Here is a 72,089-nt window from a genome sequence, read left to right on the forward strand (position 1 = left end):
AGGAAAGTTGAAACTGTCTTCCTCCTGTACAACACTTCTTTCTGTCTTTGACCCCATAGCTATGTCATGATATATCCCCTCATCATGAAAAATCATCACAGTCCTGGTGCTGAGGAGAAAAATAATCTTACAAGCTATTAAAGGGCTAATGAACATTCATCAAATACCTGAAGCAAAATGTAAAACCTGAATAAAGATTTGAGTAAAATTATTAGGAGAATATTATAATGAGTGCACACACCACTACAAACAAAGAACATAACTTTGAGAAGGTTTTTCTCTTGGGAAGTCCCATCACCACCCTAGAAGCAGCCTTCGACTATCATACAAACTATCAGAGACTATCAGAGAGTGGCCATTCACCAGTGCATTATTAAAAGAGAAGGAATCCCACTAAGGGGAGCTTGCTCTCTGGACAGGAGTGTCAGATCAGAAGCAATGAAAATACTGAAGGTATTAAATTTCTTTCAAGGGACTGACATCTGATCACCTGGGGAAAAACTCTGAACTTTTAGTTTTTGAAGATAGAACTTAACACAAGACAATGGTAATAGAATGATGGTGTATTTTTTTTTTTTCCTGGTACAGTCCAATACTTGGCATCAAATAGTGAAAAGTAAGAAAAAAAATCCTAGCCTAAGCTTTTTCTGTAATTATCTAAAATTATCTAGATTAAACTTGAATGTATCTACTGTACCTCATTAAGCACACTGTTCCACTGCCTGCCCTTTCTATCTGAAAATGTTCTCTCATTTTCAAATTGAATTTCTCCCCCATTAACTTACTGCTTAGGTATATTTTAATGGCTTTCCTTTCAACGTAAGTCCACTTGTTTTGGCTGTGAAATTATCTCATTTCATTGTATAAAGCCCAGCTTCATTTCTAATTTTCAGTAATTGTGTCTATTTCTAGGTGAAAAATGTAAGCCCAAACAAAAGGCCTCTTAAAACTGGCCTGTCATTTTCAATTCTTTCTCTTGCAGACACTGGTTGTTAATTTTCCTTACAATAATGCATGTCTGTTCTCCCTCTCCAATATACTGTTATGACTAATACAGTAAAGCATCTGCACCTTGCTGTGTGAGGTCATCTCCTGATAGAAGCCAGCAGCTTTACACAGCAATAGGCAGTGCAGGTGAAGTTGCCTTCAGGTAACCCATTACCCGTTTGCCTTCTGAGTAAAAACCTAAGGAAAACCACAAGCCTATCCTTATTTTTGCATTAACTAGAAATTCACTGGCTGAAAGGTTTGACACCTAGAAATGCTGGGAAAAAAGCACATTTTATTTTAACCCTAAATATAGATTCCGCCATACATTCATGAATGCATATGCAACTACACATATATTTGATATACATCTGCATGCACACTCACACTCTGAAAAATTACATATATATGGTAAACTCAATACACACAGTGTCTTTATAAACTTGTTAGAAAATGACTTGTCAATCCCTTTCAGTCTTTGATTTGTGTCAGTTTGCCAGTGGGGGAGAATAAATGGTAGATGACATTCCAAGTAGATGAACGAGCTTGTAGAAAGACACCATGTGCTGTAAGGACCTTGAGGTTTTGTAAAACATGGGAAGGAAAGTACATCTGGCACAGAAAAATAACCACAAAATGAGTTTGTAGCTGTAACTTGGAGTAAAGCTGAGAAGAGCCTTACATGCCAAGCCTCAGACCTTGGATGTAATCCAAACACGCCATGTATGAATCAAACATCTGAACTTAATCCAAGTGATACAAAGGGCATGGAAATAATTTAAAATAAAATAAAACTTATCAACAATATACAATATCATTAGTTAAAGTGAATTTACTTACATTTCTTCCCTTAATGGTCAATAAAACATAGAGGTAAATAATTAAAACATAATAGCTATGCAGCAGGACAGGTTGTATGATGATTATCATTGCATGAATGAGAAAACTGAGATTCAAGCCATCTAAATGAATTTTCAAGTTCACACAATTTCACTGGATTGATGTCTTCAAACTCAATAGCTCTGATGCTACTACACCACTCTAGAGAAGATTGCTAAAAAGAATTAGTTAAGGGGAGCACTGGCTTCCAAAAATGGGTCTCAGTGTAGGTGTACCAAAAGATTTCTAAGTTCCCATAGGAAGATGAGGCACCAGAGAAAAGCAGCATAGAACTGTGAAAGATTAATATTATATCCAGATTCAGGGAAAGATTTTGACAGAAACGTTTGCTAGGGGATTATTTATAATGAGGGAAAATGAAATTAATACATGTTATCGAAAGTGAAGTCTAAATAAGTCTCGTGCATCACATATATTTGAATATCATCTGGACATTAAGAATAATTATTAATTAAATGGAAAAGTTTCATCAGATGTTAAGAAAAAAAACCATGCAAAATAAATTCAAAAAACAAAATCAAAAACCAAAACCTCTACATGCAGTCATGCTTTCAAATATAACTATCATTTACCCAGTCATCTAGATCTCTCCAACTAATTTTGCTTTCAGTCTATCTACCAGGCATGTATAGGATAATACAAGGAAACTGATTAGATATTAAGTTTTTCCCCTCTTCTTTCTTCCTTCCTTTCTTTCTTTCTTTCTTTTTAAAGATTTATTTGTTTTAGGGAAAGGGAGAGAGAGAGAGAATAGGAGGAGGGGCATAGGGATAAGCAGACTCCCGGCTAAGCAGGGAGCCTGATACAGGGCTCCCTCCCAGGACCCTGAGATCATGACCTAAGCCAAAGTCATATGCTTAAAGGACTGAGCCACGCAGGTGCTCCCCCACCCCTTTTTTGTTTTTGTTTTCCTATGCTTCCCAGTGTAGCAGAGAAACTTGGTGAGGGGACACATAACTCCACTAGCATCTAAGGTAGATAATTATGCCTTCTCCATAAATGTACACATTTAGTTACTTATTGGCTTGTATACAAATAGCAAGTGAGGAGTCAGAAAACAAGGGGCCAGTACCACAATAATCTCAGTGTCAATGGAGATGCCCTGTCTTCATGAAGTACTGTGTATAGATGATTAAAAAATGCAATAACAATACAAATGTGTTAAATGGTAAAATGGGCATTTTAAGGTATTTGGAATCTACATATTAAGAACATAGCATCTGGCTTAGGGAAAAGTCAAAAGACTTACAGAGCAAGAGCTATTAAAATCCAGATACTAAAGAAATGTGAGCAATATATGTCCAAAAAGAAAGATCAAGACATGAAGGCCCTGAGATGAAAGACCCCTGCCACATTTGAGGAACTGAATGGTATTAAGTAGGATTGTCAGGTGCATGTTTAGGGGGAAAGAGTAAAAAGATGAGTCCTTAGAAGTAGGTAGTGGCAAATCTTAAGCATTCCTAGAAGCACATACAGAAATTTAGGATCTATCCCCAGGGCATGAAGATTTGTAATGGAGCTAGTTGTGGGGTTAAGGTCAGCATTTCAATTTATTTCAGGGCTTATTCTGGAGAGCTGATTGGTTGTAGACAAGACTGGATGGAGGAATATCTGTTAAGAGGCTGTTTCAGTAGTTCCAGAAAGAGATGATGGTGGGCTTGATTATTGTAGTAAAAACAGAAATAAAGGAAAAATTATAATCCATAGACTTTAGATGAAATTACATAAATAGGGTGGTGAGGGCCCAGTTATAAATGGATTGTTCTCTTGAAAGAGTTGAGATGAGATATAAATGGCAGAATGTCAATAAACAGATTTTTCCTATGAAAAAATTTAAATTCTCATTTAAAAATATCTTGTCATGGATAATAGTGCTCACTTGACAAAATTTAGAGAAGCATCATTCATGAGACTCCTTGAAGAGTTCGTGTGTGGGTGTGTGTGTGTGTGTGGGGGGGGGGGGGCTGTAATTTGAAGATCAGGGGCAAAATAAGAGAGGATGAAGAACTACAGAAATCTCTGGAGACATGTGGGAAGCATCCATTTGGATGTTCCCAGAGATAATGGGCACTGGATTGGGGCTACTTGGAGGTCTATATTTCTATCTGTGCTGGGGAAGAAAATGTAATAGAAAATGAAATTGGAAGTGCCTAGAAAAAATGAAATTGTGACACATATGTAATTCATATCCACTTCTCAATGACATTTGGGTACATCTGTATTTTTCAAGTTTCTACAATAAGCAGATATCATAAGACCCTTGACATTTACAAGGGATAAATCCCAAGATCTTAGCAAATTTCTAGCTTTGCAAATACAGAAAAGTTTGTATAGTCTCTTGACTTCTCTAAAAATTATATTCCCATCATGAGAAATAAGTTTTTAGAGAATTTCTTTTCAAGATCAGCAAGTTTTATTACTTCTAACTACAAAACATATATGGAGTCCAGTCTCACATCTCAAACTGTATTGTGACCACTCTAATTTAAACCATCTTTTTTTTTTCCTTGAAGAACCACAATAGCCACTAAAACCAGTACACATATCTATTTTTAAACTTCATATGACCCAGAATATTTATAGAATATACATCATATATCATTCCTCTGCTTAATGTTTTTCAATGTCCTTCCATTGCTTTAAAAAATATCCACACTCATTTCTATAACTGAAAAAAAAAAAACACTTTATAATCTAAACTTCCTAAATTAGAACTTTTCTTGTACCACCCTTTTATTATGCTGCAGCTACACTGGCCTTTGGAGGACAGACTGACAATAAATAGTATATATTTTCACTGAAGAAAAAATTTAAATACATACTTAGAAATATTGAAAACAATTTCAAGTCACAGATATTCAGCAATGTTCTTGTTTTAGTCAGCATGAGCTAGGATATGCTGCTTTAACATGTAACTACAAATCATTTTGGCTTCACAAAATAGCACTAATTTCTTTGTTTATAAAAAGTTCACCTTGGGGGGCACCTGAGTGGCTCAGTGGGTTGAGCCGCTGCCTTCGGCTCAGGTCATGATCTCAGGGTCCTGGGATCAAGTCCCACATTGGGCTCTCTGCTCGGTGGGGAGCCTGCTTCCCTCTCTCTCTCTCTCTCTGTCTGCCTCTCCATCTACTTGCAATCTCTCTCTGTCAAATAAATGAATAAAATCTTTAAAAAAAATCACCTTGGGTTTAGGAAACTCAGTGTCATCTCTCATCCATCTTGCCTCTGTCCTCTTGGGACTTGGCCATCCATCACAACACAAGGACTCCTTCATAATAACTAAAGTTGTAGGATAACGAGATTGGAAAATCCTCAGGGTATCTTCATTGCCTCTGCTTGAAAGGGATTCATTATATTAGCCAGAACTAACTTCATGTAGCCTCACTTTACTAAAAGAAAGTTAGGAAAACTGAAAACTGATGAGCAATGATAAATTCTGCTATAGTTCATTCTTTCAGTTCTAATATATTAAGTTTAATCTTTCTGCAAAACATACACCCCCTTTCCAAGGAAGACAACCCTGATTTTGTAAAAAAACAGCTCTAAAGTTTAGGTGTTGTGCAATAATATTCTATCCATCAGATCTGGATTTGGATCCTCTTGGATGGGAAACCTACAGACTCTACCTAAATTCTTCTCATACACACTTAGTATATAATGGTAGAATATGGCTAGGATAATTGTAATAAACATTCTCATTCTGAAAGGAAAGAACAAAAGATAAATATGGTCATGGGTCCTTAGAAATTATGAAATCCCAATGGGCAAATGTTGTGTGAACCACCTACCTTGAAGGTAAAGAGCATTCCTTGATGAGGCTTTTATCCTGCTGTCCCAGAAGTTCCCTTTCCACTGTCCTTAGCAGCCTTCTAGTTTCATCTTCTAAAAGCATTTTTCCCCCTCTCTCTCATTATCTTTCATGTCTATATCTGAAGTCGACTTGAGGGAACAAGCTCTTCATAGAGACTATAACACTTTTCTCAATCCACTACCTGCCTATGGATGCATGGGGGCTTAAGGATCATTTTGACAATGAATGTTAACATTTATTGGATGCTTTCTATGTGACAGAAATTATACTAAGCAATTGCATCCATTTAATCCTCGCAATAGCCTTTTGAAATGGCATTATAATTATTCCTGTTTAAATTGCCCAGTGTTCCATGGCTAGTCCAAAATGGAACTTGGATTCAAATCCTGCTCTGTTTGATACCAATCTGTAATGTTTCATTTATTTCTATTGTCTTTATACGTCCAAGTTAAAGGGATTGTTCCAGGAATTGTTTGAAGTGATTCCTGGAGTAACTAAATATAATCACTATTTCTGACAAATGTAAAGGTCATTTTTAAGTCTCAAAGAACCACAGGCTACCAGTTTCTTTAGTAACACAGTACTATATAAGTGCATGCACACACACACACACACATCAGGGGTTTTATATATAGAAATCTATTCAGATCCATGTACTAGGAACCAAATCCTCAGTTGCTTTAAAGATATCATTTACAAATGTCCATTTTTTTCTTTGATTTTATTGATTTTTTTGTCCCCTTATTTTTCTTCATCAACTTGTTGAGTCTGTTTTGAATGGCAGATGAAAAGGTTACATCATAAATCTGATATTTACCTCCAGATATCTTAAAAAATGATATAATTTATTGGGCATTAACCCTTAATCTGATAAGTTTTAAGGCACTTCAGTCTTTTGAGAAAATTTACCAAAAGGTAGAGAGGCTTTTAATTTAATCATTGTTGCAAAGCTGAATTTTTATAGGTTTTTGACTGTCAAAGTCTCTTTGACATTCAAAGATGTTCATCATTTATAGTTTGAAATAAAGCAATCATCTCATCAATATTGGAAAACCTGGAATGTTTGTAATTCCACCATTCTATAGCCAATTCTTTCCTTAACTCATCAGTTTCTTGGAATGTCCTATAAAACGTAGCCAATTTCATCCAAAATATACTACTAAAACACTATTTCCTACCCCTTTTCTCTAGACATTCAGGTTAAAAAGACAAGTTCATTTGTCTTCATGATCTAATTTTCAAAATTACCCCAGGCAAGAATTTTACCACTCTATCATATATGAAAAATGTTCTACCATTTCTTATTACAAATCACTATATTTCCAGGCACCTCTAATAGCAATGTCACATTTGAAAAGTTTTTGTTGTGAGAGCACCTCATTTGCAGTACTAATTTTCTTCATTAGGGGAGTGTCTTTGTGTTTCCCAAGATCATCCCCAGGTTTAGTGTTTTACTAAAAGGACTCATTGAACTTGTAAGTCATTATACTCATGGTTATGGTTTATTACCATGAAAAGATACACAGGAAAATCAGCAAAAACAGGTCCATCAGGCCAAGTCTGGAGGAAACTAGGAGCAAACTTCCTGGGAGAGTTTTCTCCCAATGGAGTCAACCAAGAGACACTTAATTCTTTCTGCTAGAAACTGTATCTACATGTAGGAAGTGCTCTCTCTACCAAGAAAGCTTGCTTGAACCTAAGAGTTTTTAAAGAGGGTCACATATAAAGCATATAATACCTTCATGACTGACTGTACTTACCAAAACTGCAGAATTCCAAAAAGAAAGCAGGCAACCACCATAAATCACATTGTTTGCATAAAGTATCTAAACAAACTGCATATTATTTCCTTCAAAACTCCAAACATGCAACACACTCTTATCAGTAGGACATTCCAAGCATTCAATTCCCAGTAGCCCCCCCAAGGGCCATTCAAGAAAACAGGCTCTTCTGGGAATGTGCAGGTTTTAAGGAATTTAGACCTGATGAATTAGTTTTTTTCTTGTACATGCATGTTAGAACATACTGTGATAACAGCAATGAGAGACCCTAATTTCACTGACTTAATACAAGTATTTCATCACCACCACCACCTGCCAACCCTATTTATGTGAAGCTTACCAAAAATCTGAAGAGTACTTCAAGGCACTTCATCACCACACCAACCTCAGTAATCCATGCAGCTGCAGTCCTTTTTTTCTGCCATGTGAGCACAAAGCTTTATCTGCCACTGTGTGGTTGAAGAGGAAGAGATTAGAGGATCCCATGGAGCATTTCATGGCACCATCCAGTAAAATGTGCTATTTTTGCTCACATTTCATTGTTTCTCACAGGGCCCCACCCAATTGCAAGGGGCAGGGATTTCAGACTCCCTGAAAGAAGGTGTAAACAGAAACATCTGAAATGAAGTCAAGAACTCAGAAACATCAAGGAACCCCAAAATGGAGCTAGGAGGCCAATTGGGGGGGTGTTGGTCTCCTACATGTCCATGCCTGGTGAAATATGAACTTTTAGACTGTGCCAACCACAATCTACTACATCCTGGTGGAACTGTCAGAATGAGGCTTATTTCACTGAATTCCAACCTAGTATCTGGCATGGCAACCTATCCTATATAAACTGTTAATTATTTTTGCCTATACCAATGATAATTCTTTCAAAACAACTTCTATAGCCTGTAGTTTTTGCCTTTATCAATCTCTTTCTCTATCTTTCTTGGAGCACATTTCAGTTTTCTCCTGAATCTTTGTCTCCTTGATTTAAATTCCTCAATACCCCAGATAAACTTTTGGTTTGCTTTACAGTCTCAATCCTTCCTGGTTTGACAAAGGAACAGAGTTCCAGTCGTCAGTGAGAACTAGTAGTGTTCATCATATTTACAATTTATCAATATTCTGGATAGTGAATCTATGAATACAGAGAGGTTATACATAGTTATAACCAGGAAAATCATATATTTTTGAATTACTGAGAAGAAAAAAAAAAAGCCAACTCAGGGTACTAGTGATAACAAAAAGCTTCTCTTGAAATGAGAACATTTTCTTGTGTCCACATGTATGTCAGTATGAACCCTTCTGAAAAGGAATAGTGTTTTTTCACAGAAGTTGGGAGGTAACATCTCATGATAAAAATAAGGAAACATGTTCATTCTCTTGAGATCCTTTGGAGAAATCTGATACAGTCTTCTAAGAGGAAAGGGATTTTCTCCACAGGTATAAACCCTCCAGAGGGGTAAGGATTGGAACTCAAAATGGGTTGAAGAACCCATTTTGAACAGTGTAGCTTTTGAATGCTTTCTATGGGCCTGACCTTTTGGTAAGAAATCTCCATATATCATATTATTCCTTACAAGAATCTTTTGAAATGGGCATTTTATTAATTCTGTTTTAGAGCTAAAAAGCCTAACATTGGACAGGTAAACAGGTGAAATTAAGTGGTAAATTGGGAAGAGTGAGAACGTGAACCCTGGTCTGTGTTGCTCTGAGACACATGTTTGTAAATACAAAGCAAAATTTTCCTCGGAGTTAGATGACCTCGGAACTGTGAATAAGGCTGTGTCATCGGCGAGGACAAATGAAGTAATTGAGAATGCTACTCACTCTCAATACTTTTGTAGTCCTATTCATTCTTCCAGCCATTATCATACAAATGATGACCATGTATCTGGAATAAGAAAGTTTATTTACTATAATTTCTCCTATTTTTACAAAGACTTATTATTGAGTTTATGTCTCTTGATATGTAGAGAATTGTGCTCCAAGTTAGGGCAGGAGATATAAGGACACAGGGAAGCACAGGAGAGAAAGGGATAAGAGAGGGCAGGGGTTAGGAAGCAGGGCCTAGGGGTCAAGGGGTCATGGAAAGTCAGGGGGTATGGTGAAGACAGAGGTGACACAGGGCAGGCAAAAAAGAAATAGCTAAGAATATTGCCCTAAAAGCTTTTATTCCTTAGAATAAAGAATAGATACATAAAAGTGATAGCCAGCATCTTGAGTCAATGTATTTTTTTTTTTCCCTCTAGACGTCTAATTGATTAGAACAGGATGGGATGCCTGGATGGGTCAGTAGGCTAAGCATTTGCATAGGTCATGATCCCGGGATCCTCATCCTGGGGCCAGATCCCCCTTCCCCCAAGGTCAAGCCCCATGTTGATCTCTCTAATCATCTGGGATCCTGCTTCCCCTGCTTGTTCTTGTCCTTGCTTGGTCTCACTCTCTTTCTCTGTGTCAAATAAATAAATGAAAATCTTAAAAAAAAAAAAAAGGAGCAAGATGTTACTTAGTGAAGATGCTTATTATTGTCTGCTTCATGGAAGATGTTCCAAAGTGATCTAATTAGGAAGGGAAATGATCAGAGAAGGGTCATTGTGGTTGAAGTGGGTAGAACATGGAATTCAGAATCCAATTTGAAACCAAGCTCTTCCTCTTAATAGTTACATGATTGTTATTTCATTGTTTTTAGCTTCAACTGTTATCTGTAAAATGGGGATAATAATAACTATAGCTTAGATTTGATGGAAGAGTCAAAGAAATAATGTATATACCATACTTGGTGCCTTTCTTGAAACAATGTGAGCCTCAATCTGTATCTGTTCCTCATCCTTGCTTCAAGGCTGGCATGATCCCTGTCCTTCTGGTACTCAACTGCTTAATTAAGGAAACATTGAGGGGTGCCTGGGTGGATCAGTTGGTTAGTTAAGTATCTGCCTTCAGCTCAGGTCACAATCCCAGGGTCCTCTGCTCTGCAGAAAGCCTGCTTCTCCCTCTCCCTCTGCCTGCTGCTCCTTCTTTTTGTGTCAAATAACTAAATAAAATCTTAAGAGAAAAGAAAAAAGGAAACATCGATTGAATTCTTATTCTATAGTAGTCACTCTTCCAGTTGCTCAGGATTGAGCAGTGAACAAACCAGATTTTCTGCTTTCTTGGACTTTATATTCGTGTGGGAGTTCCATTAAAAAAAAGAAAGAAAATCCTAAGGAACCAAATAATTATACAAGCCTATTTCAAATGTTGATACATTTTATGAAGTGATTGAAAGTCTGATGTGCTAGTGAAGGGAAGGGAGGATATTCAGGGGAACCTCTCTGGTACAGTGATATCCGGGTGAGTGGAACTGGAGACACCTTTTTTCAGTGGGACTAACATGTGTAGAGACATGGATTTGATGGATGAGCTTCAAGTTTTGGTGGAAGCAGAATGCCTGGAGTATAGTAAACACCACCGGGAAGAGTGACAGAAGCTGGCATAAGGCATGGTCCAGATAATGTAGCTCCTTTTAAACTGCAGTAGAGGGTCTGAGTTTGTTCTCAGAGGCAGCTGTGACAATGACCGATGGGCCATGCCAAGGATTCAGAGGAGGAGCTGTGGGGGACGTCCTGTGAGTAGATGGTGAGCCCTCAGAGTGCCACGATTGGGAATTCAAACAGTCTCATTACATCACTTCAAAAACTTGATCCACCTCTCCCCAGGCAGCCCCAGAACCCTTTTCCTTGCTTGACCAACTGGGATCATTAGCCAATTCACATTTTTCTCAACCCATTTCTTCCAGGCCACTGATCCATGAGGCCTGCTCCAGCCGTGCTGAATTTTCCTTCCAATGAATAAACTCCCTTTCATGGCCTCTCGGACTGTCCCCTGTGCAATTTCCCTGGTGTTTCTTCCATTTGGTTCTTGGTCATGCCTCTGTTACCATTTTCATTATTTTAAAAATGGAGAGGAAGTGTTTCTGCTGAAGTTGCCCAATCTTGTTTTCACTCTATTGGACTCCAAAGTGTGCTGTCTGGGCGCGGGCAGATGGATGAGGCAGAAAAGCCACTGATTTGATTTTCCCTTTCAATTTTCAGATCTTTCCCTGCTTGCCTGGTTTCGTTTTCTCTTCTAACAGTGCACCTAACTATGCGCCTTTTTCTTCCCTCTTGAGCTAATCCTTTTTATTGCTTTTACCTGTAACATTTGCCTTTGATGGTTTCTGGATATGTGTTTAGGATCAAAGATGTTCTGTTCTAGGCTTAGTTATCCTGTCTGTGCTTTAACTTAGTTATTTCCCTTTGTTCTGTGACTTTTTTTTTGTCTTTTTTTGGCTCATTTTTTCAGTGCCCTCTTCTCAGAAATTCCTTTGCTTAGGGGGTCAAAATAGTGTTGCTTAAATAAACTTTTTGCCCTCCAGAACCTTTAATGTGTCAGACAGTATCCTATTGTTGGTATTTTGAAAGAGAAATACCACCTCAGAGAAGCTCAAAATTCTTGTACAGGTTTTGATGTTCTGTTCTTGTTTTAATGCCCAATAATCAATTAGTTGGTATGTATTCCCTAAATTAGATCCCCACTCAAGCCAAAAAACAGCTCCTCATCTGTCCCTGCTGATGGGCAGTAAACCTAAGAAGCGTGTTTTAATAAGTGTCTGCAGAAAATTTGAAATAATTTTCTAAATGTTATTGCTCCCTTATTTCCCAGAAATCACTACCGCTGGGATTCCAAGTAGTGTTGTCATCTATGGTGGGGCAGGATGCACACAAATTGCATGATTATGCTAAATATTTGGAAATATATTTGTGTGTGTCTGTGTGTATATATTGCATAATTAATTCCTTTTTTCTGCTTTAATTTTTTAGGATACCTAGCTTGCTTTATTAGCTGGGTGACTTTATCATCAGTTATATACACTGCATTTTGTGACAGTATTTTGACTAAATAAATTATTTGCAGTTTTCATGCTTTACTACACTTTTCAACCACATACAGAATTGACGTCTACGGGCATGGAGCATTGCTTTTTTATGTAGGTTTTCTTCAATTTTGACCCCAGATTTCAAAGAAACATTTAAAGTTTGTCATGAAATATAACTATTTCTCTAGGTATTTCTAAAATTTGCTGGTTGAAGACTTGTACTACTACAAATATCCATAGACATTATATGTATTTGCTTCACATTTAGATTTTTTTTTAAATTTATTTATTTGACAGACAGAGATTACAAGTAGGAAGAGAGGCAGTCAGAGAAAGGAGGAAGCAGGCTCCCTGCTGAGCAGAGAGCCCGATGTGGGGCTCAATCCCAGGACCCTGGGATCATGACCTGAGCCGAAGGCAGAGGCTTTAACCCACTGAGCCACCCAGGTGCCCCTTGCTTCACATTTAAATGCATATATTTTGATCATTATAAAAACAGTATAACCACAGTATAATAAGAAATTGGAAAAAAAGAGAACCATACTCTCTTAATATAATCATCCTATTTTAATAGAAACACTGCTTTCATTTCAGATCCTACAGTTTCTGTTTCTGAGAAGCTTATGGTGCTCCTGCATACCCAAAACTTGCTAGACCCTGGGAATAGAAAGAAGAAATGGAATAGTGTCTGAGCTCACAAGAGATCCCAGGGGAGACAGCAGTCTCCTACAAAGCGCGTGAAGAGATTAGTTTAGACAGAATGCTGGAGACTCTGGGATAGAATGATTAGGGGAAACTTAGGTGTTCATGAAAAGAGGCAGAGAAAGATTCTGGGGAAGGGGATTCCCGAGTTTTATCTAAAGGGATAAATTGGTCTAACTCAAGAGAGGAAGGATAGGAAGCTCATTCCAGGAAAAAGAAATGCCATGCATTTCATTTGGTGTTTCCCAAATGCCACAGTTTCATTTGGGGTACTATAGCAATTCACTCTTACCAAAATACAACCCAAGTGGTAGGAAATGTTAGAAATAAAGTTCTTAGTTAATTGCAGGCTAGTCTGTGCATCATGCTTCGAACATAGTTTTAATCAAGGAACATGTAGATACAGAGCTGTTATGTATTCATTTTATATACATATGTGTGTATACATACATGTGTGCATGTTTATTCCATGTTGCATTTAACAATCAAGTGACTATGTTTTACTATTAAATTTTATATATTGTTAAATATTATAAATTTCTAAATAAATATTGTTAAATATTGCTACAAAAATGAAATAATATTATGGCTATTGCTCAAAATAGTATAAATTCCAGGGCTTTTACTCCCCCTCCCCCATAGCATGAACCATTCCTTTAGACTATGTTCCTAGGCTGGCAGATAGTCTAACAAAATAAAAACAACTTTATGCTTCTCAAAAGAAATCAGAAAATACTTAATAAAGTGGTTTTTACTAATTTAAGCTACCTCTCACCTATATGCAAGTTTGAATGTACACATTTCTCAGTAGCCACTTCCAACACTGGTGATTGTCCCCCTTAAGTTTTACTAATTTATTTGGCAGATTATTTCTTAGTCTTTAGTATCAGATCCTTGTGATACAGTAAGAATTATTCTCATGTCTTAATGATGTTATGAGGATTAATTTAAGTAATGAATGAAAATTGCAGAGCACACTGGCATATACAAGTGTTCGATAAATTATAGCAATCATGTTATTATCTCTCTGACTAATAAAAACTATCTTGATCTATTTTTTCTCTTCCTGGACCTATTGGAGAATTAATAACTTAATGAATACTTAATGCTTATGTTAGAAAGCATTTTTTATTTTATACCAGTGATTAACTACCAGCACACAAAGCCCATAACTAGGATGAGGTACAAAAAGCAATGGGATATTTCAAATCTCCCAAAAAATATCAGTCCATGTAGATTCTCATTTAATACAACTTAGTAAAATTCCCAAGGTTTGAATTAAGAAAAAACTTAAGTAAGGTAGCCCAATGGACTCACCACATTCCAGGCAGGGAAAAAGACTATTAGCTCTAGTTCTTATATCCAAGAGATTCTCTTGTACTAGAAACCATTCAAAAGTGGAAGTGCACTGTCTTAGATATAAGATCCATTAAAGAAAAAGAATGGGGGAGGAGAGAGTGTGGAAATAAATGTGTCTTTCTCAGATAGTAAGAGATTGAACTTTAAGTACCCCTGTAGATCTTAATGTTGCCCAAAAATGTCAGGCAGAGGTATAAAAACAAAACAATTAAACAAAACATGTTGGTGTTAATCATAGCAGTGGTACATTTTGTTTCCTTTCCTCAGCCAATCTATTTTTTTAGTCAGGGCTATTAAAATCTAAATTATGGATGATAAAATTCACCCTTTTAGCTGCTTCTCTCAAAGAACTTATCCATTTAGCCTGACTTATCAAATTTATTGTCTTTTTTTTTTTTTTTTTTTTTTTTTTAAAGATTTTATTTATTTATTTGAGAGAGAGACAGTGAGAGAGAGCATGAGCGAGGAGAAGGTCAGAGGGAGAAGCAGACTCCCCATGGAGCTGGGAGCCCGATGTGGGACTCGATCCCGGGACCCGGGGATCATGACCTGAGCCGAAGGCAGTCGTCCAACCAACTGAGCCACCCAGGCGTCCCCAAATTTATTGTCTAAATGCTGTTTATAAGGTTCCTTTATACTTTGAACATCTGTAGGACTTAAGGTGATATTCCCTCTTCCTTTCTTAATACTGGTAATTTATGTCTTTACTCTTTTTTTCTTAATCAGTTTGGCCAGATATCTATCTATCTATATCTATATATATATGTAATTTAATTTTACTTATTTATTTATTTGAGAGAAAAAGAGAGAGAGCAGGCTCACAAGTAGGATGGAGGAGCTGAAGGAGAGGGAGAAGCAGACTCCTTGCTGAGCAGGCAGACCCACACAGGGCTTGATCCTAGGACCCAGAGATCATGACATGAGCCAAACACAGATCCTTGAGCAACTGAGGCACCCAGATGCTCCAGTTTGGCCAGATTTTTATCAGTTTTATTATTGAGCTTTTCAAAGGGCCAGTTCTGATTTATTGATTTTTCTCTCTTTCATATTTTCAACTTCACTGATTTTTGTTATCTTATTTCCTTTTTTTACTTTTGTATTTAATTTGTTCCCTTTTTTTTACTTTTATTTTTTATAAACATATATTTTTATTCCCAGGGGTACAGGTTTGTGAATCGCCAGGTTTACACACTTCAACAGCACTCACCATAGCAAATACCCTCCCCAATGTCCATAACCCCACCCCCGTCTCCCAAACCCCCTCCCCCCATCAACCCTCAGTTTGTTTTGTGAGATTAAGAGTCACTTATGGTTTGTCTCCCTCCCAATCCCATCTTGTTTCATTTACTCTTCTCCTACCCCCTTAACCCCCCATGTTTCATCTCCTCTCCCTCATATCAGGGAGTTCATATGATAGTTGTCTTCCTTCAATTGACTTATTTCACTAAGCATGATACCCTCTAGTTCCATCCACATTGTCGCAAATGGCAAGATTTCATTTCTTTTGATGGCTGCATAGTATTCCATTGTGTATATATACCACATCTTTATCCATTCATCTGTTGATGGACATCTAGGTTCTTTCCATAGTTTGGCTGTTGTAGACATTGCTGCTATAAACATTCGGGTGCATGTGCCCCTTCAGATCACAACTAGGTTTGTATCTTTAGGGTAAATACCCAGCAGTGCAATTGCAGGGTCATAGGGTAGTTCCATTTTCAACATTTTGAGGAACCTCCATGCTGTTTTCCAGAGTGGTTGCACCAGCTTGCATTCCCACCAACAGTGTAGGAGGGTTCCCCTTTCTCCACATCCTCGCCAGCATCTGTCATTTCCTGACTTGTTAATTTTAGCCATTCTGACTGGTGTGAGGTGATATCTCATGGTGGTTTTGATTTGTACTTCCCTGATGCCGAGTGATGTGGAGCACTTTTTCATGTGTCTGTTGGCCATCTGGATGTCTTCTTTGCAGAAATGTCTGTTCATGTCCTCTGCCCATTTCTTGATTGGATTATTTGTTCTTTGGGTGTTGAGTTTGCTAAGTTCTTTATAGATTTTGGACACTAGCCCTTTATCTGATATGTCATTTGCAAATATCTTCTCCCATGCTGTCAGTTGTCTTTTGGTTTTGTTCACTGTTTCCTTTGCTGTGCAAAAGCTTTTGATCTTGATAAAATCCCAATAGTTCATTTTTGCCCTTGCTTCCCTTGCCTTTGGTGATGTTCCTAGGAAGATGTTGCTGCGGCTGAGGTCGAAGAGGTTGCTGCCTGTGTTCTCCTCGAGGATTTTGATGGATTCCTTTCTCACATTGAGGTCCTTCATCCATTTTGAGTCTATTTTCGTGTGTGGTGTAAGGAAATGATCCAATTTCATTTTTCTGCATGTGGCTGTCCAATTTTCCCAACACCATTTATTGAAGAGGCTGTCTTTTTTCCATTGGACATTCTTTCCTGCTTTGTCGAAGATGAGTTGACCATAGAGTTGAGGGTCTATTTCTGGGCTCTCTATTCTGTTCCATTGATCTATGTGTCTGTTTTTGTGCCAGTACCATGCTGTCTTGATGATGACAGCTTTGTAATAGAGCTTGAAGTCCGGAATTGTGATGCCACCAACTTTGGCTTTCTTTTTCAATATTCCTTTGGCTATTCGAGGTCTTTTCTGGTTCCATATAAATTTTAGGATTATTTGTTCCATTTCTTTGAAAAAAATGGATGGTACTTTGATAGCAATTGCATTAAATGTGTAGATTGCTTTAGGTAGCATAGACATTTTCACAATTTGGTATTTGCAAATTCTTTCAGTTTTTGTTTGTCCTGGAAGCTTTTAATCTCTCCTTCTATTTTCAATGATAGCCTAGCTGGATATAGTATTCTTGGCTGCATGTTTTTCTCATTTAGTACTCTGAATATATCATGCCAGCTTTTTCTGGCCTGCCAGGTCTCTGTGGATAAGTCTGCTGCCAATCTAATATTTTTACCATTGTATGTTGCAGACTTCTTTTCCCGGGCTGCTTTCAGAATCTTCTCTTTGTCACTAAGACTTGTCAATTTTACTATTAGGTGACGGGGTGTGGACCTATTCTTATTGTTTTTGAGGGGGGTTCTCTGAACCTCCTGGATTTTGATGCTTGTTCCCTTTGCCATATTGGGGAAATTCTCTCCAATAATTCTCTCCAATATACCTTCTGCTCCCCTCTCTGTTTCCTCTTCTTCTGGAATCCCAATTATTCTAATGTTGTTTCATCTTATGGTGTCACTTATCTCTCGAATTCTCCCCTCATGGTCCAGTAGCTGTTTGTCCCTCTTTTGCTCAGCTTCTTTATTCTCTGCCATTTGGTCTTCTATATCGCTAATTCTTTCTTCTGCCTCATTTATCCTAGCAGTGAGAGCCTCCATTTTTGATTGCACCTCATTAATAGCTTTTTTGATTTCAACTTGGTTAGATTTTAGTTCTTTTATTTCTCCAGAAAGGGCTTTTATATCTCCCGAGAGGGTTTCTCTAATATCTTCCATGCCTTTTTCGAGCCCGGCTATAACCTTGAGAATCGTCATTCTGAACTCTGGATCTGACATATTACCAATGTCTGTATTGATTAGGTCCCTAGCCTTTGGTACTGCCTCTTGTTCTTTTTTTTTGTGGTGAATTTTTCTGCCTTGTCATTTTGTCCAGATAAGAGTATATGAAGAAGCAAGTAAAATACTAAAAGGGTGGCAACAACCCCGGGAAAATATGCTTTAGCCAAATCAGAAGAGATCCCAAATCATGAGGGGGGAGAAAGAGGATAAAAAGAGGTTCAGAAAGAAAAAAAAAAAAAAAAGAAAAAAAAAGAAAAGAAAAAGAAACAATTAAAAAAAGAATACGAATAAAGAAAAAATATAAAAAGGAAATATATATATATATATATATATATATATATATATATATTAGATAAACTAGTTAAAAAACGTTAAAAAAGAAAAGGGTAAAAGTTAAAAAATTTAGCAGCAGAAGAAAAAAAAATTGAAAAAGGAAAGAAAAAAAATTAACTGCAAGGCTAAAGAATCATGGGGAGAAAGCCATGAGTTCCATGCTTTGCTTTCTCCTCCTCTGGAATTCCAATGCTCTCCTTGGTATTGAACCTGCACTCCTTGGTAGGTGAACTTGGTCCTGGCTGGGTTTCTTGTTGATCTTCTGGGGGAGGGGCCTGTTGTAGTGATACTCAAGTGTCTTTGCCCCAGGCGGAGTTGCACCGCCCTTACCTGGGGCCGGTCTGAGTAATCCAATCGGGTTTGCTTTCGGGAGCTTTTGTTCCCTGAGCGCTTTCCATAGAGTTCCAGAGGGCGGGAATGAAGATGGCAGCCTCCCAGTCTCCCGCCTGGAGGAGCCGAGAGCCCGGGGCCCCACTCCTCAGTGCGCCCTCAGAGAACAGCGCCCAATTACTCCCGTCACCCTGCCTCCGGCTGCACTCCGAGCTGACCGAGCCTGCGGCCGGTTCAAGGTAACCCCGAGCTGAGAGCTCACTCCTCGGCTCTGTCTCTGTAGCCGGCTTCCCCGTTCTAATACCTGTAAGCTCTGCGACACTCAGACACCCCCGATCCTTCTGTGACCCTGCGGGACCTGAGGCCACGCTGACCCTGCATGGGCTTCACCCCGGTTAAGCCTCTGGAGCGATGTCCCTCAGCGGAACAGACTTTTAAAAGTCCCGATTTTGTGCTCCGTTGCTCCGCTGCTTGCCGGGAGCCGACCCCTCCCCCCGCGGTCTATCTTCCCGTCGCTTTGGATTCACTTCTCTGCCAGTCCTACCTTTCAGAAAGTGGTTGATTTTCTGTTTCTAGAATTGCTGTTCTTCTTCTCTTCAATCTCCCGTTGGATTTGTAGGTGTTTGCAATCTTTAGATAAGCTATCTAGCTGATCTCCTGCTACCTGAAGTAGTCTCAACCTGCTACTTCTCTGCCATCTTGACTCCTCCCCCCATGTTCCCTTTTTTTTCATTTGTGGGAAAGTGATTTTTAATAATTTTTAAATTCAATTTTGTTAATATATAGTGTAATATTAGTTTCAAGGTAGAATTTAGTGATTCATCAGTTACATGAAACACCCAATGCTCATTACATCAAGTGCCCTCCTTAATGCCCATCACCCAATTACCCCATCCCCTCATTTACTGCCCCACTCCAGCAACCCTCAGTTTGTTTCCTATAGTTAAGAGATCCTATGGTTTGCCTCCCTCTCTGTTTTTATCTTATTTTCCCTTCCCTTCCCCACGTTCATCTGTTTTTTTTTTTTTCTTAAATTCCACATCTGATGAAATCATATGGTACTTGTCTTTCTCTGACTGATTGCCTTTGCTTAGCATAATACCCTCTGGTTCTATCCACATTATAGCAAATAGCAAGATTTCATTCTTTTTCATTGTTGAGTAATATTCCATTGTATACATATATACAGCTCTTCCTTATCCATTCATCTATGAATGAACACAAGGGTTTCTGGAGTAGCCATCCTTATATGGGACAAACTAGATTTTATTTTTAATTTATTTTTTAAATATTTTGTTCATTTGAGACAGAGAAGTAAAGGAAGAGCATGAACAGGAGGGAGGGGTAGAGGGAGAGAGAGAGAGAAGCAGAATCCCTGCTGAGCAGGGAGGCCCAATGCAGGGCTCAATCCCAGGATCCTGGGATCATGACCTGAGCCAAAGGCAGACACTTAACTGATTGAGCCACCCAAGCACCCCAAGAGAAACTAGATTTTAAAGCAAAGACTGTAATAAGAGATAAAGAAGGACACTATATCATAATGAAGGAGTCCATTCAACAAGAAGATCTAACGATTGTAAATATTTATGCCCTTAAATTGGAAGCAGCCAAATATATAAATCAATTAACAACAAACTTAAAGAAACTCATTGATAATAATACAATAATAGTAGGGAAAATTAATACCCCATCATTCACAGCAATGGACAGATCATCTAAGTAGAAGATCAACAGGGAAACTAGGGCTTCGAATGACACACTGGACCAAATGGACTTAAAGGATATATTCAGAGCATTTTATCCTAAAGCAGTAGAATATACATTCTTTTCAAGTGCACATGGAACATTCTTCAGAACAGATAACATACTGGGTCACAGGTCAGGTCTCAGCTGGTATAAAAAGATTGAGATCATACCACGCATAGTTTCACACCACAGTGTTAGGGAAACTTGAAGTCAACCACAAGAAAAAAAATAGGCAGGACCATAAATATACGGAGATTAAAGATTATCTTACTAAATAATGAACAGGTCAACCAGGAAACTAAAGAAGAATTAAAAAAAAAAATACATGGAAGCAAATGAAAATGAAAACAAGACAGTTCAAACCTTTGGGATGCAACAAAACCTGTCCTAACAGGGAAATACATAGAAATACAGGCCTACCTCAAGAAGCAAGAAAAGTCTCAAATATACAACCTAAATTTACACATAAAGAAGCTGGAAAAAGAACAGCAAATAAAGTCTAAATCCAGCAAGAGAAGAGAAATAATAAAGACTAGAGCAGAAATCAATGATATACAAATAAAAATAGTAGAACAGATCAACAAAACGAGGAGCTGATTTTTGGAAAGAATTAACAAGGTTGATAAACACCTCGCCAGACTTATCTAATGCTATGGGTTTTAAGTACTACTTAAGCTGCAACAGATAAAGGTTGATATGTATTCATTTTAATTTAGTTTGGAATATTTCCTAATTCCATTTTTGTTTTCTTCTTTGACACAGAGTTTATTAAGAAGTGTGTTTTTAAACTTCCAAATATTTGAGTATTTTTCAATTATTTTCTATTCATTTCTAGTTTCCTCCTCATTGCAATCTAAGGATATATGTTGTGCAATTTCATTCTAGAAATTTTGTGACACAGAAGTGTTCTATCTTGTGAATAGTGTGTGTACTTAAAAAAAATGTATTCTGTTGGGTTTCTCCCTTTGCCTTGTGAAGGTCAATTAGGTCAAGTTAGTTGATAGCATTGTTCAGGTCTTATATTTGCTTACTGATTTTCACTTTACTTATTTTATTAATTACTAAAACATCTCCAACTATAACTGTAGAGTTTAGAGTAGTCATTTTAAAATTCCACGTGTAGTGTCACTGATTCTTAACATCTAATAAATCAAATTTTCTTTTATTTATTTAAAGAAATATAATTCACCAAAATGTGTCTGCTGATGCTTAAATTCAGTGTAATTCGGGTCTTAGTCAAAATAAGAAGTACCAGATACTTTTCATTAAGTAGCACATGGTTAATTTGGTTAATTAAACTATTTATGCATTCATGTGTAAGTAAATTAAAGACATATTTTGGTATTTGGGGATCTATCTCTATTCAACGATCTTTCTAGGTATCACTAACCAAAAGGTAACAGACTAGATTTATTTTTTTCAAGATTTGAGAGGGATTCCATGCTAACAGGAGAGAATCTCAAGCAGACTGCCCACTGAATGCCAAGCCCCATGCCAGACTTGATCTCACGACACTGAGATCATAACCTGAGCTGAAAGCAAGAGCCAGGGAGTCCACTGCCTGAGCTACCAAGGTGCCCCAAAATTTGTTCTAACATTAAGATCCTAGGTGATGGTTTTTAGAAAATTCCCATTTTAAGGTTCAGTTGCATCAGTTGTAGGAGAGAGAAGGGAAAACTAAATGAGATTTTAAGAATCTTTACTTTCTGTGACATCATTCTCATCAAGAAATCAGCATTATTTATTTTATTTACATTTGTTTGATTTAATATGTTTTTAGGAGCCTATCACTTTTCTCCTATGAGGTAACTTACTAACTTGAGTCTCACTCTGTCAGTTGTAAAATAATATAGTAACCACAACCCTGCCTATATCCTGGGAAATTATAAAAAATGAGAAGATGACTAGGTAAAAAGTTGTACACAACAAAATCGATATTATCCTAATGATTATTATTAAGCAAAAACACTCACATGCTAGCGAAAGTTGCTACTTCTGAACCACACGCACACACACGCACACCACTTCTGCCCCAGAAGCTTAATTATATCTGTACTAAAACTTGTACCTCTTTGAATGATCTTATATTGTTTCTAACTCAACATTTCATGATCTTTTCTTCCCTAGGCAGCTAATTAAATCAGCGGCTGAACTCTTCAATTCATACTAAGGCAATCAGGAATTTCTATTTCTTTTCAACTAGTTCCCTCAAATAATTGCACAGTTTCTTTTTCTAGAATCTTGAAGGAGCAAGACGGAATGGATTTTAATGGGCTACTTTCAGAGCCACAAACAAGACTGACTTTTCAAGACTTTGGCCGAGTAGTATTTATTTGAACGGAAGAAGGTTTGACTGATTGAAAATAAGCTAGTATATTTCCTAACGTGGCTTTTGATTAATTCACACCAATGATTCTGAATTTGTGCCATCTACTTTAAAAAGAAACCCAACTTGTGAAGCATTCTTATTTTTCATCCAAAGAGGATTAGTGGAGAGAAAATTAAGTTCCCTCATCTAAGTAAGTACCTCAGGGAACTATTCACCTATCAATGTATGGGAGAGTTTCTGCCTGTAACTTACCCAATTTCATTAGCATTAATGGGAGTTTTGTGTGAAATCCTGTGTGAATCATTGCTTTAGGAGATCTGTAAGAGTTGTTTGATTACTTTTATTCTGTAATGGCTCTATTCTCCAGCTCAAACTTTTAACTCGTTAGGCTTGCAATAGATGCTAAAGTTTGAAAGGAATCAAGCTTGGACTTCTGCGGGTAATTAAATCAGAGAAGCATCACATGGAGTCATTCACCACCGTGACTAGCAGATACATGCTGCCTATCAGGTGCCCGAGTGTTCTGCTAGAATGCGGTCTCTAGCGCGGGAGGACTCAAGCTTGAGTTTTTAGCTTTCATCCAATTATGTTTTGTTAATGTGAAAAAAATAGAAATATGTTTTATTAATATGTTTTCATTTATGAGTATTCTTACTCAAGCCTTCTATTTCCCCTCATTGCTGGACTGTGAATTCTGCCCCCATTTGGATGATCTTTCAAGTACCCCACCCTTGCCTTTGTTCGGCTTCTACTTTCTAATGATCTTTACATAGTATGAAAATAGAATCTGTGTCCAAGTCTGGACAATTCTGAAGATGAAAGGAGAAACTTGTGAGGCTGCATGGTCTGAGTGCACACACATAAACACCCTGGATGTGCATTAGGGAACTTCAGCAGCCTTAGTGAGGGGGGAGGAAGATAGAGCTAGAAGCCCAGCTGGTGGGCAGCCCTAGGTCCCTCTGACCAAGGTTGGGCTGCTTTTGCTGCCAAGGGCCTCCTCCTCTGGACCTAGTGTGCTCACACACATACAGACCTGGGATAGAAGATTATTTTGGGGACTCAGAAGAAGAAGAGGTGGGTCCTGACTAGATGAAAATTCAGATGAATTACCTGGTGAATGAAAAAGAAAGCACCAGAAATCTGACAGTATTTCCCTTTCCTTGATGAAAACCTCACTTTATGTGTAATAAGGGAGACGTATGGTGAAGAAACAGGAGCGGGGCATCCAGAGACTCCAGCAAATCCAGATCTTGATGCTGGTGTAAGTGAACATCTGGATGGTTGGATCAAGATTCAGTTTCAGATGACCTCACTGTAGAGTTAGAAGATGAGTCTTGATTCAGCAGATTATAGCCTTAGTGAAGGAGAATAACTCTCAGAGGAAGATGATGAGGGATATTGAGGTAAATCAGGCAGGGCAGAGCGATAGAGGTTCACTTGAAGAAGATCCTGAAATTTCCTCAGCAGACTACCAGAAGTATAATTTATGAAATAAAAATGAATCCTCCCCTTTTACCCTACTGCAACAGATGTTGGGCAATTGGTGAGAAGTAGCTTCATAAATAGAAAGAGAAAATATCTGTTAAAAGCCAATCTAAAAAAGTTAACACAAGGAGGAGAAGGCTTTGGTGTTCCTGATTGTAAAAAATAAAAACAAACAAAATAAAACAAACAAAAACCACAAAAACTACAGTGGATGATTCCAAAGACTCATATGTTGAAGAAAATGATGATCACCTAAATCTCCCAATTCTAACAAAGTGAACACTATTCTCAGGCATGAACTTCTAATTGGATCACATATAGGAGCCAAGAGATCAAGGAGTCTGAATGGGAAAAAACATGAGACAAAGAAGAAAATATGGAATCTAGTTTTCTCCTTAATGCCATTGATTCTCATGGGATTTGCCTAGGTCAACCTAAAAACAGTTGCATTGTCCATTGCAATATAGGACATTTTATGGCATGTTTTACATGTGCAAAGCAGCTTAAAAAATGTATGCAAGATGAATAAGTCCTATAGACCTGCTGTACAACATAGTACATACAGTTAACACGTATTAGGCACTTAAAATACACTGAGAATAGATCTCATGTCAAGTGTTCTTACACACACACACACACACACACACACCAAAAACACAAGGAAATTGTCGGAGGATGGATACGTTTAGGACCCTCACTGTGGTAACAATACAATGTGTATGCTATGTCCAAACTTAACAAAATGTATACATTAACACATGTAATTTTTTGTAATTTGTATCAGTCATACTTTGATAAAGCTTAGAAAAAGAGAGAAGCAAGCCCTACCCAGTATGAAGTCAACCAATTCAAATGATTATTTATAATATATAGGTGATATTCCCCCTAGTTGATCTGTCCATGAAAGATTATATATTTCTAACAATATAACCCTAAACATTTAAACGAACATGAAATGTATCATGTTTTTTTGTATGTCAAAGCAAGAAAGTATCTTAGTTCATGTATCTTTATTCTCATCAGAGTAATTTACCTATTGGGATTGGTAGTGAATGTTTACTTCCTTTTAGGAAAATGTAAATTCTGTTTACATATTTGGTTTTTGATGTAATTTAGATTGGATATGTTGTTCATCCTTTATTCCTATTCCTTATATTTTAAATATTATCCACTTTCTCTTAAATGAGAAGTACCTAATTTTATTTTTATATAAGTAGGGCATTTAAATGTAACTTATTTAGTGCTTTTCATGTAAGGAGAAAAAGTTTGTGTGGAAGATTTAATATTAAAATTTTAAATACCCTTTAATCTTGCGATTCTTAGTTTCTCTCCTCTTTCAGAGCCTCTTAAAATACTTTTTCCAGATAAAAAATAAATTGGTAGTTATATTTGGTGCTGTGTAATTAAAGTGTACTTCTTCTCTAGCCGCTTTGGTATATAAGGGATTAGTGGTAAAGATGTTGTCTCTTGAGAAGTCTTTGGGAATAAGCATTATTTATCCATAAAACAGAACTTTTTAAGGTTCTGTAGTAGAACATGGAGTGGTCCTGTGGGGCACAGCCTGGGGTATCAGACTCTTCCCCACACAGGATTTCAGGATGTGGCAGAATCAACTGTTTCCCCTAAATTAATACACAAATCTAATATACTTTGAGCTACATTCTTGGGCTGGGTTACATAGTGCCAAGTTGTTTCCTAGGATTCAGAACTTCATTTATGGCAAGTTCTAGAAACCAGTGAATTCAGAAAGATAAATTTAGAAATCTTATGGGAAAAAAAATGTTCAGGGACACCTGGCTCACTCAGTTGTTTAAGTGTCTGCCTTTGGCTCGGGTCCTGATCCCAGGGTCCTGGGATTAGCCCCACATTCTCCCTCTCCCTCTGCTGTTCCCCCTGCTTGTTCTCGCTCTCTCTGTGTCACTATAAAATAAATAAATACAATCTTTAAAAAATAAAATAAAATAAAAAATGTCCATTTTAAAACTAGCTAGAAAAGTCCTAACTTTTTTCTAAATTATCCAGAAATTATGTGTCACCTTTCTTAAAAAAAAAAAAAATAGGGTCAAAACATAGGATTCTAAAATATCTTTCAAACTCTGTAGATTAATTTCTTCATTTGTGTTTAAATATGAATCTTATTTGAAGCAAAACACTGTGAATCACTATTTTGATTTAGGGTCCCAGTATTTTTCTCCTGTGTGTGGTAGTTCTATAGACTTGCATGAGAGCAGTGAGATCAACTGAACTACAAGTTCAGAATAGGGCTGCAGAGTCACTTCAAACAACTTTCTGTGCCAGTCACTAACAGTATATTGTTATAAACTTCAGAAGCCCCCCCACACCCCTTCCCCATGTATGCATATGTAAGCAAGAAACAAATGGCCAAAGGGATTAGTACATCAGCCAAAGAGTGGTCCTGAAGCACATCAACTAGAACTAAGTAGAACTCATCTTTTTTGAGGAGAGTTGGTGGCATAAATGAGATTACCAACAATATATATCTGGGGTATATGTCTGCAGTGATTATATAATTTATAAAACATTCATATCTATGTGCAGTTGGAGTCTCCTGTATGCCTATGGATCAGCAACATGGAAATTTTTTTCCCATTTTTCAGGTTTAGTGTATTTACTTATTGATTTACAAATAATTCATTAAATGTTAGAGTAGGAAAAATAATGAAAGAATAACCATTAATGATGATGTAAGGACAACAAGGATAAAATGAGGGACCTTGTCTTTGACTCTAACCTTCTGAAGTACATACTCATTCACATAGATACCTGCCTGGTCTGCAAAATCTAGAAAGGTTCTGCTTATAAACACCTAGGTTTTTTGTTTGTTTATTTGTTTGTTTTTCACACGTTTTCACACGTTTTTATACCCTCCTACTTAGTTTTAGTCCAACTTGCCTTTCATCTCACCAAGGTCTCCATCCTTCTGTCTACTTTTCTGGTATCTCTTCCTAATATATTTCACTCCAACCCCCTTCCTCTCCATGTGGATTTCAATGGCACTTCCCTATCAACCTCCAGAGTAACCACACTGTTCAGAGAAAAACTGGAATCCCACAAAGTATGGTTCCTCTAGGTACATTTTCTCTAGCATCAGATGGGCACCAAGACTGTCCGACAAGCCTGTTGTCTCAGTAGGCTCTCTCACCGTTACTATGTTAGCTATTTTAAATCTTGATCTTCTTCAGCCTTCAACTCGCTAGCCCTGTAACCTACTTAGAGCAGATAATTCTAGCTTTTACTTCAGAACAAAGAAATGCCATTGCAATTGGAAATCTGTTCATGTCAAACCCATAAAGGTAAATGTACCTGAACCCTTATTTTTACCTTTTACATGTATCCCAGTGTAAGAGAGACCTTCCCCCTTTGAAAGATTAATTCATTCGCCAGAGTTCTTCAATCTATAGCCTGCTACCTCCCAGGAGACCTGGCTATATTGGTTCTTCCCTCTTTCCGCAGTGACTTCAAAGAAAACAATTAGCTAACATTGGTTGAGAGGATGTGGACCCACATTCCCAGATGAAGAGAGGAAGACCTAGAGAAAACATCCAAAATAATAGTGCTTGAGAATGGAAGGGCTAGAATTAAGATTGAAATGTGTAACACCACAAAGAGAGGAATTATTTGCTACTGTATATTATCTGCATCATATAATCACTTAAACATCCATGAAATAATTCTGGAGTTACTATCTATTCTTATTGTCTCTAATTCTCACATCTCCCATTGGTTCTTCAACTCACAACACTCTGGCTTTCCCTTCTCTGTTCCCCTGACACCTCATTTTCCTTGTGATCATATACCAGCTCTTTGTGGCTCAGATCTTTTTTGAGACTTCTTGATATCTGCTATTTTAATCACTCAGTGTTTTTATAGATGTTCTTTCCCTGAGCTCTAGGATACCACATGTGGTGGCTTTCTACCTCTCAGCTTGTTCTTTGTTTTGCTTTCCTTCGTGTACTGCTCTTTCCTTAAATGGTTCTCACTAACTGCTTGTCAGAGGATTCAGTTCTTGGTCACCTCATCTATCTTGATAACTTGGATGAGGACCTGTTTGCTGATCCTTGAATTTGCAAGGACGTTCTGTTGGAACCCTTATTCACCACTGTCACCTCTACCTTCTCAAATGCACCAAGAGCTTTAGAGTTCTTTTCTCTACACAACCCAGAGTTGCGGTCAGAACTTCACAGTGAACTAGTAATTGACAGTGTAGCTAAGGAAATATTTGGATTGCCATGGTCCTTTGGTTCTTCATTGTGTAGCTGGGTTTTCTTGTACCCACTCCTGATGCAGCCTGATAATCCTTTATTCCTATCTGTTTTACTTCGTCATCTCCCTGTTACGGGTGCAAAGGTTGACACTATTGTCATCTACAGGTTTTTTCTGCATTTAGTCATCTACATGTGTCCAGATAATAGCTTGAATTCCCAATCTGAGTTACCAATCTGTGTGTTACAGAGAAGGAATGACAGTTCCCGATTTTATAGAAACAATAAGGTGGCTCTTGTAAATAAAAATCTTAGGAGTTTTCTGGTGGAAGACTGAAACCTGTGCCTCTTCTAACTTGCAGAGCTGGAAATTCTGATCTTTTGTTTGCATTCTTGGCTCTTACACAGTTTATTCTTTTTTAAGATTTTATTTTATTTGTTTCAGAGAGAGAGAATGAGAAAGCACATGCACAAGCATGAGCAAGGAGAGGGACAGAAGGAGAAGCACACACCCTGTTGAGCAGGAATCCCAGTGTGGGGTTTGATCCCAGGACCCTGGGATCATGACATGAACCAAAGACAGATGCTTACCCAAGTGAGCCACCCAGGTGCCCCTCTTCATAGTTTAGATGTGCAAACACCAGTGACTATGCCACAAAGGTACTCTCACCAGTAAATCAGCAATGAGTGGTGTTCACGCAGGAATACATCAGTTTATTTAGGGACCAGACCTGGTCTGGTGCCCAGCACATCCTCCTTCTCTGCTTAGTGGCAAGCAGAGAACAGGTATGTACAGTTGTAAGCAAGTGCCAGGATATGCCATTAGCAACATATGATACCAAGTTCTTGGACTGGTCTTGCCTAAAGGAAATTTAATTTTCTTTGAAGACAGGGTGTAGGTTAGGGTGTAATTCTGTTTAGTTAGACATTTTTTGTCCATTGTTAGCCCACCCATTATCCTTTCATGTCCCATTATACTATTTTCAGCATGACAGAACAGAGATAGGTGACTAGGGAAGAAAGGAAAAGCTGAAGTAGAGGGTTAAAGAAACAACTAAGTGCCCCAGGGAATCCCACACAGACCTCTGCACATATCTGTACCACTGCCTAGGTCACTGTTTACCTTTCAGTATCCCATCTAGAGATTAAGATCTTCAGAATAAAAGGAACATACTTTCATTAGTCTAAATGAATTATAGTGCCTAACCCAGCATAGTCCACTGATGGACAAAGTTGCACAAATTTGCAACCACCAGGGAAGCTTCAATGGAGTATTTGTCTTCTCAGAAAATAACAGCAACAATTTTTTACCATACCCATTAAAGCTTATAGTTTTACTGTTACCTCTGGATGAATCTCGCACATGAATCTTTTCATGCAATGGTAATACCCTACTAAAATTTTAGACTTCCATTGCTCCATTTGTTACTGAAACGTTTGTCAAAGAAACAGGAAAGGTAAAATACAGGTCAGGTCCATCATAGTACCTTTGTATCCCACACACCCAAATTATACATTTCTGGACTAGTCTGAATGCACAATGTAACACTTAACCCTGACATAACAAATTCAACCCCACAGTTAAGATTCAGCTATAAGACTGGTCATAATAATACCTGGTAGAATCTTTCCAGGTTCTCTTCTTTCTACACACTCCAGATATCTATATCTAGGCACACACATATACATGTGCCACATATATATACATACACACACACATATACACACACACACACACACATAAACTTATCTACACATGTGTATATACATATAAATTTATGTCATATATATGTTATAATATATATACACATATATATTTATTATATGGGTTTACATATAGGAAAATAAAATTCACCTTGAGAATGAATTTCATTTTGGCAATATGCATTAAGATTTCCTCTAAATATTCACAATTTTAATCCAAGGAGTCTATATCCAGTAATTTATTCTAAAGTTACTGAGAAATGTATGCAAAATTTTAAGAATAAAAATTTTTTAGTAGTATCATTTTCAATAGAAAAAAATTGACAGGCACAGCCTTAGTAACAATTTACTATTTAACTAAATATACCCATTTTGTCAAATATTATTTAGTTCTTCCTGGAAATTGGATTTCAAAAGGATACTAAATAATCTATAGCCATAAAATAATTTTAAGTGGGGAAAAACAAAGCAGCATATAAAATTGTTACACATATAATGGTGGTGGTGGTGTCTTAGGCATTTTTTTATATACATTTTGTCCTACATTTGTCTGGCATTTGTCTATTTTGTCCTTTTTCACTTTTTCTGTCCTAAAAGGTACTTTATTTTTATGGCCATAAACATTAAACGGTTAGTTAAAGATTTCCTAATCTCTAAAATCAGAAACAACTAATAGAATGGGATCTACTATAGTTTATTACAAATGTCTATGTTTAAATATACATATTTGAGAAGACAAAAAAAATTTGATAAATATTCAAGATCAGTTTTAGGCAACAGTTTGCAGTGTCTCCTGACAAGATGAATGCAGTCTGTGAATGATGATAATATTTCTATTAGGAAAACTGAAAGCGAGAACCGCTCTGTTCTCAGACCCCATGTTCGGACTGCTGTGCTTGCTTCCAAAGGCCACATCTCAAGAGGTTCAACGACCTGTAAACTAGTGTGACCAAAATTACAAATGGCTGCCATGTGGCATCACAAACTCTTCCAAAGTGGAGGTGCCAGGAGGGGGCATCTGTTTTGGTTAAATATAAAGGTGTATTTCTTAAGATCAGGACTATTAAAAAAAATGGAACCAGTTTTCCTGTGACATCATTATGTTGCTTTCACAAGCAATTGGGTGAGCATCTGAGTAGTTCCTATGGCATGAGCCCTGTTCCACAAAGAAAGTAGATTAACTCTACCCACTCTCCCTCCAAACGGGCAGAATCCTGAGATGTATATGGTAGAACAATCTGGGTGTTTTCAGGATGAAGACACTTCTTTTCATTATGAGGATTCCTTCCCCATTAATACAACATGGAAGAATGTCACAGAAAAGGGGATGAGCATGAATCACAGAATTACTTTTGTAATGTAGCATGTTTTAAGAAGACTCAAGCAGATGCACACAGAAACAGTTTGCCAAATTATTTTACAATAATATTATAAAATATTTTTTTTCTCAATGAAAACGCTTATGGCTATCAAACTAAGAAAATCCTGTTGGAATGTATGTGTTCAAACCTGTCTTCAGAAACTACTTAATATGTCGATAATTACTTATGAGTCTTTTTAATGTCTGATTTTGAAATGCTTTTTCTGTGATTCACAAAAAAAGTACAAGTATGCCAGATGGCAATGCATAAAATGAGAATAATTTAATGCTTTTGCTTAACAAAGTACTGTAACTTGGCTTACTGTGATAAAGAAAATTTATTTTTAGGATGTCAACCTTCACATCTAAATGTCTGTCTATATGTATGTATATGTGTGTGTGCATACATATATGTGTGTATGTTTGTGTGTGTGTGCATTATAAGATTATACAGGGATTTTTCATATCTGTATATTGTTTAGTTACTCAGACATTTTGTGTATTCATCAACAAAATTTAATGGGCACACTCTTTGTACTGAATTTTCTTTGTGATCTGTTTATTCCTTACAGGATAGGGATGAGAAGATGGATCTGACAGAAAAGAATAAAAAAGTATCAGCATTAAGACCCTATTCAACAAATGCAATATGGCTATTAACCAAAGTCAGTATAATAAATGCAGGAGGGAAAACACCTCCAATCTCTTCAAAGGAAGTTGTGTGGGCTGCACAAGTATAAAGCATATTCACTTATTCATATTCACTGCACAAGTATAAAGCATATTCACTAATAAAGTGAAACCTGAGATTATACAGCATGAATGTGCTAGGTAATTATGAGTTAATGCAACAAAATATATAATTTTGCTTATTCCTTATCAGTAGGGGGTTTAAAGTAATGGATACATTTTTAATGAAATAAATAGAAAACTACTGAAAACTCTGGATAAAAACAAGAGTTCTAATTAATAATCTGCTCTTTGCTATTTCCTGTTGCAGATTTTAGCCCATGTTCTATATTCAGCTGTCATCTAACCATACCCATTTAACTTCCAACTGAAAGCAGGAAAATGTCTTCAAAGTATCCTCTACTTCCAATGCATTGCCAAATTCTCTCTTTTAATTTTCATTTCATAAAAGTAAAAATAATCTCAGAAAGTTATCTTTAGTGCTTCTCCACAAAACCTGCATCTTATCTCTGCAACATCCCTGATCTCATTTAAAATTGTGAAGACTAAAGTTATCTTCCTTGCATTTCAAACAAATTAACTTGTCCCCTTTTCTCCCCATCTCCTTCTAGTTGCCTTAACTTCTTGCTGTCAATTGGTGAACATCTGCCATTCGAAACTATACCAAATCCTTTCACTTTCCTCTGGATCTCTCTTCCATTCATAGTCAAGTATTTTTTAATTACTAAAAAGCCTTGAATGCTTGAATGCTCTAAGTAAACCTCAAAGGCATCTGTTATTTTTAGGGTCCTGCTGTCTTCCAAACGACAGCCTTTGCTACTCTGCCTTGAAGTTAGTCTGCCCTTCCCTAAGTTCCAGAGTCAGAGCTCAACTTTACCTTTCTGCTTATTTAAGTACACAGAGCTAACCATCCTTGGATTCTCAATCAACAACAAGTAGCTAGTCAACAAGTAACTTTCCCAACACTTAATCAGGGTTGGGTCACAAACCAAAGTCATATACAAATATTGAATATATTGAATTGATGGCTGAATAACAATCCTACTAAAGTGGGCTTAATCCATCCAAGTGAATCAAAAACAGTAATGAGGGTATTCCACACCCTTATAAGCCTCAGAAGTCATGTCTCTATTACAAAATGCTAGGGATAAAATGAGGAATCTGCCTGTTTACCCGCCCTGGAATCCCTAGGATTCTGGAGTCCCAACAGAAAGAATAAGCACACTGATACCTAACCTGGCATTTGAAGTCACAATGCCAGTCTGCCGCCATCCTGGAAGCAATATGTGAATTCTGTCTGCAGCTGCAAAAGAACTCCTGTCTGCTCTGCCCTATTCATTTATTTGAAAGGAAAGTTACAACCTTACTCTACGCCCTTTACAGGTATGGTGACTGCTGTCCCCGCAATTGATTAAGCTCCATTTGTTTACATAATATTAAGGAGTATTTCAGGCACCAATCTTTCAAGTTGCCAACAAAAAACACATTGTTTTCAGTTTTTTAAAACATAATTAATGGTAGACTTCTGTGCTAGGTTAACTCAATTGATTTTTTTTTCTGCCCCACTCCGCCTCCCCCCTTTGTCACTTGACAGCTCGAAGCTGGGCTTGGAAAAGCTCATTTGCATTCTTGCAGCAAGATTGCAGAATAAACCAAGCAAATACGTCTATTTGTGTACTTCAATATATGACTGTGCTTGCTTCAATCAAGACTTATTTTCAGTATCATGGCCAACAAAAGCATTAAACGAGTTTTCTCCGACATGAGTGATAAGCTGTTGAATGTATTTCTTTAAAGGATTTTTTTTTTCTGTGATGCTTATGGAATGCAATAAAAAACAGAAGCAAGAGTGCAAATCTCACTAGAAATTCATAATGCCACCTTGCCATTTGACTCATTCTTCTTGTTTCCTGACATGTTAAATACCTTCATTATAGTTTAGGTTGTACCTGATTAGAAGTTTAAAAGATTACAGATATTTCAAAAGGAATTATTTTTAAAAATCAGTATTTCACATGGAACTTATAAGATTTCATTCTCAACCCAAGATTGTCCTTTCACATACTGATCTCTTTGGGGAGTTGATGCTGGTATTGCCTTCTAAGAGTGAAAAACACCTCAAGTCTTTTTTTTTTTTTTCAGGCATTAATATTGTTTCAACATAATCTCTTCTGGGTATTTTTTTCTAATTCTTCCCCCATGAAAATGCTTGGTGCAAATTCATTGAAATAATTTCTTCCTTAACTATTTCTCTGCCATGGACCAAATATTTAGCTGAACCCAATTATTTTTCTGACTATAAACTCATGTGGTTTCATCTATAAAATGGAAATCTGTACCTGTATGTGCAAGAGAGGCAGAGAGGAGAGACAGAGATAGAGAGGCAGAGATGGGAGGGAGAGGGAGGAAGCATGGGAAAGCAGGGGGAAAGAGTGGGAGCAAGGGAAACAAAGGGGGAGACAGGGAAATGGGGGGAGACAGGAGAGATTTGTGTGTTACCGGAAAGGTACAAGAGAAAGAAAGAAAAATCATGTTCCTTGTGTTCCGCATAATGCTATGTAGTCAGCGTGAATGACAGAGGTGATGTTCTCAGTCATTTCAGTCAACACATTCTTCTTTTCACAACCTAATCTCCTTCATCTGAAAGAGAAATATATTTTTAGCCACCTCTCTGGGACCAAGTCATTGATTTATGAATATAAGGTGAAGGACTTCATGAATTTTTTTCTGACCTCCATCTGTCATTTTCTCAGTCATATCTATTTTAAGAAATATAAAACAAATTGTCCTAATGGGGCACATTATCACCTTGATATATCACACAGGAAGAACTGCCTCTGCTTCTTATCACACCCATACAGAAAATTAGCTTTACACTGCCCTAAGCTGATTTTCTGTCTATTCTTTATTATTTTATACTGATAATGATACACATTACTCAAATACTGATTCATTCTGAATATTCTCACCAGAGATTGGAGTAAGTCCCTTCAAGTCTTTTGTTGATAAGGATAGAAACTAGAAGCAATTGTTCCTGCAACTGAGAATTCCCGGAATATTAATCCACCAAAGCTGACCAATGGATCATTGTAGTGACTTCCAACTTTTCCTTTACTACATATGATTTTACATTCTAATACAACTACCAGCTATGTCTTTGACAGACATCACACCTGTTAACCTTCAAGCCTCATCCAAAATCAGCTTAAAAAAACACATCATTAATCATTAGGCAAACGCAAGTCACAAGTATAATGAGATACCACCTCACATCTTTTGGGACATCTACTATAAAAAAAAACAAACAGAAAAAAGAAAACAAGTGGTAGTAAAAATGTGGAGAGAAATTAGAACCCTTGTATATTATTGATGGGAATGCAAAATGGTTCAGTTGCTCTGGAAAACATAGTATGACAGTTCCTCAAAAAATTAAAATATAATTACCATATGATCCAGGAATTCCATTTCCAGATATATACTCCAAAAAAATTGAAAATAGGATTTGTACACCCATGTTTATAGCAGCATTATTTGTAATAGCTACAACAACATGGAAAAAACCCAAGTTTTATTAACAGATGAAAAGATAAGCAAAACGTAGTGTATACTTACAAGGGAATATTATTTAACCTTAAAAAGGAAGGAAATCTGACATATGCTACAACATGGATGAACTATAAGAACATTATGCTAAGTGAAATAAGCCAGTCTCTTTCTCTCCCCCCTCTCTCTTTCCCTCCCTCCCTCTCTCTCTCTCTCTCTCTCTCTCACACACACACACACACACAAATAGCAACTACAGTATGATTCTAGTATTCTCGTGGTTAGATGCAGAGTGAGCATAAGACGATATATATCCTAAAAGAATAAGTCAGAAACTGACACACAAATAGGATGCATTCTGTAGCCAAGATGCAATATGTTTCACAAAGTTGGATGTTAAGATAGTACATTTTCCTTGTAAGGTATCGTGAACCTTCCTGTGTGGTCCTGGAAGCCCTGATAATATACTTCAGAATGGGGCAATATCACTTTAATTCACATGCAGAGACACAGAGCTCTCCTTAGTGGTTGGTATTGTCACTAGGACAAAAATAAATGATAGTACATGAAACAGGCTTGATCTACATGAAGGTTACTAATAAGAAAGTTAGCAACCAGAGTTTCATTAATAAAATCGTGATGTACAAATAATTACATTTCTTGCTTTTGATCATAGTTGAGCATTTTGTTTTATTCTGACTCTTACACTTGAAGAATGTTGACAAAATGAAGTTTTGTTAGAGGAGGGTGATCTGGAGGGCGAAATATCTAGAATCCAAATTAGAAATGAGGAAGAGCTATTCGTATGGTAATTGTTTAGCTTAAATACATTGGAAAGATGTTGTATAGTTCTACACATCTAAGGCACTACCTTAAAAAAAAAAGTAGCTTCATTTTGTGTAGTTTAAGATAATAAAAGTAGGTCAAATGGAATAAAGTTGAGGAATGTTAGAGTTTATCTCTTTTAAAAAAGACTATTTATTTGATGGGGGGAGGGGTAGAGGAGGGAGAGAAAAGTCTTAAGTGGACTCTGTGCTCAGCTTGATCTCATGACCATGTGATCATGACCTGACCAGAAACTGAGTCAGAGGCTTAACCAACTGCATCACTCAGGTGCCAGGGCCCTGAGTTTATAACATTTAAAAAATAATTGTAACAATTAATGCTGTTCAACAACACAACTTAACACTTCTGAAGCACTAGTCTCCCTGTCACTGGAAGAATTCAAGTGTGACAGTCATCCATGAGGAACAGAATCAAAGGGAATACTGCATTGGTAGAAGTTGAGATGTGAGACCGCTAATATATATTTCTAGCCCCAAGATTTTAAACTTCTAAGTAAATTGAACACCTTGGAAACTTACACTTATCCCTTTGAAATTACTCACAACACTTTTAACATTAAGAATAAAGAAGGTTATTTAAAGGACACTCAAAAGTGGTAATGATGACTAGATTGAGCCCATGCCATATTAGGACAGAACAAAACTGAGTTTTAAAATAAGTTTGCAGAAACACAGGACAGGACAGTTATGCGAAAGTCATTTGTTGTGTACTGAGGTTAACACAAAAATAATAATGACCTGGTTAGCTATGACATTAAAGGCAAGCACAAAAAAATAAAGAGATAAGTCAGACCTCATTAAAATTAAAAAAAAAAATGTTTGAACATCAAAAAACATCCAGAAAGTGAAAAGACAACTTTTAGAATGGGAGGAAATATTGGCAAAACATATAGCTGATAAAGGTCTAGTATCCAGGATTTATAAAGCACTCTGACAACTCAACAACAGAGACAATAAAATTTAAAAAATAGGCTGAGTACTAGGTTAATATCTCTCCAAAGAAGATATATAAGGGCTCAGCAAACATATGAAAAGATACTCAACATCACTAGTCATTATGAAAATGCAAATCAAAGCCACAGTGAGATGCCATTTTATACCCACTAGGATCACAGGAATCAGAAAAATGGAAGATAAGTACCAGCAATGGGAGGAAGTAGAAAATGTAAAACCCTTGTACATTGCTGGCGGAATGCAGAATGGTTTGACTACTAGTGATAAGCATTTGCTGGTCCCTCAAAAAGTTGAAGATAGAATTACCCTATGGCCCCTACAATTCTACTCCTAGGTGTATACCCAAAATGATTGAAAACAGGTACATAAATATCCATACATGCTTGTTCATAGAAGCACTATTCATAATAGTGAAGCCAAAGGGTGAAAACAACCTCTAGGTTCACCAATGGAGGAATGGATAAAGAAATTATGTATATACACATAATGGAATATTATTCAGCCATAAAAAGAAATCTAGAACTACTACATACAGCAGAATGGATGGACCTTTGACACATAAGGTTGCATACCATATGACTCTATTTGTTTAAATATTCATTATAGATAAAGCCCAGAGAAAGATCACAGATTATTGCCTGCCACAAGCTGGAGGAGGAGGATACACAGAGAAATGCCTTAATATGTTAGGGGTTTTACTTTGGAGTAATGATTGCATAACACTTTAACATCCAGTACAAAATTGTACTAAATGCTACTTAGTTGTTCATTTTTAAACAATAAATTTTGTGTTTTGTGAATTTCACATCAATAAATTATTTTTTTTAAATAATACATTCTGCAGGGGATGGTAGAGATGAATTCAATATTTAAATACCTTAAAGAGTCAAGTGTGGTGGTCCCTCTCATATCTTTACTTAATTCAACAATCTGGCTTCTTCAGAAACTGGATGGATGCTGGAGGATGATTGTATTCAGTGCCAGACTTAATCAAGCACTAAACCCAGCTACAGCTGCAGCCCTCAATGTGCTATTGTTGTTACAACAGATTAATAAGGTTTCAGGTACATGGGATGCAGCCACTGGTTTGGCAAACAGGTTATTTTCCATTCAAATTAGAAAATAAGATCAGAAATAGTTTGCATTCACGTAGGACAGACAACAATATTTATTCATGAATATGTTTCAGGACTATGTTAAGTCTCTCATCCTCTGTCAGGAATCCTGAAAGATCTGGGCCACCTAGACATCTCAAAGAATGTCACAATGTTCCACAACACCAATGACATCATGCAGAGCTGGCAAGGTGAGAAAGAAGTGGCTAGTCTTCTATAGGTCTTGGTAAGATACATGCATCCCGGAGAAGGGAAAATAAACTCTGAAAAGACTCAGGGGCTGCATACTTGAGTGGGATGTGGGGGGATTCTAGCATCAGGACAGTATCATGATATTCCTTTCAAAGTAAAACAAAAATGGCTGCAGCTTGCATCTTCCATCATGAAGCAGGAAACACAGTGCCTGATAGACCCTTTTGGGTCTACAGGGAACACATTCACACCTAACAATAATTACCAAGAAACATGAAAGACTGTTGGGTTTCCTGGTGTAGGAAAGACATGCAGTAGGTCCAAACCATAGTGTGATCAGTGCTGCCACCCAGACCACACAGTCCAGCAAAGGCTATGATTTTGGAATGTCAGTGGTGGGAAAGTATGTAGTATGGACCTTATGGCAAACTCTAGTACAGAATCACAACATAGGTCTCTGGGATTCTGGGGCTGTGTTAACTACAAGAGAATTATAAGTCCCTTAAGAAATAAGTATCTTGTGATATCTTACTGATGGAGCACTTGAACATGGGACACAAACTGACAATGCCTTTAGAATTTCCCATTATAAGCTGGGTTCTCTCTGGCCCACCACCTCTAGTAAGCCTAGATGCAGCTGTCTATAATATAATGGAAATGCACCTCTGGGAATGAACCTGAGCAGAGCCAGAGGGTACCAGTTACATCCATGAACATGTAGTCCAGACCTTGTGTTACCTGTAGAGCTGCACCAGTGCTCCTCCATCAACTTGTACCAATGACCAGATGGGGTTCCTATACAACCAGTTGAAGGAGAAAGGAAGTATCTGAACCTGATCTATGAATAGATCAAGTTGGTATATGGGTACAAAGTGAAAATGAACCATGACTGCAGATCTATTATTCAGGGGTGGTCCTAAAATGTAGTCAAGAGTGATAATTTCAAAAATGAGCTAAACTGTGAAGAGTTAATCTACTTGTGTTTTTTGTGGAAGGAGAAATGACCCAAAGTGTCAGTGAAGGGCTTTGGAGAAAAATAATGGAATACTGGAGACATCTTCCAGATAGAGGCATGTAGAGGTAATGTAGAAGTGGGCACAAAATGTGATTATTTTGTTAACTCCCCTAGGTGAACATAAAGCACAGGAGAGCCACTTGCCTGAACAACCAAGTAGATAATGTGACTAAGCCAGTTATCTCTAGCCATGCTTTGTCATCCACCATCCACAACCAGTATAATGAGGACATGAGTGGAGTGGTCATGGTGATAGAGCTGGAGGCTATAAATGGACCTAACAGCACAGAATCCCACTTGCCAAGGCAGATCTACTGATAATTCCGAATTACCAATTTATCACTAACAGAGACCAACAACTGAATACCCAATATGGCACCACTTCTCGAGGACATGAACTGGACACAGACTTTGATAAATTGATTAAACTGAGTTCTTTCTATCCTGAAAAAACCATCTGTTCAACTTCACAGGGATAATAAATAAGTTATGAATATGGACATTCCTCTCCTCCCCACACAGCAACAGTCATAGCCAATACCACTATTTGGGGGCTAACAGAATGCCTGATCCATGGGCATGAACTCCTCTACAAATTTCATCACATCAGGAGACTGATGTTAAGTGTTGGATGAGAAGAAGGGGCTGGAGTGGCCCATGACTATGAGATTCATCAGTAATATTATACAGTATGCCATCAGGAGGCTCTTTGCCTTTTATAGAACACAAGAATGACCTCCTAAAGGTGAAACTAAAATGCCAGCTCTGGGTGAACAGCCTGAAAGGAGTAAGCCTGACTCTTCACAGCACAGTGCATTCATTAAACATCTCTACATGGTGATCTGTCCCCAAATGGAAGGATACATGTGCTCAGACACCAAGGGGTAGTATTTGTGGCCTCACTCACCATCGCTCCCAATGATTCATTGGGGGACCTTCTGATTTCTGTTCCTATAACTCTAGGTTCTTCAGGGTTAGAGATCCTGGTCCCTAAAAGTGTACATTCTTGCTAAGGTCCACAGCTAAAAATCCTACAGAACTATAAGTTATACCAACAACCAGTGTATTTTGAACTCTGTGCCCAGGGAAAAGCAGGCAGTGAGGGAATCACAATAGTAGCAGAAGTAATGGACTTGATTGTTAAGATGAGGTAAGACTTTTACACGATGTGGGGGCAATGAGAAATACCTGTGAAACCTAGGACTCCTTCTGGTATTCCCCTCCAAAAATTAAATGTATATGGCTATGTGGGGTATTCCAGAACTGACAAGAGAATGGCTATCAAAACTCTGGACCTTCAGAAGTGAAGATTTGGATCACACCACAAAGCGAACCACCAAAACCTGATGAGTCAGGCAGCTGAAGGAGGAAGAGTTTTAGAAGGAGAATGGAGCATCAGTTACAGTTGGGGTCTTCTGCAGCAATGGGGCCCATTGGGATCCCATTAGCCCTGTTCTTCTCATTCTCCCCTAAGGAAAGGACAGGGAACACTCAGAGGAGCCGCTCCTCAAACCTGTGGAAGCAGCAGGTCTGAACCACGCAGGGAGGAGTGTCGTAGCTGTAAGAATGTGCCTCATCGACTTCTTGCCACACGGGGTAGGGCTGACCAGGGCCTCAGCTACTGGGCTTTGGAATTCATTGTGGAGTTGTCCTGAGATCATGCTCCCTTGTGCAGCATCCAGCCAATGACTGGGAATGTCAGAGATACTACGAACTTCTACCTACAGACATAGAAAATTATAAACAAATCATGGGGCACCTGTATGACTCTGTCTGTTAAGCGTCTGACTCTTGGTTTCAGCTCAGGTCCTGATCTCGGGGTCTTGAGATCGAGACCCACATTGGGCTCTGTGCTTAGCATGGAGTCTGCTTGAGTTTCTCTCTCCCTCTTCCCTTACCCCTCCCCACTGCTCGCTCGTTCTCTAAAATCAATCTTTAAAAAAAAGAAAATTATAAACAAATCAATAGCCCAATAGATTTGAGAGATCATCCAGCATTAAAAAAAGAAAGCAAACAGTAAACATGAAAAAAATGTTCTGTTTACAAATAAATAGGGCACTTAAAGAGAGATACCAGTTTGCTATTTTACAATTGTCAGAGGGACAAATTATAAGGATAATAAGGAGAAAGAAGAGGAGGAGAATTAGTAATAATCTGACAATTGGCAATCTCAAATGTTGTTAAGGGTGTGAGGAAACAAGAATTCATATATATGGTTGTGGAAACTGATCCAATATTTTGAAAGAGCAATATGGCAGAATCTAGTAAAAACAAAGATATCTAATTCCTAAAACCTAGTGCTTCAGCCATGGTTCAGCTGAATATAATGAAAACAAATCTAGATGTCTGAAGCAGAAAGCAATTTGAAACAGGAGCGTAGGGGCATACAAATTTCTCAGAAAGGCTTCAGGAAGGGCCCCTCGCAGGGCCTTTGGGAATGATTCCACAGCAGCTCTCTCTCTGGCCCACCTGGGATGCTGCTCTATCCTTGCCACAACAAGGCCCCTGGGGAACTGGGATGGAACGTGCCACCACACAGCTGTTACCCCAGGGTCAGGAAGCTGTCACCACAATTGTCAGCTCCAGGCCCACAACACATCTGCTGGCTCACGGGGGAAAAAACGTTCCCTTTGTGCTGACTCTTAACAGTGGGACAGCATCTGCTGCTGGAAAGATAAGTAAATACATGGCCTCTTTCTGTGCCTGTTTGTCAGTGACCAGTCCACCTTCACCTTGCTGTTTCCCTTCCCAGTCTCCATGCGAACCTCTGACTGGGAAAGTGCCTGCAAATCTGCAACTGCAGACAGAAGGGAACTTCCAACTTTCCAAGTGTTGCGATGGGTCAGGGGAAACGAGGAGAAGTTTCACATGCACTTTGAGCCTGAATCTGCTAAGTCTACTGCATCTAGTAATTTCACTTTTATTTTATTTATTTTTTAAAAAGACTTTATTTATTTATTTGACAGAGAGAGAAATCACAAGTAGGCAGAGAGGCAGGCAGAGAGAGAGGGAGAAGCAGGCTCCCCGCTGAGCAGACAGCCTGATGCGGGGCTCGATTCCATGACCCTGAGATCATGACCTGAGTCGAAGGCAGAGTCTTAACCCACTGAGCCATCCAGATGCCCCGCAATTTCACTTTTAAATGCACAACCTAGGACCCCATCTATCCAGAGGGGAGGTATTGGTGTTTCAGATGGCTAATTCTTTATTACACCAGATATTTATTTTAGAATGGGAAACATCCCTGGCCCCTCTAGCTAGCACTTGCCTGTAGTGTCCTCCAGAGGTCACGATGAGGGAGGTATGCATGCGCATTTCCAAACACACCCTAGGAGGAGTATACCCCCCACATGGGAACCATTTCCCTCAAGTATTTCCAGCGTATTTGCATACAGATATTCATAGAAGCATTGTCATTTACAGTGAAAAATTCTAAGTGATCTAAATGATCTAGATTTCAAAATGATCTAGATGATCTGAATGATCATCACGGTGAAATAAAATGGGGAGACAGTCAGCTGTATAACTTGTAGCAAATCAAACGGATGAGTCATCTACATACATGTGATGAAGAAGAATAATTCTCAAACGGGTAATCTTTTATGGGAAAAGTTAAGTTGTAAAAGGCTGCTATTATTGATTCCAAAATATAACAATAATCTAAAGTTTCAGGACACTTTTTGACAACATTCCCCTCTTGAGCAGTATGAGTACAGTTTTGTGGGACTAGAAAGGAAGGGCTTCCACTCTTTTGTTTATTCTCTGGCATGTCTGTTGACATCAAATGTCTGGAGTTTAGAACGTAGCATGGGCTTTAATGACATCAGTATACTCAGAATATAATATTTGTACAACACACTGTAGTAATTTGATGAGACCGTTTGAAGCCAGAGGTGACAAGCCCAGGGGCTATGGCTGCCTCAAGGCTTGTCCCAGCCTCCACAGGGGCTGAAAGGATCAATATGGTTAGCAACTTTCATTCATCTGATACACCACCTTTGGGAAGATCTGTATTAACAAGGATCAAAACAATGTTCACATCGCCCAATCTGACTTTTCCTTAAAGGAGTTATGTTTTGGGACTAATATCACCATATAAACAAATTAATAACATAAAACGAGGTAGCCAACAAGAGTAAACACCAGGCTCAATCCATTCTTGTCTTCCCAACTCCTGAGAGCTAAGCAAAGCGCTTAGTACATCTGAATGTTTCTTGACTTTATGGAGTTCCGTCTTCACTGCCGCAGGTCCTGTGTGGATGGCCATTCAAACCCCTACATTTCATCCATAGTCTTCATTGGAGTGATGAAATGGGCAGGTCATGAAAAGTTTCTGATCACGGAGTATTCCCAAAGATTTTGCCCCTAAAAGGATGCCCAAGGTCCTCGTTGAGCAAACAAACTACCAGGAGGTCCCTAAATCCATGAAAATATGCCCATTTCCCCAGTGGGCATACAACCCCATCCTAGCAGCTAACAGTCACTTAAGGAAATTGGTTCGTTCGGGAGCAACAGGCAAACTAAGTTTTACTCGCACCGTGTGTTCAAAACAAATCAAAACTTCGTTACAAATTCTGCCAAGCTTATTTCAGAACAACAAAGTTTGTGTGTGTTTTCAGAAGGAAGGGAGGAGATGACGCAGAAGATGGGGGAGGAAGAGGCAGAGGAGGAGGAGGGGACAGAGGAAGAGCAGTGCAGCTGCAACCCCTATGCCAGCACCACCAATTTCTTCTGCTGTTCTGCAAGGAAATCAGAAAACACCCAATTAATGCCTTTTGCACTTTGAGCTAATCGCAGGGTCCTGGAAATCTCTTCCTTACTAAAACTAAAAAGGCAAGTCTCCTTCTCTCCTCCTTGGAAGGAGCAGTGCCTCCTTCCCTCCCCAAGAGGTTTTGGTATTGGTTTGTTCCGCACTGCACCCTCTGCCTCACCTGCTCCCTCTGATCTGTTTGGAACCTCAAAGCTCGGGGAAGAGATGGCAGGTGAAGCAGCGCAGACGTTGGAACTCAGGCAAACTACTGCTTCCGTCACGGCTTGATCCCTCGTTCCTTCCCCAGCCTCTCTGTTAGTGCCTCCTTCTCATGAATCAAATGTTTTCTGCTTCTGAACCACATCATGCACCTGCCGGAAGCGCTGCTTAGATTTTCTCTCTGGGGTATAGTTTGTGTGAAGCCCACTGAGTTGAAAGTCCTTCAGCATTTGCTCTTGCCGACACCCAGGAGGCAAAGCCTCAGCAGACCGTTTTGTATTCCAGCCGCTAAATGTTAGCGAGTAGGATGGAGACAGAAAGTTCAAGGTCTGGCCACATTAAGCTTTGGTATCACAGTGCTGCACACTTCGACTATCATTTGTGAAGCAGGAACACTGGCTTTAGAAACATTTTACTTTGAAGACGTAAGAACAGCCCAATCCTCTAAGTCTTCAATTTTATTCATTCACCAGACCCAAATCATAAACCCTGTCACAAAAATCACTTGTTCTGAGGCATTGTCCAAATGAAAGGGCAGGGTTTTCTTATGTTTACAAGGAGTCTGAACACAGATTCATCCAGCTGCTAGAATACAAAAGTGAGAAATAGGGCCTAGGATAGCATGTCCAGTTTATTGTTTTGGAAAGAGGCTCCAGAGAATAACACCAACAGGAATTTGGCTTTGATATGGTAAAGCACTTATCCTAGAATCCAAAATATAGAAACAAACAAGGTATTTCTCCAAGCTTCATAAAATGGTAATTGAGGGAGAGAGCGCCCTGCCTGCTAGGGGAAAAAAAAAAAGGCAAAAAAACCCCAACAACAACAACAACAACAACAACAAACAAGGCTTTACAGTGTCACAGAATGGAGAAGTGGATATCCACCGGGGCTCCACCACCTTCTGGCTGGAGGAAGCTGGGGAATTTGCTTGCCCTCTCCGGGCTTAAGATTTCTATCAGCTTATTTGTGGAGCATAACAAATAGCATGGAGGACAAGGGGAGATGGAGAGGAGAAGGGAGTTGAGGGAAATTGGAAGGGGAGGTGAACCATGAGAGACTATGGACTCTGAAAAACGATCTGAGAATTTTGAAGGGGTGGGGGGTGGGAGGTTGGGGGCACCAGGTGGTGGGTATTGTAGAGGGCATGGATTGCATGGAGCACTGGGTGTGGTGCAAAAATAATGAATACTGTTATGCTGAAAAAATAAAAAAAATAAAAAAAAAAAGATTTCTATCAGCGACTTGCAGCTAATGCCATCTGATTTTCAGAATCATTTGGAAATTTGTGAAATATCTACTCTGTGTGCCTCATTAGGACCTTAAACACCGAAAATTTGCCAATGATGTGATGCTGTATGAAAATCAAAGACCTGGTATCTCCTGATGGTGTATTTGGTGTCCTGAGTGGATTAGCAGATTTCAAAGCCTTCCAGAAAGCCACATCTTTGAAAATCTTGGTGGATTAAATGGGCTCTTGCTTTATTCATTCTTCTACTTAAAACAAACTTAATTGCTCACCAGGCTCTCATATAGCGCCAATATATCCAATATATCCCCAATATAGCTGCTTGAAATTTATTTTCATTGTTTTTTTTTTTAATTTTTTTATTTTTTCAGCATAACAATATTCATTATTTTTGCACCACACCCAGTGCTCCATGCAATCCGTGCCCTCTACAATACCCACCACCTGGTGCCCCCAACCTCCCACCCCCCACCCCTTCAAAATTCTCAGATCGTTTTTCAGAGTCCATAGTCTCTCATGGTTCACCTCCCCTTCCAATTTCCCTCAACTCCCTTCTCCTCTCCATCTCCCCTTGTCCTCCATGCTATTTGTTACTCAACACCCAAAGAACAAATAATCCAATCAAGAAATGGGCAGAGGACATGAACAGACATTTCTGCAAAGAAGACATCCAGATGGCCAACAGACACATGAAAAAGTGCTCCATATCACTCGGCATCAGGGAAATACAAATCAAAACCACCATGAGATATCGCCTCACACCAGTCAGAATGGCTAAAATTAACAAGTCAGGAAATGACAGATGCTGGCGAGGATGCGGAGAAAGGGGAACCCTCCTACACTGTTGGTGGGAATGCAAGCTGGTGCAACCACTCTGGAAAACAGCATGGAGGTTCCTCAAAATGTTGAAAATGGAACTACCCTATGACCCTGCAATTGCACTGCTGGGTATTTACCCTAAAGATACAAACGTAGTGATCCGAAGGGGCACATGCACCCGAATGTTTATAGCAGCAATGTCTACAATAGCCAAACTATGGAAAGAACCTAGATGTCCATCTACAGACGAATGGATAAAGAAGATGTGGTATATATACACAATGGAATACTATGCAGCCATCAAAAGAAATGAAATCTTGCCATTTGCGACGACGTGGATGGAACTAGAGGGTATCATGCTTAGCGAAATAAGTCAATCGGAGAAAGACAACTATCATATGATCTCCCTGATATGAGGGAGAGGAGATGCAACATGGGGGGTTGAGGGGGTAGGAGAAGAGTAAATGAAACAAGATGGGATTGGGAGGGAGACAAACCATAAGTGACTCTTAATCTCACAAAACAAACTGAGGGTTGATGGGGGCAGGGGGTTGGGAGAGGGGGTGGGGTTATGGATATTGGGGAGGGTATGTGCTATGGTGAGTGTTGTGAAGTGTGTAAACCTGGCGATTCGCAGACCTGTACCCCTGGGGATAAAAATATATGTTTATAAAGCTGTAAAAAAAAAAAAGAAAAAAGAAAAAAGAAAGGATGAATACCCAAGTTTTGTAGCAACATGGACGGGACTGGAGGAGATTATGCTGAGTGAAATAAGTCAAGCAGAGAGAGTCAATTATTTTCATTGTTTTTAAACCAAAATTCTATTTTTTAGGTAATGCAGTACTTGAGGAGTCTGTTAAGATAATTAAAATTTATTGAAAAATTCTATGAGTGTAATGGAAAATTAAACAGATTTTTTATGATTGTATGAAAATAAGACTTTACCCCCCGGTAGGCGGAGCCCTGAAGTACAGTGTGTTTCTAGGCAATTAAACAGAGACTGAAAAGGAAAATTTGGAAGCTCATTATTTTTTATTAGTAAAACCAAAGAGCTATTTTATGGAATACCAGGGAGACTGCCTCTGCCTTAGGGCAAGCTTAAAGCTGCCCGGGAAGCTTTAAAGTTCAGCCCCAGACTCCTTGTAGTCAGAAGGACTATTCCAGTCTTATCCTCAAGGTAAATATTTCAAACCCTCGGCTCCACTTACTTGCTTTTTACAATCTCCCATCAGTGAAAGGCCATTTTCTTGGAGACTCTTTTGAACCGTGCATTTTAAACTGCTGAATCTGTTCTGAAATTACGTCTCAGAAAGCCACGCTTTCTATTCAGTTACCCTTCCCAGGGGCCTCTACTCCCAGATCAGCTAAAGTTCCTACATTTATTGATCAGTCTCAGGAAAGGCTGGGTTCCCAGCCACCCATCTGCCAATGCATGTTTGTGTGGAACCTTCATTAATTGCCCAGGGGAGGGAGCTCCATTGAACCCTTTAGAGTTGTAAATTTCATGCTTACAAGGATCTCTTCCTTTTCCTTAATGTTACATGCCAGCTCACCCAGCCTCCTCTTTCTTGCTGCCAACACTGACATCTTAGCTTTGCTCTATTCAGAGCCGAAGCAGAATGGCATGAAATAAATTCAATTCTTGTCTCCGTTTTCCTAACACATTAAGTCTGTCACCCCCTTTTAGTGTGTGTCCAATCAGTATACCTTAGGTCTCCATTGATAATTGTTTGGGCATTGTATCCTCTAGTCCCTTTTATCCTTGGGTTGTTGAAGGAATGGAAAGTTTCTCTTCCCTGAGATCTAGGGCAGCATTGTAATGATGGACAATGAAATTTGTGAGGACAGCTCAGAGTCCAACAATTCATGTGAGATAAAAATAGAGAACTTCATAGTGTTTCATTATCTGACAGAGTGGTGAAATCATTATTAATAAAGTTTACTTGTATGAATTATTCACAGCCTTAATGAAACATTAGAAACGTAGATAGACATAATATTGTAGATTATACAACCGGCCTTGAAGCCAATTGAGTAAGCTTCATAGTAAATGTAAGCCCATGGGCTAGCTCAATAACCTCTACATGAACCTTCTTTTCTTCATTTGCAAAATGGGGATAATAATTCCTATTAAACCCTGTTTCAGTGTTGCTGTGGGAATCAAATGAAAACACATTAAAAAGTGAATTGCAATGTAAAAAGCATAACCAAATGGCAATTCAATACAATTAGATCCTGAAATTTGTCATGTTAAAAGGGAACCATGTATTAGCAGCAAAAGCAGTTTTCCTTTAGGAAAATTAATTACTCTCCAATCAGATAAAAACTTGCATGTTGTGGATGTACAATAAAGATGCATCAAGTTGAAATCCACATCCATGGAAAATAAATTCTGAAACTCATTTAATAGCTGTAAGACCATGAGAGAGTTACTTAGCTACACATAGTCTCTTATATTATTTTAATCCACAAAATTAAGATAATATAAAGTGTACATTTTATAAGATTGTTGTAAGAAATTAAGTGAACTAACACAGGCTTGATATAGTGCCCAGCACAACCATGCTCAAATAGTGGTTTTATATATATGCCAATTTGGCCACAGGGAAAAGACCATGTAAGTGAAAGAATATGTATATAACCATATAACATGAAACATTACACGGAAAGAAAAACCATATTAATCTGTGAAACAGGGTTACCTTGCTTTTTGGTTTAAGTCATGTTAAGACTATTAGGTCCAGAACTGTTAAGATTGAGTCTATTTTATTTATATTTCTGGCCAGTGCAGTCACTCACCTGATTATTGCCTAAATACAAGTGCTATTTTATTTCCTTATTTAAGGCACTGATAATATGAAACTCCCTCATCTTGGGTAACTAAGGAAGGTTTTGACAAGAGTGCAGGACTTGAACTAGGTAATTGAAATTTAACTATTTTGTAGTCCTTATTATCTGCCTTTTAATTTAGATATAATTTATATACTATAGTGGGTTAAATTGAGTCCCCCTAAATTCATGTCCTCTCAAACCTCAGTGTGTGAGCTTATTTGGAAATAGGGAAGATTTAAATGAATATCTCAGAATAAAATAATCCTGGACTGAGGGTGGGCCCTAAATCCAGTAACTGATGCCATTATAATAGGAAGGAAGGAGAGAGTGGACACCCACAGACACATAGGAATGGAGGTGACGGAGATTGGAACAATGCTGCCACAAACTATAAGGAGCAACCGTGCCCATTGGAAGCCGGAAAAGGTTAAGGAAAATTCTCTCCCAGAGACTTTAGAGAAAGTATGGCCTTGCCAGCACTTTGATTTTGAACTTCCAGCCTCCAGAGCTATAAGAAAATGCATTTCTGCTGTTCCAAGTTGTAATTCATTAGGACATCCCTAAGAAACAAATACACATACACCAAAAATCTACCCTTTTAAAGAATACAATTCAAAAGGTTTTGATATATTCAAAAATTTGTGTGTACATTCTAAAATATTTTCATGACCCTAAAAGTAACACTGTATCTATTAGCTGTCACTCCCATTCTCCCTCTTCCCTTGCCCCTAGCAAACACAAAGCTACTTCCTATTTCTATGGATTTGCCTAGTCTGGATATTTCATGTAAATGAAATCATGTCTGTATGGATATGTCATATTTTGTTTATCCATTCATCAGCTGATGAACATTTGGACTGTTTTCATATTTGGACTGTTCTGAATAATGCTGCTTATGAACATCTCTGTACAAATTTTGTGTGGATGTAGGTTTTCAATTCTTTTGAGTATATTACATAGTAGTAGACTTGCAGGGCCCTACATTAACTCCATGCTTAAATTTTTAAAGAACTGCCAAACTTTCCAATGTGGCTGGACCATTTTATGTTGCCATTAACATTACATAAACCATCCAGTTGCACTATATCCTCACCAAAACTTGCTGTTACTCATCTAGTGACTACAGCCATCCTGTAGGTATGAAGTAGTGACCTACTATGGTTTTGAGTGTCCCTACTGATTAGTGATGCTTACTTATTGGTGGTCTGTCTCCTTTGAAGAAAAATTTATTCAAATCCTTTGCTCATTTTTTTAATTGGATTGTTTATCTTCTATTGTTGAGCTGTAAGATCTCTTTTTATGTTCTGAATATGGGACTTAAATCAGACATATGATTTGCAAATTTTTTTTTTTAAAGATTTTATTTATTTATTTGACAGAGAGAGATCACAAGTAGGCAGAGAGGCAGGCAGAGAGAGAGGGAAGCAGACTCCCCCCAGAGCAGAGAACCCAATGCGGGGCTCGATCCCAGGACCCTGAGATCATGACCTGAGCCGAAGGCAGAGGCTTTAACCCACTGAGCCACCCAGGCGCCCCTGATTTGCAAATATTATATCTTATTTTGAGTTTGTCTTTTCCCTTCCTTGATAGTCTTTTGAGATTAAAAGATTTTCAGTGTTGATGAAATCCAATTTCCCTAACTTTTTTCTTTGGTGACTTATGTTTTTGGTGTCGTATCTGAGAAACTATACCCTGATCCAATGTCACAGGCTCATGTTTACTTTTAGAACTTCTATAGGTGTTTCTCTTACATTTAGGTTTGACCCATTTTGAGTTAATCTTTGAATATTGGATGACATCTGGATTACATATGGATTAAAATTGTACATATCCTGTGTTGGAAAAAACTAGTCTTTCTCCAATGAAGTGTCTTCTACCCTTTAGAGAATCAATTGATTGTGGATGTATAGGTTTATTTTGGGGCTCTCAATTCTATTCCATTGACTTATTCACCATCTACTGGGAAGCAAATTGATTTTTAAATTGCAAATCTGATCACTCTATGCACACATTTTATTTTTTTTTAAGATTTTATTTATTTATTTGAAAGAGAGAGATCACAAGTAGACAGAGAGGCAGGCAGAGAGAGAGAGAGAGGGAAGCAGGCTCCCTGCCGAGCAGAGAGCCTGATGCGGGACTCGATCCCAGGACCCTGAGATCATGACCTGAGCAGCGGCTTAACCCACTGAGCCACCCAGGTGCCCCTATGCACACATTTTAAATAATCCAGTAACTTCTAATTTCCAAAATAACCCAGTAACTTCTAATTTTTCTTAGGATAAGTCCTGCATGTTGTGGCCTCTCTCTGGCTCTCCAACCTGGCCTAGCAAAATTTTCTTCCTTCCACATGACATTGCCTTTTGATTAATCCTATAATGTACTTGTCTGGTCCTGTACCAGGCTTTCCCATCAGCTATTTCATCTTCCTGGAATGTTCACATGCCCACCGTCTATGATCAGAGGCCCTTCCCTTCTCTTCCTAATTTTATTAATTTTAAATATCATTTCCCTAAAGGAGAATATTTGATTGTTCATATTTATTTTCTCTTAGAACCTGATAATTTTCCATCATATATTACATCTGTAACTTATTGGATATCAGTCTGTTTTGTTTCTTCTTCATCTGCCATGGAAAGAAATCCACTGTGTTTTGTTCTATAAACCCAGTTTGCAGTGACATGCTTGGTACATAGTAGAAATGGAACAAACACTAGTTAAATAAATAAATAAATGACTAGATTTAGGGCTCTACTTCCAGACCTAGACAAAAATGCCTTTTCACAGAATGTTCATATAAGTGGGATTCGATGCCCAAATATATTGATAAAATTTTTTGAACATAAAGTACACTAAAAGAATATCAACTATGAGGTATGATTTCCTATTTTTTTTAAAGATTTTATTTATTTATTTGACAGAGAGAGATCACAAGTAGGCAGAGAGCAGGCAGAGAGAGTGAAAGGGAAGCAGGCTCCCTGCTGAGCAGAGAGCCCTACGCACAGCTAGATCCAGGGACCCTGAGATCATGACCTGAGCCGAAGGCAGCGGCCTAACCCACTGAGCCACCATGGCGCCCATGATTTCCTATTTTTATCTGATATTTTATGAGTTATAGCTACTCCAAACTAAAAATAACATTGACAGACTTGGATTTTGTATTTAAATGAGATTTCTTTTTCCTTGAAAGAGCCATCATCTTTATATACTGGGCTTCCAGTGATGATGTAATTGTTTAATTGGAAATTCATATTTTTGTTAATACCAAAGAAAAATTGTAGGAGAACAAAAGAAAAGCCTCATTATTTTCATATTGGATTTCTGTTCAACAAAAGAAAGCTTTACAGGTTACGCAAAAGATGGGCACCCATCGTGATTACATTTTTTCTTTGTAATCTCCTTCTAGCATAATTCTTTGTTCATAGATATTCAAAGATATCTAGAAATTATTAAGCATCTGAAAAGAAAAAAAAATTTTGATAGGGAATGCCAATAAGAGTAAACAAAGATCCTTGTCTGGAAAAAACAGACAAGCCAGTAAACAGACACAAACTTTAAAAGGTGTACTCATAAAACAGGACCAGACTCCTTTAAATGGACTAATCGGAGACTAAAACTGTTTATGTCCATATACATCAGATACATAAAATAATTACATAATGTATTATGTACTAATTGTAAAATACATACTTGGTAAGTTGCTTAAATTTTCGAAGTGTAGATCATCTGAATTACAAAATGGATATGAATAAGAAAGCAAGATGATTATGTACAAATATAGTTGAAATAAGTGTCTAAAATCTAGAGAAAGAACAAAACAATGAAAGAAGAATGCAAAGGGGCGTGCCTGGGTGGCTCAGTGGGTTAAGGCCTCTGCTTTCAGCTCGGGTCATGATCCCAGGGTCCTGGGATCCAGCCCCACATTGGGCTCTCTGTTCAGCAGGGAGCCTGTTTCCCCCTTTCTCTCTGCCTGCCTCTCTGCTTACCTGTGATCTCTGTCTGTCAAATAAATAAATAAAATCTTTTAAAAAAAAGAAAGAAGAATGCAAAGTAAATGTACTGAGAAATTAGTTATAAGTTTTCAACTTATTCCTAATAAAAGTTCCAGAATGAAAAAGCAGAAACAATGGAAGGGAGGAAATAACCAAAGAAACAATGGCTCTAGGGGAAAACATGGTCGGATATTAAAGGTCTGTGTTTCCTGAAATAGAATTAATGGCGGGGGAGGGGGCACACCAGAAAACAGACTATAGAGAATAGAGAATAAACAGAGGTTTGCTGGAGGGAAGGTGGGTGTGGGGTGGACCAAATGGGTGATGGGATTAAGGAGGGCACTTGTGATGAGCACTGGATGTTGTGTATAAGTGAAATCATTAAATTCTACACCTGAAACTAATATTACACTGTATGTTATTGGAATATAAATACAAACTTGAAAAAGAAAAAAAAAATGGCAAAAATACCATTAAACCTGTACATTCATTCATGATTTTTCACAACTCCAAGGAAAAAGAGAACATTATGAAGTTTCTCAAAAGTAAAACAAGTTGGGGTACCTGGGTGGCTCAGTGGGTTAAAGCTTCTGCTCAGGTCATGATCCCAGGGTCCTGGGATCAAGCCTGGCACTTGGCTCTCTGCTCAGCAGGGAGCCTGATTCCTCCTCATTCTCTCTGCCTGCCTCTCTGCCTACTTGTGATCTCTGTCAAACAAATAAATAAAATCTTCAAAAAAACGAACCAAACAAACAAACCACCAAAATGATTTAAAAAAAAAAGTAAAACAAGTTACTTATTTCAGACTATCAGACTTCATATCAGTAATACTGGATCTACAGAAAAATTATATATTTGAAAATATTTTCCATAGATGTGTAGATACAGTCAAATCATTAATAGCCATGAGGTATTGGGAACAAATGCAAAAGAAATCTGTTTACATGATTAAAAGATGGGTAACTGAACCTGATCCAGAAATGAGAGCTCATTAATTATTGACACTGGATAGATTCTTCTTTACACAATAACTTTTAATGACATTAGATTACATTTCCTTCTTTAAAGATACACTCATTCCGTTTAGTTCTGTAGTGGATTGTGCTTGAAGTTTTATATTGAGATCAAATTCTCAAAACAAAGTGCAGACACAATAACAAATTCAATTATAAATAGAAGAGATAAGGGGATGTTATAACCCTTGATGTAAAATAACAAAATGATTAAAAAAAAATGGAGAAGGATTAATGGGAATGTTAGTAAGGGACAGTGAGTGCCCTAATTCTATACCTTTCATTAAGTAAAGAGCAACAGATTCTTTCTAAAACTGATACATCAGGAAATAACAATTTAAAGTTATTATTTTAATTAATGACATCAGTCAAAAGAGAAATAAAATACTTTCTCACTCATAGAACATATGTTCTAACAGTTAGGCAGTCAAGTTGGGGAGGGTAGGTGTTTAATGGTATAAATATTATGCATCTCCAATTTTCATGGTCATTTAAAAAATTCTATGTATTGATGATATGTCACAGAGCAGATCTAGCAGTTCACTGTTTAAAGAAAAAAGATCACATCAAAAGAAAAAAAAAGAGCCATTAACACCATTTGTCTCTCAGGAGTGAGACTAAGTTTTTTGAGTGGGGGAAGGAAATTTTTAATTTGTATTTTTTTTAATTTTTCTTTGAGGAGTGGATTATTTTTTACCCACAGGCATATATTAATTCTATAATTAATGAACCACTGGGTTAATGAAATACATTAAACATTTATGCACCCTGACCTCATCTCCTCATTTATTTGCCACAATAAGACCTAAATGAGTCAGGGCTGGTTCTAATAAACAAACTCTCAGAAAGATAAATATGCAGCAGTAGAGAATATTAAACCTTTAATACCAGGACCTTTCCTAGTAGTGGCCTCTTCCAGTCCTGAGGGTAATGTAGGGTTAGTTTACAAAGTCTTGAACTGCACTAATATCCCAGGGCAAGGGGCACTGTACTCTTCAACTGTAAAGAGAACTTAATGGAGAATGTTGGTTTCCATATTGCAATGCCTTCTTCCATTTCCAGTCTTCTCACAAATATGCCTTCCACTCTCCTCAAGAAAACTCAAGAAACCATGGATTCATAGAGATTTTGGATCTTCCCCAAAGCCTCCATCTCTTCCTTTTAAATTCCATAAAATCACTGCATTATATACTCCTCTTTGCTACATTAGTTTATGCATCAAATGGAAAGCTATGATAAGTAAACCAGTCAGAACACAGGACAATCTGCAATCTGTGCCAAAGCTGAGAAGCGTTTAGACTTAGGGCAGAAATGCTCCACCTCTGAAGCTCATAGAGAAGAATAGAGGGTAATAGAATGTAAATGAAGACATATTTCTACTCCTCTGAGTTCCAAAAGTTTCTACTTAAATAACAGACTTTTGTATGATTAAATTATGTCACTGGAGCATTTGTGTATGTGATAAAACCCTTTAATACTCATAAGAAGTATTCATGTGTTTCTTTAGAATAAAAGGTTTATATCCTCAGCAGCCTAAAAACAATGTGTGCTGGATCTGTTTTACTCCAAAGAGAGTTCTCAGACTAAACCTTTCACAAATCACCAGCTTCCCTGAGGACTAAGGACTACATTTTAGGGAACATCATGCATTAGATGGGTAAGCACTGGGTTGTTAACTATCAGATGCACTGATGGCCACACAGGGGGATTTCAGTGTCATTTGAAGGATTAACCCATTTTGTTAATGTTAAATGAACAAGCAGAACTAAAAGTGCATTTCATTATGTATGTCACCATTCATTCTGTTTGTTAAGAACATCTGCATTCTGGCACAGAGATGCAGAGGTTACAACCCATGGGTATATCTTGCTTAATTGAAATTTGCTAATACAGTTGAATATGTCACATTTTGGATTTAAGATGTGACACTTAAAAAATGAAGGTTTTGTAGACTTCCAGAAGATGCAGTAGTCAAGTATTTTAACACCAGGACCAAGTTTACTTAACGTTGCCTGTTTATGCTGAGTGAGTGGTTTAAAACTCAATATTGATATATTATTAGGTTTAGGAGATGGCATTGAGAATCTTATTTTGCTTTTTCTAGATCAAGAAACACCCTAAGTTCCTTCCCAACTTTTCTTCCTCAATTTTTTTCCTACACCATCAATTGCCCAGGACTTAAAGTTGCCTAGAGCCCTTCCTATTAAGAAATCAAGCTACCTACTTAATATATCCTAATAGCATGTGAATTTTATTCATTACAGAATCCCAAATGCCATACAGATCAGATTCCAAATGTTTAGAAATTGAGAAAATGAGACATAGGACATAAAGACACGTGATAAGGACCACATAAAACCAAAACAACAGCCCAGAGATTTAAGTTTTCAAGATCAGCCCGGGATGAAAAGGAGACCATGGGTTGAGGGAAATACACCTACACCCCAGTGATCCACAACATGTACTAGGCTACCCTTCTGTCCCCTAGTTCTACTTTGGATGGCCTCCACCTCCAAATTCAGTTTGCAATCTAGTGACACTGGGGTTTAGAATATCACATTGGGATTTAAAATACCCTGGTCTCAAGGTATATTCCATATTTATCATAAACATCTCCTTCTAAAACTACCAGGGCCTGGAGTCATGACCATTGCTTCCTTGCTCCTTGCCCTAATATTGTGTGATCCCTCTTTCAGTGTCTTTTAAATGCTATGTTGTAATCAAGCTTCTTCTCTGGTTTTACTTGAGAATGCTACTCTAGGAGAGAATACGAATGGTGGAGGCAGTCTGCTTCGGAAACAATGCCAGCCATCATAAGCCCAAGGATACAGTGAATACTTTTCATTCTGAGGAGAAGCTTCAACTTTATTACTCAAGATCATCAGCAACCTACTTTTCATACAGCTACCAAAACAGAATTTACAACACGTCAGGGTTGTCTTCTATGAGATACAAATGAACTCAATTCCTTAATGCCTCACAACTGGGTTGATCCCCAAATAAACCCAAGTTATTTAATCTTAGTACACGCTTCTGAAGTTGTCAGATTCGTATCTGCAGACATTCTCGAAATTCCATATGAAAGGAAACCACAACAAAGTGCAATAATCGTGCATGTTTAAGATACTTAGTTTCCTTCTGTTTTCTCTAAAATGACCCACACTGAGAAAATTGCTTAACATGCACAAGGTAAGCCCCATTTTATAAGCCATTAATGGAGAAGCTGCAGCAACTAATTAGCTCCAACCAGTACAAGTCAAACTGTTATTAACAAAATCTGAAAGTTAAATAGAGGTTCATTACTCCCCCAGTCATTGGCTCCCCCTCCCTGGGGAGTGTTTAACTTGCAGCAATGGATTGGCTTTGCTTGATTAAATCTCATTATGACAAAGAAAAAAGCACTTGTGCCTAAGTCTGAAGGAACCCAGAGGTATGCCAAGCCATCCATTAGTCTGTGTAGAAAAGGAGTCAGAAATCGGCATGGCAGACACTTCTCTTCCAATTCAATCTGGAACATAGTGAGGAATACCATTCTAAGGCTTTTGTTTTCCCTGATGGGTTCCTTTTAGACCATTGAAAAATGGTTTATCTGCATCTTTCAATTCAAGAAAAACACTGCTAAATAGCTTTGTGTTACCTTCTACTCTCCTAAGGATCCTGCAAGGGAACATGAGGACATTGCACGTCCAACATGCAATATTGGACATAGCAGGATGTAAAGAAAAAACTAACATAGTGTATATAGTCAGTTCTCCAAAGAAAGCAAAGGCCAAGGCAGTCATATAGCTTAATAATCAAAGATAAGACTGGCAAGCAGAAATAGTCTTGCGAGGTTAACCCATCACCTGCCATTAGCCCCTGTCCCACTTATAAAACTAACACTATTTGTCATACCCGTTGGTAAAAGAGAGGCTATTGATAGATAGAACCTCTGCATAGGTGCACAGTCACTTCATCCTCTCTCTGCCTTCAACTGGGAGGGATGTGTTGATAATAAAACTTTGTATACATATGAAGTTTATCTGCTCTCTGCCAATTGGATGAAATAAGATTTATAATCCGTGGTTTATTACATTTTATTGGATCATTTTTTATTTAAACATTCGACTCTTTAAGGGTAATGTATACTTTGCCAGAAAAAACAAAACAAACAAACAAACAAAAACAAAACTCACAGCTTCTAGAATTGGTGTCAAGAGAATAGAATTTTAATTTTGGCTCTTTCTCCCAATACTTTGGATAAGTCGCTTATGACTGGCATGAGCACCACCATCTGTAATCTGAACTATGCATCTCTCTGTGGAGTAAAAGGTAAGCAGGTGTCTTTGCTGGAGGACTTTTCAGAATTTTAAATTATATGTTAAAATAAGATTTAAAATATAACCATCATAGAGATTATTCAAAAAGGGAATAGAATATATAGCATTCACAATTTTTTTTTTTTTTTAACCACAAAGCCTTTTTTTTTTTTCATGGTACAGAAATTCCATAGGATGGTTTGGGAACTATTTGGCTAACTCAGGGTTTCTCAATCTTGACACTATTGACATTTTTGATCAGGTAATGCTTTCTTGTGGGCAATATTCTGCACATTGTAGAATATATAGTAGCAACTCTGGCCTCTACCTATTAAATGTTGTCCAGCACACATCCTGTCCCCAGTCATGACACTAAAAAAACATCTCCAGACATTCCCAAATGTCTGCTAAGTGCAAAATTGCCACTGGTAGAAAACCACTTGGACAAATAAAACTGCAGGTACCATTCTAGCTGGCATTTTCTTTTTTTTTTTTTTTTTTTTTTTTTTTTTTTTTTTTTTTTTTAAAGATTTTATTTATTTATTTGACAGAGAGAAATCACAAGTAAGCAGAGAGGCAGGCAGAGAGAGAGGAGGAAGCAGGCTCCCTGCTGAGCAGAAAGCCCGATGTGGGGCTCGAACCCAGGACCTGGGATCATGACCTGAGCCGAAGGCAGCGGCTTAACCCACTGAGCCACCCAGGCGCCCCAAGCTGGCATTTTCTCTAGTTATCTGCTCAGAAAATATACCCTACAGATCACTGAGAGGCAAAATGGTATAGTCATTAATGAGACAGGATCTAAAGGTAAACCTTTGGGGATCTAATCCATGGTCTACCACATGTTAAATACTACAGAACCTAACACCTCCCCTAAGGTGTTAGGTTCTGCAAAACCCATTTGCATCTGCAAAATGGCAATAATAATAGCACTTACCTTATGTAGTTGTTATGAGGCTTAAATGAAATTATGCTTGAGAATCCTTTATTACAATCCCTATACACAGTAAAGGACTTAACAAATAGTTCTAATTTTGTCTCTAGAATTCATTCGCTATTAACCTTAATTCATTTATTATTTCTAAAATTCACTTGTATTTTTAGAAGTAGATCACATCTCAAATAACTTCCTTTTCCTATTAATTCTCCCTTTTCTTTTTTTTTTTTAATATTTATTTGACACAGAGAGAGATCACAAGTAGGCAGAGAGGCAGGCAGAGAGAGAGGGGGAAGCGGGCTTCCTGCTGAGCAGAGAGCCCGATGCGGGGCTCGATCCCAGGACCCCGAGATCATAACCCTAGCTGAAGGCAGAGGCTTAACCTGCTGAACCACCCAGGCGCCCCCCCTTTTATTTTCTTAAAGTATTCTCATCCATCTACTCATCAAACAATTTTGTTTTTGAATCTTCTGTATTCCTCCTTTGATGCTAGGCTCCTAATGATGGGGCTTTGACTCATTTGGAGCCATGGAATGTATCTTGGTCTCAAGTTGTTTGTTCCAGATGTTTTACTGTAGCTCTTTCAAAAGAAATTCCTAAACAACACAGATTCAGTGCAGGAAAACAAAACTGTTCTAGGTTTTTCAAGCAAAATTAGGTTTAATGGAGAAACTACTGAAAAGGCTAGGGAGCTGATGTCAAGTGATTCCTACCAAATCTGTTTCTCAAGGTGACACCTTCATGACACCCAGCAGCAGGAAGTATCTGCTTCTATATAGCTGTTGTCACCACCACAACGTTCTCAAACCCATGAAGCTGATGACAAACAAATGAATCCCCTCCAGACGCTCATGTGTAGTAGAGTTTACTTGTCAGGCAACACACACACAGAGATGGCTCTGTTGTCCTATCTCATGTGAGTACATTTAATTGGTAGAAACTGATTGATACCCAGAACCCTAGCTGCAAAAGAGTCTGGAAAATTTGTTTTCACCTTTCCAAATCTTCCAAATCGAAAGAATGTGAAATAGAGGCCAAGAGGGCCACTCACAACATTCAGCTACTCCGCAGACATACACAGCCTGTGGATACATATTCAGCACCTTCAGCAATGACACTAGCAATATCCACTTGCTTCTCCTTTATGTAGTGCAACAACCTCCTGCACACACGAAACCCACTCATTCCCTCCCTTGAAGAGGAAACCCGTGGCTCCTTCAGTATCCCTTTCTAGTCCTTCCCATTGTTCATTCTTCATTGTGTCAAAATGAGACAGTATATTGTACCCTGAGATACCCTGAGATATCTATAACCTAAAGATTAGACTATGAAGTTTAAAGCCAGGAACACACCTTATATAAAATAAGTGAGGAGCAGAAACAAAACTTGCTTAATAGATGAAAACTATGTGTATAATAGATTAAATAATAGATTAAAAATATGTATATAACAGAGAAGAAAAGAAACATGCATAACTGCTGTTCTTATTTCTGCCACTGATCATATATATGGCCACGGTTGGTATTTCTAATTTCCATCTTTCACATTACATTCTACATTCCCAGATTCCTTTACCCTCAGCTGGCACATCTGCTGTTGAGATTCAAACTTCCATTCCTGAAGAGTGAATCCTTGTATGGAGTTTCTGAAGGGTCCTCAGAAACACTCCCCACCCCCAGGCTTTCTTGTCCAGCTCTACTTCTGCCTCCCACTGTATTGCAACAACCCTCTTTCCCCTTAATAAGCAGAATCATTTAGTCCAGTTAATTCAGTAACTGCTTTCATATTTACTAGTTTACACAAACTGGTTCAATGAGATAACATAGGTCTGATCTTTCTCTACATTGGCATAAAATTCACCCACTGTAATCTTTGGAGTTCTTGAGGTCTAACCTTGACAATCACTTGCTTCCCCATATGCAGCTGTTAATTTCAGAGCTTTGGGCTCTTAAGGTTCAAGGGGACGGAAGATGAGGTGGGTCTGCATTTGCAGCATGTTCTGGGCAGCTAGAATCACTTTTTGGCCTTTACTGTCCCCACTCTCAGCCACAAGCCAAGGTGTTTTAGCAATACAGGTGCCAGAGGATGCCTGAGTTATTACTTCTAAAATTATATCCTAAAATCCTGATTTTATTCATAAATATCTCTAAACAATGTTTTGCATGCATGTATTCTTGTTCTGACATATTTATCCTTTCTTCTACCACATTCTTGTTCACTTTTTCTATATTCATTATTTTTATGAAAGAAATGTAGTTATCGTTACCAGTATTATAACTATTTAATGCCATTTTTAAATACTTATATAGATACCAAATACTAGGAATACATTATCTCACTTAATCCCTTTAATAATTCTGAAGATAATAATTGATATCTTTTATACATAAGGACACTGATGTAAAAGTTAAGTATCTTGCACAACATCAAACACGATTAGTAATGGAACCAAGAGCTCAGATTTAAACCCCATCTGTCCAGTTCCTGAGAGAGTTCCTGACCCCTTCAACAGAAAGGAGGAATGGAGATTCAAGCTTTTCTCAAACTTGTCAAAGCTTTTGACACAAAGACTCCATTCCTCAGTAATCTTACATATTTTCCTACCTTCATATGGATCATTGGGAAACTAGGTTTCTTTATTCTTACATTTTCCCCCTTGCTTAGACGTCAGGAGGTGAAAGCCTAAAAATATAGTGGTAATCCAAAATAAGTTGGTTTAAATCCTGTTTCCCTAGATACAGGGAGATAATTTTTCTTGGTTTTTACCTTTTAGTTTGTCAAGAACAACTTACTTAATTTCTGTATTTTTCCTCTCTCAGAAATTTTCTAAGACAAATGCTTTAAGTGGAGCTGTCTCTATGTATCCAAACAATGAAGTAATGATTGATTTCTGATTCATCTCTGATAATGCTACTTCTGATCAATTATTGAACATCCCAGGAGGGCACAGGGCTCTTTTAAGTATATGTCCTGACATTACCATGTGACTTGACCAATCAATTACTCTTAAGGTCTTCAGGTGCTATTTGTTTGATGAATGGCTCAGTATTTCTACAGCTGATATTCATAACAGATCTCACTCCATGGGCATATAGCCTGGCTTTCTGCATTTCATGGTCAATTTGCATACAGCTAAGGAAATGTTCCCCCAGCTATCACTGATCAGTTGGAAAACAGATATATCAAATACTATAGCTATCCTAGAGGAAAAACAGATGTAAATCAGTTAAAATGTTTGTCTAAAAGTCTACAACTTATTACTAAGTGATGATCCCTTTACATTTTTACTGTGCACTGAGATGCAGAAAACAATTCTAAATGACACATGACAGAATAGAGCATTCCCCACTGGAACCTTTAACCTCTCGGAGACTGTGATTCAGATTTGTTTTGCATTTGAGATTAGCATTGAAGAACCCCCAAATTTAGGAATAAGTTATTCATAAAACTACAATTTTATTCAAGTTGCACAACCCATATCGCCTAACAGAGATCGTCCCACTTAAAACAAAATCAGAGATGACTATCTCCATTAATTCTGACAGCTCATCATGAGGGCTGCTCCTACTAATATGATCTCCTACTAATAATTTCTACCTGCCATAAACTTATTTTAGATTTTTATGAGAAAACACACTATAAATTTATTTTGGTTTGGAAACCACTGTCAAGCTAAATTGTTTATATAGAGTTTATTTTTCATTTGTCCTTTTATTTGATCATTCGTTTAAGAAATTGATTGAATGTTTGCTCTATGATTAATAAAGATATATACTCCTAGACACCTAAATGTTGACATTGAACTTTTTATCTGCTCATCCTGGAACTCCATTACCTTAGTATTTTGTAGACCTGAGCCTTTCCTTCTCAGGCAACCTATCAAGACCACACAGGATAAGAATGGTACCCTCTGATACTAGCTATCAAAATTCCATGAGTAGATCTCTCTAGCACTTTTTACGAGTACCTATCTGTTACATACCTACCTACTGATCTATTGTTTATCCTTGCCACTATACCCCCATGCTCTCATGCATGTGCTCATGCACAATGAAATTTAATTCTATAGGGCAGGGAACTCATTTTGCCTTGAGAAGACCAAGCGAGGGGATGTTTAACAATGCCCGAGACTTCACATCAGACAATGAATATCTCTCCTATCCTCATGAGCATTTTTTTTTTTTCCACACAGTTAAGTGACTTGCTCAGTCTCTCCTCTTCCTTTGTTCCCTACTGGCTGTCTCTTCTCTATCCCCCTAAAAACAAGCAAAGGAGAAACAAAACCTAACCAAAGCACTTTCATTTTTGTAAGGCAGCTATTCAATTCAGTTCTCTATAGCATCCACCTCAAACTTAGTTCAAGGCCTCCTTTTGTATTCCAAAAGATTTCATTTAAACTTTGAAATTACAGTTTTTACTTCACAGAATGCAGTTCTCTCCCCCAGTCCCTGCCAGTGGAGGGTGGGGGCGGGGGTTCATACTTCCAGTTTTGCTAGCAAGAGTGCTACATTTCTATTACAAGATTAGTCCTATATTTCTAATTATTTTTACTCATTGAATATGCAATCTGTATTGGATTGGAGCAGTTTTAAAATTTCTTCCTTGAGGAAAAAGAAACATTATGGTTCTTATTGCCAAAAAAGCATTACATGAAATCAGCTTAAAAAAAAAGTAATGCCTCAACTGCCCAATTCTGGCCACAAAGTGTTTTAAAGCATCAACTATTTAATCATTGTAACAACTAACTCCTTTAAGAATGAAAGGTGGGTTTTTTTTTTTGTTTTTTTTGTTTTTTTTTTGTTTTTTGTTTTTTTTTTTTGTTTTCTACTTTCAGACAGAGTGGGGAGATTACAGCCCTTTCCAGGTCTTAAATACACAGCCTACATGACAGGTCACTGGAATGGGGCCTGTAGAGAGAAGGCTGGACAATGAGTCAGTGAGGATGAACTGGAGTGGTCATCCTGTGTCCAGACAGCACCTCTCCTACCTGTCCTTATCCCTTCCTCCTACTTGGGAAGACTGGCAATAACTACTGGTTTCCACTTCTGTAAAACCATGTGGAACTTGACAATATTACCACCACCCCTCCTTGAGGGAAGGGAATGGACCTAGAGCCACATCTGCATGTTCTGATGACTTGATCCTTAATCCACTTGAACACTTTTGGGACTCCTGGATGGCTCAGTGGATTAAGTGCCTAACTCTGGAACTTCAGCTCATATCTTGATCTCAGGGTCATGAGTTTAAGCTGTGGGTGGAGCCCACAAAAAAGAAAGAAAGAAAGAAAGAAAGAAAGAAAGAAAGAAAGAAAGAAAGAAAGACAGACTTTCAAAGTATTAGGTCTTCTAATAGGTGAGAACAGGGAAAACTCCTAAACATATTAAGAATAGGAAGTGGGGAGGCAAGAAACTTTATACATGTGAAGTTGCTAACGTTCTTGGTAGATTCAGCTTCTACCCACCTCCCACCTCCAACAAGGTCATAGGTTCAGTGGCTACATGTCTTCATTGAGCAATCAGCTATCACAGCTAGATTCAGTTGGACTCTTCCTGATCCTACTTGCTTAAGGTATTAATAAGTCAGCCATTTAACACAGTCACTGACCATTGATTATTTATCTTCATTCTCATGGCTCTAAAGAGTTCAAGTTTCTCTCTAATCAGGAACCGGCTGATTGATTAAAAGTTAAAATGGCACCAGAATGAGTAGTCAGGAAGAATCTTTGCTCCAAATGATCTTAAATGTCTCCAACCAACAGAGCATCACAGCCCTATCATGAATGGCCTTTGTTAACAAGCCCACCTTTAGCATGTTCATGTCTCCCTGTACAGACCAACTTGTTTCTAATCAGGGAGTATTGATCTTCTCCACAATTATCTGTCAAACCAACATCTACAGCAAACATTCAAACCCCAAAAATTACATACTTCATTTTGCTATATCATCTTAATTGAATGTCAGATTAAAGGAATGCCAATCTTAGCAGTAAATAAAAGTCCATGATGATAGTTGATGAAAAAAATTTCCCTATTAATCCCTATTTCCTGGACATGTCTATACCACCTACTTCTGATCACTTTATTTTCTTGTTGTTTTTAATTGCAAACTTTGCACAGGCTAACATAGTTACTAAATCATGTAAAGTCCAAAGAAGTCACTGGTAGCATAAAACAAACTTATACTGGTATATGTAGAACCATGGCATGTATCTTGATCACGTGAAAACATCTGCCTAAAAACAGCTTAAGATTCTGGAGAAATAAAGTCTATCTACCACTTGGAGCTCTATAATCTAAATCACTAATAATCTAATTAGATCTTTCTGAACTAATATAATTTGAATAAACAGAGTAAATACCTAATTTCTTATATACTTCTGTGCTAAGCCCATGAAGCTAATTCATTAAGAAATATTCAAAGCAAATACTGGTTTCTTTCTCCAATCTGCTGCAATGCAGTTCCAATGAGTCTTTTCTTTTTTGCTTGTGATAGTTATTTCATAAATTTCTTTTAAAATCAAATATATATTATGTCAGAGAATAAGATAATTTGAATGTGGTTATCAAACACACAGACCCTCCCAGGGTAAACCAGAAAAAAATAGAAATTATGTTTGCTCCCTTAAAATAACATTGTGATGTATCATATAGATGATAATTTCAGAGATATAAAAATGATTAATAAAATGGAGTTCTAATATAGTATCTTTAAGAAAAAAATAGCAAATATTTTGTTTACTGTTTTTCTTCACCCTTTCATTCCTGAGATGTGCTAATTTTTTATTGACATAAACTTGACATACAATGTTGTATTATTTTTACAGATACAACATAATGATTTGATATATGAATATATTGTGAAGTGATTATAATTAGTTGACATCCATCACCATAGTTACAATTTCTTGTGATGAGAATTTTTAAGATCTTAGCATGTCTTAAATATATAATACAGTATTGTTAACTTTAGTCACCATGCTGTACCTTACATATCCAGGACTTATTTATAGCTGGAAGTTTGTACCTTTTCACCACTTTTACCCATTTCCCTTTTAGTATTTTCTAGTACATAATCCAGCCTTGTATAAAATTTTCTGTGGTTTAACATTTTTATGATGCTTTTCTAGTTAATGATAGGCAATTATAAAAAGTGTCTTTTGCATTTGCAAAATACTGTCATTTATTATTTCAACTGATAGTTCATTGAGTTATTAGTTATTCTTTCTTGACTACTGTCTAGCTTGTAAGAGGCCAACCCCTAACAAGAATGCAACAACACAACCCCATGCATAGCCTGGAGTCACAAACTACCAAAGCCAGCGGTCTTCTGGCCACCTCTGGGCAACTCAACTACTTTGGTTAAAAATTCTTGAATAATAAATTGATTTAAAGTGATATGAACACCAAGCCCATTCAACTGGTTTCACTCTCCTACAGCAGATACTGACCATCTCATTAATAATTAAAAACAACAGCTGCTAATGTTTGGGAACAAGATGGCTAATTTACATATCCTGGATTCTAGCAAGGGTTCTCTAGCACGTCTCACCAAATCCATGGAGGATTAGGTTTTCTCCCAGGCAGGTAAAGGGCAGGGAAGTCATCTACAGCTCCAACACGAATATTAATAAAGTTGTAAAGTAGCAGATAATTGAACCATATCAATTATTTATCTAATTATGAGGTTATTAGTCATTTAAAATTACTCAGCAAGCAACTCCAAAGATGATGAGGTGCTAACATACAAAGTGTTGTCCAGAATCATCAGGCCTGCAAAACTCCATCTGACGATGTTTCAACATTAAGTTTAAGATCAGAAGGATGACTAGAAAAATGGGGATATGGTAAAAATTTTCTGTGTAGACAACACTGGATCTTTGGAGGCTGAAGGGAAGAGCAAGCACAATGTTTTAGATGAAATGATTCCTTATCTTCTGAGGTTATCATTTGGGGCAACTGTAGGTATCCTTATTTCATGGTGTCTGATAACTCCCTGAGACTGTTGTTTGTTCTGTAGAGCATTTTTTTAGGCCCAACAATTCAATACCAAAGTAAGATTCTCCATTCACTGCAAATCTCAACAGTTGTCCTAACATACGCATGCTGGTCATGAGACAGAATAAACACACCCCAAAGATGTTCACACACAATCCCTAGAATCTGTGAGTATGTTATCCTACAAGGCAAAAGGGACTTTTGCAAATGTGATTAAGTTAAGGATGCTGGGCTGAGAAGACTATCTTGTATTATACAGGTGGGCATAATGTACTCATTAGGTGACTAATGAGAGAAGGATGGGAGGAGGTCATAGATAAGGAGATGTCATGACAAAAGGGAGACCAATGAAAGAGAAAAATAGAGTTGGAGATCTCAAAATGCTAGGATACTGTCTTTGAAGATGGAGGGAGGGGCTACAAGCCAAGAAATGCAAGAAACCTCTAAAAGCTGGAAAAGGCAAGACCATGGGTTCTCCCCAAGAACCCGAAGAAGGAACCTTTAAGCCCTATGGATCCATTTTAGATTTATGACCTCCAGAACAGTAAGACAATATGCAGGGTGTGTAGTAACTGTTATAGCAGCAATAGGAAACAAATACATTCACTAATCTCTCCCCAGAATAAATTCTTCAGTACCTTAAAATTTCTCATTTCTATCCCAAGGCAGTAGGGATGATAAGCTAATTAAATAGCACAACAGTTGCACTACTTCCTGTTTACATTTAGGAAAAAAATGTTTAAACAAATACAGGGAGTTTTGAAATTTCCCCCACGAAAACATGAAGTAGACTGATGATACAAAAGACAGAGTGGGTTATCCTGCTGCCCTATTAGATTCATAGGAATACAAAGCATACAATAAAATTATTGCTCTGTAGGAGTCCCACCCATAGAAAAGATAATTCCTGTAAGACATACAACAACTTTAGTGGATAGAAGTTCATGAAAAACATCGTAAAATTTGGGGCACTTGGGTGGCTCAGTGGGTTAAACCTCTGCCTTCGGCTTAGGTCATGATCTCAGGGTTCTGGGATCAAGCCCCTCATTGGGCTCTCTGCTCAGCAGGGAGGCTGCTTCCTCCTCTCTCTCTCTCTCTGCCTGCCTCTCTGCCTACTGTGATCTCTCTCTCTGTCAAATAAATAAATAAATAAAGTCTTTAAAAAAATCGTAAAATTTAAATATCTGAATAAAAACATCTATCTGGGGAAAGCAGACAGAGCCCCCAGAGGAAGCATGCATACACCACCTAAATCAGGAAGCTGGGGCTGAAGGAAGCATTTATTTGGGAATTATCAGTTGAATTACAGCCTTGAGTCTTGAGTCCTAGGATTCAGTGACTAAAGACTTAGTCCCAGCATACCCTGGGCCCTAACCACATCCTAGGTGAAGAGCATAATTGTAGTTGTTTGCAGTATTCAGAAAAGTTCAAGAGCTACTCATTCCCACTTCCAAAAGCAAGCATAATGTTTTGCCTCCAATTCCTCCAGAATGTGTGGCTTAATGGAAGTAAAAATGACTCCAGTCTACTTTTACTGCACTACAGAAAGTCCAGGATCTAGCCCAATGTTTCAGAAGATACCTAAGGATGGGGCAAACCTGTCTCCTCACTTCTTACTCCACAGGCCCTCTGAAGGACACTTCAACCCGACACAGTCCTTCCATCTACATTCCTTAAAGCACCGTGACACAAGCCCATTTTCTCTCATGTATTTTTCTAAAGATTTGGGTATGACTAAGGAGTTCTAAAGCACAGCAAAAAACAACAAACAACTTAAAATTCAATGTCAGGCACAACTATGGAATTCCCTAATTATCCTGGCAGACCGAGGGCCCCTTCTTCCTCCCTAGCCACTTCTTTCTTCCCTTACCTCCCTTTTCAGTTCTCCAGAAAATAACTCTAGCTCCTGTCAATCCACTGCAGAGACCAACTCACCTCCTTTTGTTGTAAGAGAAACCGAGAGAATCCGGGCTGCCTGGCAAAATATCTGCGAAGGTGTTTTCCAAACAAAAGAGCAGTGTGCTCCTATGAATCCCAGCTTCTCCTGAGGCCACAGGTGCAGACCACAGGCAGCTTCTGAAATAGTGACTTAGTCTCGCTGGTAGACGGGGAGACAATCTTTGGCCCAGCAGGGATTCGCTGGTCAGGCAGCCTCCAGCTGTACCTTATTTCTTCAACTCAGTGAGCTCCTGGAACTCATGTTTATAAAAATAACAAAAAAAAAACCAAAAAATTCTTAGTTGGTTTAAGCCTTTGTCCCTTCACTAGGGCCTAAGATATTGGATAGGAACTCACAAAACTTCTGACATAAACCATCAGAAACCATGCTTAATCCCGATTTTGGACAAATAGTCCCAACTGAGAAAAATTGTCACACATGAAAACATTCAACAGTTTCAAAGAAGGCAACCGATATGAAGAAAGAATTCAAATGCCACCTCCTACATAGAGTTAAAACACAAGCAGTTATTCTATCAAAAAAGTTTAGAAATTATTTAATTCCTATTTGCAAAGACATTCAAGGGACTATTATATTTACAAAGCTAAAGGAGTTACTCATGGAAATGTAACAACTCCCCAGCTATAGGGATATATGATATATATATATATCTTGTCCTATATACTTCGTGCTTGACTTTGAAGTCTGTGAGGGAGGAGTAACATCTTGTAGAGGAAGAGTGTGGTGTGGAAGCTCTAGATGGTACAAGTATTACTAGCCCTAAGGAAAACTGGGCAAAGCATGAATTCAGAAGCTGAATAATAGCTCAGGGATATATATATATATATATATATATATATATATATGATATATATGATATATGGGAATATCTCCTTAATGCCAGTAAATGCTAGAAGTTAATGGGACTTCTATAAATTGCTGAAGAGGAAAAATGTTTGTAGCCAATAATTGGATATTTAACCAAATTTTCATTTGTACTTACTGGCAACTAAAAAGACATGAAAATAAATTTTAAAGTATACCATTTACATTCACTCTAAAAAACCATTAAAAATATTCAGATAAACTGAGAAAAGAAACAAAATGGTGAATATGCTACCATTCATGGAATGGTAAGCATGGAAACCAGTAAAATGAAATAGACTCATTCGGCAATTCTCAATTCTGGCTACACATTTTAATTATCTCATAGCATTAACAAATACATACATACATAAAAGTATTCACAGGTTATTGAATTGATGCTCTTGGTAGGGCCCCAGACATGAGAACATGGACTGCTTTCAGTGACTCTGAAGTGCAGGGTTGAGAACCCTAGTTTAATTTCTATCTGGGGTAGGGGGATGGCTGTGATGGACATGGGCCATGGAGATATGTGTGAGCTGGAGAACATAACTTTTCAAATGCTGTATTGGCTTCCATTCAGTTTTGGGTCTAAAAAATCATTGAAAAACTGTACTCTGTCAGGCTTTTTGATAAGTGATGGGGATGGGGTTAAATTATCATTGAAATAGGCCCAATCCCAGAATTCAAGGAATATAGAATCTAGGGATAGAGACTATAAGGAAACACACAGACACAGTACACTGTGTTGAGAGACGTGAGAAGACTACATAGGGATTGTGAGGTGGACCCCCGAGAGAACCTCCAGGGAAGTCCCTGTCCAGAGGAGCTGACATCTAACCTAAAACTTGATCTGTTTTTTACTCATAAACAATTCATTCAGGCACAACTTACAATACCTTTTTCTCTTATTCTAGTTCACTATACTTGCCTTCTAGTTCATACCTTATTAGAACAGATTAGATAGCATACCAATTAGATAGATTAGATAGAGAGGAGTAAATCTGTAGGCACAGGTCTACTATTCAGAAACAAGTGAGTCTGAGGGCTCGTACAACAGAAAAGCCCATAGAGGAAATCAAAGCAGATCCCAAAAGCACCATAGTCTCGGGACATTTTAAAGAGGAAAAATCACTTTGCATATCTCAGTGTTCCTCAGAGGCTATAATGAGAGTTCATCATATCTATAAAAGATATTTAATAAAGGTCTAAACATTGCTGTCAAGTTTTTAAGTGTATAGGAAAATATAATCTAGGTTTTAAGGGTGAATTTCCTGTGAGGTATTTGAGAAAGAGGGAATTGTTTTCCTTCAGCCCCTAAATTG

General features: G+C 37.9%; 1 long non-coding RNA gene and 1 pseudogene across 1 annotated transcript; both read left to right on the forward strand.

Moving 5' to 3' along the window:
* Positions 1-11,028: 11,028 nt before the first annotated feature.
* LOC125109755 (E3 ubiquitin-protein ligase Mdm2-like) lies at positions 11,029-24,752 on the forward strand (annotated as a pseudogene).
* A 14,737-nt stretch (positions 24,753-39,489) lies between these two features.
* LOC125109994 (uncharacterized) lies at positions 39,490-41,576 on the forward strand. The gene is made up of 3 exons (XR_007130406.1): positions 39,490-39,702; positions 39,845-39,929; positions 41,339-41,576. It is a non-coding gene; the product is annotated as an uncharacterized LOC125109994 (long non-coding RNA).
* The last annotated feature ends 30,513 nt before the right edge of the window (positions 41,577-72,089 follow it).

This window comes from Lutra lutra, chromosome 9, assembly GCF_902655055.1.
Source record: "Lutra lutra chromosome 9, mLutLut1.2, whole genome shotgun sequence".
Taxonomy (NCBI): Eukaryota; Metazoa; Chordata; class Mammalia; order Carnivora; family Mustelidae; genus Lutra; species Lutra lutra.